The sequence below is a fragment of the Xiphias gladius genome, chromosome 3, assembly GCF_016859285.1.
Source record: "Xiphias gladius isolate SHS-SW01 ecotype Sanya breed wild chromosome 3, ASM1685928v1, whole genome shotgun sequence".
In the NCBI taxonomy this organism is placed as follows: Eukaryota; Metazoa; Chordata; class Actinopteri; order Istiophoriformes; family Xiphiidae; genus Xiphias; species Xiphias gladius.
The window spans coordinates 11,725,593-11,797,455 of record NC_053402.1 but is presented as its reverse complement, the minus strand read 5'-3'; the positions used below and the strand labels follow the sequence as shown (position 1 = coordinate 11,797,455).

At 41.9% G+C, this 71,863-nt stretch overlaps 3 protein-coding genes across 9 annotated transcripts; 1 reads left to right on the top strand and 2 right to left on the bottom strand.

The window, feature by feature from the left end:
* Window positions 1-37,186: 37,186 nt before the first annotated feature.
* Window positions 37,187-42,912, bottom strand: lgals2a (lectin, galactoside-binding, soluble, 2a). Its single transcript, XM_040124383.1, has 4 exons — window positions 42,811-42,912; window positions 40,507-40,586; window positions 39,647-39,818; window positions 37,187-39,227 (listed from the first exon to the last, which is right to left on the bottom strand). The coding sequence occupies exons 1-4, from the start codon at window positions 42,892-42,894 to the stop codon at window positions 39,081-39,083; spliced, it is 483 nt and encodes a 160-aa protein (XP_039980317.1). The 5' UTR covers window positions 42,895-42,912; the 3' UTR covers window positions 37,187-39,080.
* Window positions 42,913-47,037: 4,125 nt separating this feature from the next.
* On the top strand, window positions 47,038-55,839 carry gtpbp1 (GTP binding protein 1). 4 transcript variants are annotated; one of them, XM_040124382.1, is made up of 13 exons: window positions 47,038-47,290; window positions 49,477-49,588; window positions 49,808-49,988; window positions 50,438-50,621; window positions 51,310-51,474; window positions 51,730-51,853; window positions 51,994-52,108; window positions 52,194-52,338; window positions 52,460-52,642; window positions 52,906-53,041; window positions 53,427-53,605; window positions 54,037-54,198; window positions 54,797-55,839. In XM_040124382.1, exons 2-13 carry the CDS (start codon window positions 49,540-49,542, stop codon window positions 54,911-54,913), a joined length of 1,740 nt encoding a protein of 579 aa, XP_039980316.1. In that variant the 5' UTR covers window positions 47,038-47,290; window positions 49,477-49,539; the 3' UTR covers window positions 54,914-55,839. The 4 variants fall into 4 exon arrangements, with proteins under 4 accessions (XP_039980316.1, XP_039980314.1, XP_039980313.1 ...); XM_040124380.1 differs by lacking the exon at window positions 47,038-47,290 and adding an exon at window positions 47,297-47,815; XM_040124379.1 differs by lacking the exon at window positions 47,038-47,290 and adding an exon at window positions 47,297-47,851.
* A 98-nt stretch (window positions 55,840-55,937) lies between these two features.
* sgsm3 (small G protein signaling modulator 3) lies at window positions 55,938-69,798 on the bottom strand. Of its 4 annotated transcripts, none has more exons than XM_040124375.1 (23): window positions 69,610-69,798; window positions 65,851-65,916; window positions 65,652-65,749; window positions 65,306-65,396; window positions 64,916-65,001; window positions 64,573-64,636; window positions 63,622-63,833; window positions 63,311-63,418; window positions 62,618-62,761; window positions 62,204-62,399; window positions 61,792-61,937; window positions 61,237-61,470; window positions 60,864-61,046; window positions 60,499-60,654; window positions 60,328-60,382; window positions 60,163-60,212; window positions 59,810-59,962; window positions 59,628-59,698; window positions 59,208-59,256; window positions 58,852-58,937; window positions 58,541-58,663; window positions 58,164-58,224; window positions 55,938-57,572 (listed from the first exon to the last, which is right to left on the bottom strand). In XM_040124375.1, the coding sequence occupies exons 4-23, from the start codon at window positions 65,310-65,312 to the stop codon at window positions 57,489-57,491; spliced, it is 2,268 nt and encodes a 755-aa protein (XP_039980309.1). In that variant the 5' UTR covers window positions 65,313-65,396; window positions 65,652-65,749; window positions 65,851-65,916; window positions 69,610-69,798; the 3' UTR covers window positions 55,938-57,488. The 4 variants fall into 4 exon arrangements, with proteins under 4 accessions (XP_039980309.1, XP_039980311.1, XP_039980310.1 ...); XM_040124377.1 differs by having other exon boundaries at window positions 65,865-65,916; XM_040124376.1 differs by lacking the exon at window positions 65,851-65,916.
* Window positions 69,799-71,863: the final 2,065 nt, after the last annotated feature.

The following is a 71,863-nucleotide window of genomic DNA, read 5'->3' as shown; positions in this document are numbered from 1 at the left end:
AGTCTCAGAAATGAGGGCTGCTTTGACAGCGCACAAATGTGAGTGCATGTCCACGTGTATGCATGTGAGGTCTCATTATGCATATTTCATGCGCTACCACTGAAAAATACAGTGTGTCTGTGAAAATTGTGTGTATGCTTGATTGTATGAGTGTCTGTGCGTTTGCGTAGAGCACATTTGATTAGTGATAACTCCAGCACAATCTGAAGCAAGAGAAGGAAATAGCTACGGCGAAAACAATACATGCAGATGGAGAAAGCAGGAAGTATGGGAAAAATGTAGATGAAAGCAGAAGAAAATAAGTTGGAGGGCCAGGCGAAGAACGTGGGGGAGAGGCCACTCAGACAAGCGAGACAGAAAAGACAGAAACAGAGAACGACAACACAGCAAGAGGGAAAGCTGTGAGCAAGGTTGACAGAAAGAAGGTAGGAGACGAGAGATGAGAGAGCTGAGGAGGAGGAGGAGGGGGGGGAACCGACAGACAAGGCAGGAAAAAGGAAAAGAGAAAGACAGAGAGCTGAAGTGTTTCCGGACAGTTGTGGCTGCATCCCATGCAAAAACAGGGGAAGTATCAGTGACAGAAAGAGAGGTATGCATATTAAACTGCACTTGCACAGAGACACACACACACACACACACACACGGACACATGGACACACACACACACACGCAAGCGCACACACAGACACACACACACGCGCACACAGAAACGTATGACACTTGAAAAAGGAATATGTAAAAATATACTGTATATATGTCTAATGCTGTTAATGACATACGCACCCAAGCATTCTGTCAAACAAACACCAAAGCCTGAATCCTTATCCGTCCACTCTTCTCTTCACACCTCTTCTCGAACCTTAGAGCTTGAAGGAAGCCAAGCAGCTTCCTAATTACCTCATTTGCATAAACATGCACATTGTGCAAGAGGGAAGGAGGAGGGCTGTGGTTAGTGGAAGAGAAGGAGGGGGACAGAGCTTCACCTGGAGAAAAGAGGAGGGAGTAAGGTAGAGAGATGTAATTTGAAAATAGAAAAAAGAGATTGCAAAAAAATACGTTGTTTGCTTACGGTGAGAAAACCGTCAAAACTTGTCTTCCTCGTCTACGATGAAGATATCCTGCTCTCTGACACCTCTTTTTTCATCCCGTCTCCTTTCTCCATCCTCCTCTTCTTCCCTTTTTAGAATTGGCTGTGTGCTATTCATTCTTTGCTCCCTGTCTCCCTCCCTCTTGTTTGCTCCTTTTGCCATACTGTAGGTACATTAATGCCATTATTCTCCTCCTCTCCCACATTGTGTCTCTAGCTCTCCTCCTCCACTTTCAGCGCTGCTCTCCTACAATAATTTTCTTCCCATCTCTCGCATTCCTCCCTTCACTACTCCTCTCTTTCTCTCCCTCTCCTCCTTTTTTCACAGAGTGCTGTGTCAGGTCTTTTCACCCTCAGCAGTGTGAAATGAGATTTGAATATGGCTCTTGGAGCCTTTGCGGCTTGCCTGCACCCCCACCCTCATCCAGACACACAAACACAAACACACACACACACACACACACACACACACACACACACACACAAACTCACACACACGCATAAAGAGAAGGCTACTTGTAAAGATACAGGATTGTGACGCTACTTGAGTGCACACACACATGTGAAAGGAGGGGAGAAGGATAGGGGAGGGGTGATGGGAGAAAGTGGGATGAGACAGGAAGGATGGGAAGGTGAGGAGAGGACAGGAGACAGGAGAGGAGGAAGACCTGAAGAGCAGAGGAAAAACAGAATGGGCCTCTGTAGAATATAAATGAATATACCACGAATATATCAGCGAGAGAAAAACAGTGAAATGGATGAAATTGAAAAACAGATAGGGATCAAGTGGTGAAAAAAAATGAAGAGAATGTAGAGATGGGGAGACTTCATTAAAATGTGCTAACTGTCTTGTTTGCCCCTTTCTTCGCATTTTGAATGGAAACCCTCCGCTGAGAGAGCGAGAGAGAGAAAAACTGAGAGTGTCGAACTGAGCTGAGCATACAATGGCCATGGAGTGTCAAGTCCTGGACTCCTCTCCAGAGAAAAACAAGAGGGGAGATAGGCAGGTCCCAACATGTATTTTGTGTGTGTGTGTGTGTGTGTGTGTGTGTGTGTGTGTGTGTGTGTGTGTGTGTGTGTGTGTGGTGTGTGTGTGTGAGTTCACATTTATGCTTGTGTAATGGTATATTTCCTACAACGTGGTTGCTGTGACAGTTTTTCAGACGACGTGCCACATCCTGAGTGTTTAATTTCACATAATTGCCCTCCACCCAGGTAGGACCTTGTAATTACAGAACCATGAAACTATCTCACATGAATCATGTGAGATACACAAAAACAATTAAATACACTGAAGCAAACACACACACACACACACCCACACACACACACACACACACACACACACACACACACACACACACACACACACACACACACACACACACACACACACACACACACACACACACACCAACATTTAAACACCTGTCACACTGGGATTACAAATGCCATGTATGTATAGTATATATGTGAAGAATCCTGCGGTCCAAGGACCACTGTGTGTAATGCTGTTATTGGACAACAAGGTAAAGCAACACTACAAAAATTACCCTGTAAACACAGTTAGATTCCAACCATGCCAACGTCCAATTGGAGTACCATAATGTATACACACATAGGGTTGGTGTGTGGTTTGCAAGCAGTCTAGAAAGAGAAAGAAAAATTGGGCATTACAGAAACAGCCGGGTGGTGATGGCCTTTCATCCACTCTGCAGTGTGAGGAGGGATGGAGTGATAGAGCAAGAAGTAGAAAGAGGTAGTGAAAAAAACAGGATGGGAGACAAGGAAAGACCAAATGACAATGGAACAGGGAGAAGAATTTTTGAAGTTATCCATCGCTTCTCCCCTGCCTCTGTCCTTCTGTTATTATTTTTCTTTTACTGTGCATGTTTTCAGCTGCTTTAGCAGGGGATTGAGCCAAAGGAAATGGCTGGAGCTACACACATACATGGTTAAAATGTGCAGACGAGCGTACAACGATAACTTGAACACAAATCAGCAGAACACCTTAGCTCCTTACACACAGTTACACACATTCACACTCAGTAACGCGCTTAGCAAAAAGCCTGGAATTTATCTCTCAGATAGGGAAAATAAAAGAGCCATTAAACTAAATCTGTGTAAGGAGTGCATTCATTTAAAAAGGAATAACGTATTAATTTTTAATTGCATCCATCACATTTTGCTGCATGTTTTTCCAAGCACCAGTCTTGCCTTTTGCAGCTTAATGGCTTCCACAGAATGAATTTTAGGACTCGGTTGCACAGCACTGTCCTGTTCATTTTGACTTAACCACATGAGTTAGGTCTCAATGTACATAAACTGCATCCATCATATTAAAAAAACATAGCATAAAACATCAGCAACCTGTTTTGTTGGAGACTGTTTGCCACTGCATACAATTACCATTACCATCTCCCAGTTTTTCTCTAAACTTCTGCTGCCACAGTTTTGTTACCACATAATATATAAAATATATTTTACACGTGGGTTTAATGGGTTTAAACTGGTCCTCCCTACTTTGAAATTTACTTCATTAAATCTGTGTTACGATTTTCTCTTGATTTTCAACTTCCACAGCTTTCATATTTGTTTATGCCTCCTTTCACTGGAAATGTAAAACTTCAAGTTTTGAAATCCTTCGACTAACACTGAAAGAACACTTTTTTAGACAGAAGTAGTTCCCACAATTTGAACACAGTGTACTCATATTTCATATCAGCATATTCAGGCATGCCTGCCGTCATTCACAGCACATTCTCTTTCAGTGGTTCCATAGCATCTATTATGCAGAAAACTCCTGAATTGTGTTTGACCACACAATTTTCTTTGGAAACGCTAGCCCTTTAAAGTTGTATTCTTCCTGTGAGTCTCATTTAATTCTGATAAATCTCACTTCAAATGGTATTTTAGATATTTCTTGTGATTATGAATACATTTTGCTTTTGCTTAACACAGAAACATTGATATTTCAATAAATTTTGAATATGTGATTAAATCTCTGAGTAATCATGTTTAATAACAGACAGAATGATTAATCCAATAGAAACACTGTATGACTCGAAGTGTTCAGCATGAATAATCTCTCATCAGAGAATCACAACACAAAAAGCACTGACAACAAGACCGAGAAGCTATGTACATCGAGCAGATCTAGTCATTCTGTGGCAAACGCACACACTCACTTCAAAAATCTCACGTTGTGTTGAGGAAGCAGAAAGCCATGCATATACTCTGCATCAGCACTGTGTGTTAAGGTGCATGCGGCCATACAAATTATTGTATGTGCACACTTGTGGTGCATGCATTTTTGTGTTCGTGTGTGTGTGTGTGTGTGTATGTGTGGTTTAGTAAATGGGGAATGCAGCTACGGTAGAAAAGTCAACTTATTTGTGTTATTGTTACATATTTAATCGTCTTCCTTACTCCACTCTTTCTCCATCTCTATCGTACTAAGGACTCAAGGTTATCCTAAAGGACTCTGGAGGTTTGACTGCTTCTATTATCAAATCAACAACCATGTTTCAGTCTAATCCAACAGCAGACCAACTGACACTGACACAGGGCCAGCAAGTGCTAAACAATGACAACATTTACCAGTGAATTTATTAGAAATGTATAGTCTGCTTATTTTCATAACCAATTTAATGATCAGTAGAGCTCTACTGAAAGCTTTGTAATAATTAGCGCAGTGCAGTATATGCAGATTACTTGAAAAACAAAACAAAGAAACCTCCTTGGATTTTCCTGAAAAAGCACAAAATATAAAGCATCAAGGAACTTTCTAAGAGCCATTTGCATATTTTGGTATTAAAGCACCATTTGTACCATGCTAAAATCCATCTTCTACCTAAACACTGTCTTTGCCACTGGGAGAACATTCTGGTTTTGCTTGGCTGGTCTTTAATTTGAGTTGACGTGATGTGGTTGGCTGACTGTGGTGTTGAAGTCATATTGGTGTTAATGTGGTGTGCTGGTGGGACCCAAGAGTAGGGTAGTCCTGTCAGCAACAAATTGACTTAAATGCCCGCCTAATCCCCACCCCAAATTTAAACGCTCTTCTTCACACACACTAAATCATTTACATTTGCTCTCCATCTCTCTCTCTCCATCTCTCGAATCCTTACATTACACATCTCTTGGTTTGGTTTCCCCTCACTCAGCTTTTAGCGATCGCTAACTGTCACTTAATTTTACTTCGTCTCTCCCTCTATCTCTCTGCTGTTCCCTGTTCTCATTAAACTCATCTTTCTCTGCTAAATGTTGCTTTTCAATTAAGAATCTAGTGAATGGGAAGTTTCCTGGAATCAGCTCTGAGTAGGTATCTGACTTTCTTTAAAATGTGCAGTCTAGGTCATTACTCACCCAGTTAACCATGATTGATTCCTTTAATAATCACTGCCTTATAAAGTAATAAACTTCACACTTTCCAATATATTCACCAATCACTCACAAACCAAAGTGGTTCTTTATGAGTGTCGCTTAATTGTTAGTCAGGACAGGTAATAAGAAAGTCAAAAAATGAAGAAGCTAATTTTACAGATCTGAAAGTAATGCTTTATTGATGATAACTCTGCTGCACAGTCTTCCAACTCTGCGAGACTGCACATAACACTCACTAAATGAATTTGAGATTCAAACCAAATTTCCAAATGTCCAGAACAAAACACTGTGTAGGCAGTTGCGTGGAAGTTAGCATATTAGCTAACAATGAAAAGTTTGATCGTAGTTGACGGAACTGCCAGCTAGCAGTGTCCAAAATAGGTACTCTTCTCAGGAGTCATTTTTGAAATAGTGCTGATTTGGTTTCATGTAACTTAAGGGGAAGACACGGTATATGATTTTTGTTTGGGAAAGATATATTAGTGAATTATAGTAGTTAGTATAGTTGAGTGCCTCAAAGGGGTCTTCTAAATGAAGTATTGGTATCACTTCTCACTTTGTCATTCTGCTGCCACTGGAGGTATTTGCTAATACCTGAATATAATTAGCCTTCTGTTCGGGATCACTCTCTGTCGCCATACAGCTTTGATAACACTGAACAAAATATGTCCACCGCTTCCAGCAGACAAAACTTACATTAACTTGCTAATTAGTCCAAGCAGATAAATCAGCTAAAATGCTAATCCCACTAAATCCACAGTGTTGTGTTCTCTTTGAGCCTCTCGCAGTTAGGTAGCAGGAAGATGTAACCTTCCAGGAGGAGGCTGAAGGTCAAAGTAAGGTGAGGGCGAGAGAGAGAGAGAGAGAGAGAGACAAAGAAAAGCTGAGGAGAGCTGGAGATGAAGGATCCCAAGGACTCATGAGAGGACAGGATCAGAGGCAGTGTGCCGTATCATACAGTGAAAGAATACTCTAGATATAAGAGAAAGAAGGAGACTGTCAAAGCTTTGAAGGAGGATGATTGGTGCACAGCTTGAGGGACCAGGAAAGGAGGTTTGAGGCTTCAAAAACACTGTTATGAGGTGAGCCTGTTCGATAAGGTTTATGTCACTGACACTTGCATGGTGAGCGGAGCTCATCACACTGCCCATTCTTATCCTCAGCTGTGTAGTAGTCCCAGTTAGTCAGCACAAGATTAGGAAAATCTGTTGAAATGTTTTAGCACTGACGAAGTCCAATGGAAACAGGCGTCGACTAATCCATAAAATTAATAGTGAGATAAAACTGAGAAAAAATACTTGGAAAGCAGACTTGGTAGATAGAATTTGTGTCTGTTGAGTGCTTCGCAGTCTCTTAAGATGGAGGCTGGAATAAAAGAACATGGGGACAAAAATAATGGTACAGAATGTTGCATTCCTCAGTTGTTAGTCATTAAGTACCACTCCGTTTTTATCGTAAAATGCATCCATGACAGCAGCACACGATAGAGCACAGCAGAAATCCTATTTCTTTCTCTTTAGAGCAATTTATGGTGTTATTATTACTTATAATGCCATCGAACTTTTACTAAGCCACAAGCCTGGATGAAAGTGATGCTGTTTTCATGCTCAGGTGCTCATTTAGATGAATCATCCTTGTCCCACTTGCTATGTGTGTGTGTGTGTGTGTGTGTGTGTGTGTGTGTGTGTTACATCACTCCAGTAGCAGAGAGGCTGCTATGGATATTCAAATAGAGGGACTCAAAGTAAGATTCACAGAGTGTTTCTGCAGTGTCGATGAGCTGAACATTTTAGACCCACACAATTATTCCAGCTCATCGGAGTCTAATTGACCAAACCATAATACTGCGCAAGGGACAAAGGAGCAGACCATCATAACATATAAAGGTCTAGTGGTAATGGACTATGTCTCCTTTTAACAATCAGAAGAAATAGAGGAAGAGGATGTAGCTAGTATGAGACATGGTATGTCGGTCAATCAATCATTGTTTTTTTTTGTTTGAATGAAGTCATTAAAATTATCATTGGAGTCCTAAGCTTAAAATTCTGACTATTTTACAAGGGAAATGAAAATATCTTTACAAAATACACATGCGAATGAGTAATAAATGAATTCTAACCCCTGTACATCAATGATTTGACTTTTCTGATCTGGCCTTCTATATATTTTTTATATTTGTTCTTTTTTGACGTGAGTGATTCCCTTGGGCTCTGTGCTCATCCTCAAGAGTACGAAGCCTTTTTTTTTTAAACACATACAGGTATTAATCATATGTTCGGTGTTGTATTTGTTTCTTTTAACCGAGCTGTTATATTGTTGTTTAGTTTTCCTCTTATTATATTTATTTCCGAAAGTGTCCACTTGCTCTCTGTTGCTAAAACGTCCAAATTTGTCCACTGGGATGATTTAGATTTTAACTTTAAGTGCCAGAGGAGAGAAGAGCAGACAGAGGCAGACGGAGTGACAGGAACATAGAGGGGAAGACAGTCAACTAGAGAGGAGAGTTTAAAGAAATCGAGAAAAAGACAGACAGGAAGAGTTAAAAAGAAGGGAGGGAGAAAAATTGAAAGAAAGAAAAGGAAGACAGAAAGGCAGAGATACTCTATTGTGACAGTGGGCAGAGAGGCCATTCTGCACTGTCAGGCATCAGCTCCCTCAGGGGTGGTTAAATGCATTAGGGCTGTCCACTGGGAAGTAGTGAAGTGATTAGCTGTACTTCAGCTTCAGGCTGGAAACTAGTCCAGATTCAGGTCACACAGACTCACACAAACACCTAATAACACATGTGGATGTGCTGATTAGATCGGATTAGTTAATAAATTGATAAGACAGCGCTTGGCATTCCCGACAATTAAGAAATAATGTGCAGAAACCCACACACATTGCAGTTAGTATTTTATACTATATTATGTGAGATTGCATTATAATAGCCACCAAATACAGAATTAATAGTTTGAGATACACGTTAAGTGGCACTAAAAGAGTATGAGTAAAAAAATAGAGACTCCAACAATGGCATTCAGGTAGCGCAGTTTCATTTGCAAGGTATTCTACTGAGCGGTGAGTTTTATTCATTACAGTTTTGAAAGAGACACAGGCAAGAAAAGGTTACACATCACAGGGTTGGGGGACCAAACATGTTCTATACCCAAATACCACTTCAACCTGTTAAGCCTTGGACAACTAAAACAAGCTCCTTCGTCCAGCTAAGCAAGTCAGATAGGTTATGCCAGATGATAGGACTACTGAAGACAGCTGAAACAGTATGCAGATATGTGCGTCTGGCTAGAGAAAAATCAATAGAAATATCAATATTGAGAACATGGATTCATCCCCAAGTGAGTGAAGCGAAGACAGGAGTGAAGTGTTCAGCGCTCTCAGCATCGAAACCGCATTATCATAAACACATATCCCATTTATTATTGATCATCAGCATATTGTCTCAACAAGCACTGAGTACTCATGGTAGTGTGGGGCACCTGGGTGTGTGCTCTGCATGCCCTATAAGTTATCCGTGGATGGCTGTGGGCAAGGCAGCATTCAAAATTCAATCACCCCGGACTTGGCAGGGAAACCTGTTGAGCGATGACCTTACATAAATGCCAAACTAAATGTATGCGGTTGAATTTTACATAAAATTGAAATCTCCGCAGAAGACCAAATTCATCATGCAGCTCACTTGTCAAGGAGCCCATGCAAGGCAAGCGCACTAAGGACGCACGCTGCACACGTGATGTGATGATGTCACCTCCATCCGTTGACATATTGTATGTCCCTGGACTGCGTCGCGTTGCCTGTCAGTTACCACTAGAATATTAACGTACCCATGAGATAAAGCAGAAGTGCACGGCTTTCGCCAGGGATTGTGGCTTTGGATATGAAATCTTAATCTAACATTCATAGGATCCTTTTGCAGTGAATTCAAGAATTACAAAAATGTGCATAAAAGTATGAAAATGTTGTTATTCTTAAATTAAAAGAATCCACATTTTAAAATATGTTCACTATTCTTCTGATGAGGGTTTGGAAATAAGACCCTAAGCTAGAGAAGTGATTATCCCCTTATTTATAGAAACCACATTAGTTTAATTAGAGGACAGAATATAAAGAAAAAAACAGTTCTTCAGACATTTCAGAGTGCATCTCCGAATGAGATTGCAGGAGTTTCTTTTGAGTTCTGGTGAGTTCATGCGTTGGCCTGCCGCCTGGCTTTGCAACCCCAAGCTATCGACTCCTGTCAGCCATTAGCCGACACACTGCCGCATCCGCTCAGCTGATTGATTACTGTACGTGTTGGGCCCTTCCGAGAGCCCCCAGGTCAAAGGTTTGACCAGCTAGGCAACCACTTTTGAACACAAATGCACACAAGGACAGGATTTGTGTATATACATGTCAAAAGAAATTCTCAAAATGCACCCACTCACACACGTAATCCAGCGTGACTGTGTCAAATCATCCATAAAGACCAGGGCTGAAATACCCTTTTGAAGTTTCCCAAAGGCACACATTAGTCCCCTATATGTCACGCTGCTCTTTGACTTATGAAATATCGCGTGGCAGCAACAAATGCAGAGAAAGACTAATATATGATGACATATATATAGAGCACACAACACAGTAAACGTATGTCTTTTGTGTGGTTGCGTACACACTGACATACAGTGACCTGCGCATTAAATGTGAAATTTCAAGCGGTTGAAATTTCATGTTACTGTTCCGTAAAACATTTTTGTAAGTTATTGTGTGCTGTTCACGTGTGGTAAGAGACTTTGCTTTGTGTTTATACACTTTATGTACTAAAAGAAGACTTTCAGCCTTGAACCCATGGTTATAATGTATCCCAGATAGCAAAAGGTGAAGGAGACATGCACATGCAAGCACACAGTGTACACACACACACACACACACACACACACACACACACACACACAAACGCACACGAAAACACCATTGAGCGCCGCAATGAAAAGCTGACACCAATATCAAAGGAATGATTCACCTGCTGATCTTCAAAGGTCTCCCCTCATTTCAATACATCTCTCATTACTCTCCAACTCTGCATCTCAACCTCTCAATTCATCTGCCATTTCTGATGTCTCTCCCTCTCTCTGTCTCACAATCTATCCCATCTTTTTTCTGTTTCCTTTTGTCTTTCGCTTGCCACTCTGACTGTGATAGCTTTTTGCATCTTGGTAGGTTTGCTTTTCAATATGCAGCAGACAGATGACATTGATAATGTCGCCAGTGATTGCTTATTCAGAGGAGAGGTACAATGAGAAAAATTGATGTCACTTTTCTCTCTCTCTCTTTAGAGTTAAAGTTAGAGCAACCTCCTACTGCACCTTCCTGCTGCACCCTGTACCACACGTTTTTGTTGTCTCAGCTACTCCTTTACGCCTCTTTTTTATTTTAATCTCCTTACTATTCCTGTAAGCCTGCTATTGCAGCAGTATCACATTTAAAAAAAAAAAAGGAAATATTCCTTTGGCCAGATTTTTTCCAGAATTTTTTTTGTGGACTTGCTGAACATGAACATCTGTTTAAATGTTAGCAGATGTTAAGATGCAGATGCACAAGGTGAAGCACACAGCCCTAAAGAGGTAGCAACTGGCTGGTGAACATAGTGCAGCATTTAGCAGCTAAAAAAACACAATGCCAAATGAAGGATAATGCTTACTCTGTATCTGCAAGATGTGTAAATGTGTAAAAATAAAACAAATAAAAAAACTTGTCTGCCATATCAACTTAAAAGCTGATAATATATCAAGTTATTTCCGATGCCCCAAAGTGGCCAGAGAATCAGTTATTGCAGGTTCAAGGTTTCACTCTGAATCAGCCCATGTGGTCCAAGAATGGAGCAGATCAGTTTCATCATCAGTAAATCTATACCAAATGGAAACACTGTATTTGATGGCCCGAATGCACAACACCGCCATCTTCTTTTGCTGCAGTGGTACAGGTTTCAAATTTAGGTTTGTCTCACTTTCTACTCCCTCATTTCCCCTTTTCTCAACCTGTGTGTGTGTGTGTGTCTCTTTCAGGATCTTCCCTTTCTTCCTCTTCCTCCTTTTTTCCCCCTCTCATTCTGAAGTTTTCGCCTCTCTTCTTGTCATCCCCGCCCCGCAGTTCCCCCTAACAAGCAGAGCGGAGAGAACTTACCATTCACAGAACACCCTGTTTTCTGTGAAGCTCACGGGGCTAAAAATACTAATGCTTCTCTGCTCCATCTCATTACTCAGTAGGTCTCCAGATGCAACCACGCACACTCACACAGGTTGAGCACCAGGCTAAAGCAGATGTCAACAGCGTAAATAACAGGACTTACTTCTTTTTTAAGTTACATTGCCCGTTACATATCAGAGTTTTGTAGATAAAACCAGAAGCTTCATGTGACGTTTCGCTGCTCTAAAGAATGACCTTTGTCTTTTTAAGAGTAAGGCCAACGTCAAAACACATTAAACCCTCTTCATGGCCATATGGACCCACAAACACACACATTTTTCTGTATGTCAAAGAGTGCTTGAGTTGAGCCTAACTGTTGTTTGAGAGCCCTGAACGATTCAGCACAACACGACATTACTTATGTTTTTCACAAAGATCAGGTGGCTCATTTCCCAACACAAGAGGATTCCGTGAACTGTAGGGGGATAGGGTCAGATACACTGCACTCAAGATATCTGCGCTTATTTTTAAAGCACCTTCACATATAAACGTATCCCTTGTGCATTTGTATGTCCTTGAACAACCATGTACAGCCTCCCACCCCTGGGTGTACAACTACATGTGTGAGTGTGTGTGTAGGCGGCGAGTGAGAGTGCCCCAGGATGCTCGCTGCCTCTCCAGGGATGAGAGGTGTCGTCAGAAATAGAGAGCTTTCATGGTCTAGTTCACTGCTTGTTTCTGCATCCACAACAGATTAAATTGTCTTGCCTTAATTGCTTGCTCCAGTTCTTAATAATAAGAACAATGTAGAAATATTACATGACGCTGTCTCCATTACTGGGACACTGCATTGGAACCTGTTATGTGGCACGTAATGAGGAACTTGTCTCTCATTAGACTGTCTCAGTAGACCAGTCAATCTATCTATCTATCTATCTATCTGGCTGTCTATGGTCAAATGCTTTGTATCTTTCTAGGTTTTCTTTACCTTTCTTCTGTCAGTGTGTGTGTGTGTCAGTGTGTGTGTGTGTGTGTGTGTGTGTGTGTGTGTGTGTGTGTGTGTGTGTGTGTGTGTGTGTAAGTGAGTGACAGATGGTCTCTGGTCATAGTCCCGGTGGAATATCCACTCCACAGATGCTGCCGCCAAGCAAGGTGTCAGCAGTCCCCTTTATGTAATAATCATTGTCCCCGCTGATCTTAAAGGGTCACTCCACCTAAGTTACAGACAAACATATGTAATTTTGTTGCCATGATTGTTTACTCTGTGCATCTATCAAGCTCTGTCTATTGAACACGCGCGCCTGATCAACTACAGTGATTTCACCGAAAAGCCTCTCTGGATTCAGGTGCACCAGAGGTTTTAACCCTTAATAGAGCCCAGGGCTGAGATGTCAGCGTCAGTCATCGTCATGCCATTCAGAGAACAGCACATGGATTTTGATGTGCTCTCTTTTTTCTTTACTCCCCTAAGTCTGCCCTCATACCTCAGGGTGTGCCCCCACATGCAGACATTTCGACAGGCTCACCTCCATGCAGCCCATCCATCTGTGAACACTTAATATGCAGCTCAACAATGCCGTGCAACAAGGATGCTTCACCGAGACTCTCGCCTTTCGTCTTTCCCCCGGTCTGGTCCTGGCAGAACAGGGGCCGACTTAATAGAATTCATGAAACAAAGAAGGGATTGATTGGTAAATGAGGCGTGTGAGGGTGGGCAGCATAGAAATTAATTATTAGAGTAGCACAGTCCCAGCTTGTGATCAACAAGCGTGGACCTGTGGAGCCTTCTCTGTGCGAGTGTGTACGTGTGTGTGTGTGTGTGTGTGTGTGTGTGTGTGTGTGTGTGTGTGTGTGTGTGTGTGTGTGTGTGTGTGTGTGTGTGTGTGTGTGTGTGTGTGTGTGTGTGTGTGTTTGTGTGTCTGTGTGTGTTTCCAATTAAATGCAGTGAAATTGAGAGACTTGGCCTGTAGGAATCTAATTACCAGAATCCTTGGGGGTAAAGAGGACAGAGTGCCTTCAGTGTGTCAGCACATCTTGCATGGAGCAAGTGTGTGTGCGTCTGGAGGAGATTATGTACGTTTATGTATTTATGCAGGTGTGAGTGTGTATGAATTCATTAAAATATATCTGCCTCAATGATTGCGTATGTAATAGTGTTGCATTTAGTCTAGTTGTGTGTCTGGGTGTATTTCTGCCATTATAACGTGTAAAGCCTGTGTCTGTCTGTTTATCTGTGTATTTCATTTTATGTGTGTATGTTTGTGAATTCCCTGTTTATGCTTCCGTGTGTTTGTGTTCGGTAGCTTTACGAGTGGCCAGGGGTAATGAATCAGGGAGGTGCTCAAAGAAACCTGGCGTCATCACTATCAACAACCACAATAGCTCCATATGTCTGTCAGCCCCCATTCTGCTCCTTAGAAAACACGGCTGGCATTAGGGACAGAGATCCGACAGGTAGAGAGGCAGAAAGAGAGTGATAGATGGAGAGAGGAGAGCCAGAACGAAGCAGACAGACACCCAATTCAGCTCTGCGATGTCATATTACACTTTTACCAGATGCTGGAGAAATACAAGGTATTTACATCTAACAGTTGTTGAGTCATTTCACTCAAAACTACAAGTGTGAGTCTCATGGTGGCACTCGAGGAAAAGTCGGGGGATCACCAAAGTCATCAAGATTTATCCTCTTGATACCATGTATGTCTTTCCGAAAAATTTAAATCAATCCATCTTGCCTTCAATTGGATTGCTTGTTGAGATATTTCAGTCTGGACCCTGGTGGTGCACCGACCAACCGGCCGACAGGCTGACTGACATAGCCATACCTCAAGCCCTGCAAGCTCTAAATACGTGGCTAAAAATGCATCATAATGCATATTGATAGGGTGGGAGATTAGAAATGTTATTCTTTGTTATTATTTAGCAAAATATTCAGTACCACATGCACTGAATCATTAGATCTAGAAATATTATGCCAATAAAACTTAACAAAAAGAAATATGATTAGTTTTTGTCCGTAGCCTGATACAAAATGCTGAACTTTGCAGAAGTCAGCTGAGAAAGAGCAACTGAAAATAAAATAAGAAAGGAAGTTAAACTGTGATTTATGTTTTGGTTAGCTTTTTTTAAAATGTATTAAAGCTAACTGAAAATATGAATTTTCTAGATGGGATAAAATACCTGTAGTCTGGAGCTAATTATTACCACTCACCAGACCAAATCATAAGCAACTCTCTCTCAGACACACACACAAAAGAAAAAAAAAATCTCTAGGGACATTTTATCACTGAACTTTTTACAGTGATTCAGTATGTCCTGAGTCTGTACTGACACTTATCTAATCACATCACTTTTCTATGGCCTCAAAATGTCAGTACACACACACACACACACACACACACACACGTATACTCAGCCTTCCAGGTTTCTCCTTTCCAAACTCCATCAACGTCCTCTCCAGCTGATGTTATGTCATGTTGCATGACTGCAGCAATTACTCATAATCCATAACTCCTACTTGACATCATTATGATCCACGACTGGTGTATCGCAACATGCCAGTGACACTTAGGAGGAAGGAGCAGGATTCAAATGTCACGCCAGGGATGACATCGTTTCCAGACATTCTGGCCACGTGTGTAATTTGATGAGCTGTTAATCACCAAATACTAGCACCGGGATCGGTGGCTGGGGGCATCGGTCTTTACACGCTATTTAGATTGAAGAAATAAAAATAACAAGAATATAGCCAATAAACAAAATAGGTACCCAGGGGATATATCTCCGTTAGACTGAAATTCATGACACTACCAGTCAACACCGTCAGTTTATTATTTAACGGCTGTATGCCTGCGTACCTCTGTTTCTGTGCTGTACACACACACACACACACACACACACACACACACACACACACACACACACACACACACACACACACACCCACAGAGTTCATGATCAATCAAATTTATCAACAAATAGACAGAGTGAGGGCTGACATTTACAGGCCTGCAGCTCTCAGTTTTGTGAGTGTGTGTGTGTGTGTGTGTGTGTGTGTGTGTGTGTGTCTGCGTGTGTGTGTGTGTGTGTGTGTGTATGTGTCCTATGCCGCTATGATGCAGAAAGTCAACTTTCATAGGAGTAGGAGAAAAAATGTTCACATAAGATATTAATATACGAGTGATGGTTCATTGGTACTGTTTATTGACAGGCTCCTCCGGTCAATAAAAGCATATTTCGGTCCCTCCGACATGTGCACAGTGACAGTGAAGCAAAAGGAGAAATGAGGAAAATAATTTTAAATTGCCAAACTTTGGCTTCTGGGTTATATCCAACGACTAGGAGAGGGGATGAACGAAGGAGATGAGATTGTTATGATTAGATTTATTTCATAATAATGGTAATGATTATTACAACGATGATGGTGGCAGTAATGCTGCTGACGCTGCCGGTGAATGTGACGATGGCTGAGATGATGATGGCAGTGACAAAAGTATTTGTCGTACAGTGATGTTAAGGATGATGATGCTCCTGATGAGAATGCCTATAATCATGCTACTGTTCTTAACCATCACGGGAAAGCCTGCTGACCTTGAAGGTGCTCCAAGCGACTGTGTAAAGGAAGAAAGCCATATCTTGCCACCACCCCTTCTAACATGTGACGGGTGAGAGGAGGCGGGAGATGGGTGAGTCGAACAGCTCTATTAAAGAGTGAGAGAGTGAAGAAGAGGAGAGCATTTGGGAGTGAAAGAGGACAACGGTTCCAGACCAAACAAGTTTGCTTTGTACTCCCCTCCTCTTAGATGTCCTTCTCATCTGCAAACACAAGCAATGACACACACACACACGCGCGCACACACACACAAACAAACACACGTTCGCAAACCCCCTGGCAACAGTCAATGTTAATCCCCTTAATTTACAAGCAACTGACGGAAAGCAGTAGAGAGACAGAGAGAATGGAGGAGCTGAATTTCACTTCACTGCAAAATGTGGCACGACTTTCCTCAATGCAGTCAATGCTGTTGACGTAAGATCCGCATCGTGTCCAAATCAGAAATCACGTTCGCTCATTTCAATCAACTATTTGTGCTGTGAATGGAAAATGAGAGGAATTGCTGGCACTTAGACTGCCACAGATTTGTCGGTGTTTGGTTTAAGTTTTCATCAAACTATTTCTTTTAACGCTGAGATGTAATATGGCCTGCTTGGGATAAGAAAGAGGCTTCTTCTATTTTAGATATACAGTAAACCCTGGAAATATCTTTACTCGGCTATAATACTGCTGCCAAGTAACACAACTGCTTTTATGACAGCCTTTAATTGCACTTTTGAGTCTAAAGAAAATACTGCCACTTCGTGGCGACCTCTGAAACCAATCCGCTCTGTTGCTGCATGCAGGGCAGGAGAACCAGAGATAGAAACAGAGAGAGCAAAAAGCTGTTTTCCAGCGATAACTTGTATCATCCAGCCAAATGTCTCACTGACTCCAGTCATACGCATCCCTGGGTCTCCAAACAGCTTACACAAGCCATTAGTCCTGGCGGTGCAGTTGGCTGAGGTGCATACAGTCCTGGACTAAAATCCATGGTCCCCCCACCCTTTTTTTTATTAGTTATAATATCCAAACTTAGATTTTACAATTAAGCAATGGAAATTTTCGAAGTTGCTTGAATGTCCAGATGTGGGTTTCGTGTGGACAGTCTATATTGTTAGGTCAAGGTGTGCATCAATTTTCAGAAAGAAACCCTAACCTGCAGCTTATCATCTGGTATCTCATGAAATGTAGCTGGTGCAGGTTTTAAGTGTTGCAGTTTTATCAATCCAAGTCATTTTACACCCTGTACAAAATTACAATAATGTACAACTGTTGCTGTCAATCATTTTGAATGAATAACTTCTTTTCAAGTAGAAGGTGAGTCATTTCAGAAGTTTTTCAGAAGTAATCACTGCCAAAAAAAAAAAAAAAATTGTCACCACTTGCTTGATAATAACAACTTCCCAGAAGAATCTATTAAGGTAAATTATTCTACTACATTATTACTCTACCTATACTTCACAAGTGCTAAATTATCCATTAATCATGCAATCGGCCATGAAGAACATCAGGAGACAATAATGCTGAGGAAGTGACACTCTGACTCCAAAAGGACACAAGTCTTCATTGCAGGGGTGCTGTTTGTTCACGTCACTGAGCAGTGAGCAGCGTGGATTTCAACGGCAGGATGTGGTGTCCGTCAAAATAACTTGGTGACGGTAGAGTGGGCCCGAGATGGCCTTCTTTGCTGGTGTCAGCCCTGACAGGTGACAAAACAGCCGTGGAAGAGGCGCGCCATGGGACCACACGTGCGTCTGTGTGTGCCAGGGAGAGCAAGGAAGAATAGGTATGTGCAAGCGTATCTTTGTGGGTGAGAGACAGAGGGAGAGAGAGAGAGACACAGAGAGAGAGAGAGTTTTCTGTGTTTTCAATACAGAAATATCAGATGATAACACTAATCACCGTGTCACAACACTATGTATGTACCAAAACCCAAGAGGCACTGAGGCTAAATACCTCAACAGAAAGCGCTTGTGTCTTGTTCAGTACTGTACAGTATGGCTGATAGAAAAGCCATAACCACAATGATCTGTCTGAATGAGCGCTAAGATAAAAGATAAGCTTATTTGCTGTCTTGTAGCTGCCCGGTAGCTGGTTAGCTTAGCCTAGCACAAAGACTGAAAACAGGGGGAAACAGCAAGCCTAGCTCCGTCCAAAGATAACAAAGTCCACCTATCACTTTTAAAGCACAATAATTCACACCCTTAATTAATCCTTTCAAAACCAAAATGTGAAAACGGCATATTGTAGTTTCACTGGGGTTATGTGCTCACTGATTCCCTCCGTTTCCAGTTTTTGTGCTCAACCAAGCTAATCGCTACTTGCAGACGTTATTGCATACTGCAAAGTTTTTGTCTCAAGCTGTCAGTACATTTAGTTGATTAAAGTTACAGAATTGTAATTTGATTTTCTATATATAGTATATCTAGATTTATGCTGCTGGTGATGTTAAGGCCAAAGACTTAAACACATTATTCTTTATTTAAAAAAGAAATCACTGACAGATGGTAATTTAGGTTAGAGAAGCAGGCTGATGATTGAAAGATTACTAATTCAAATCTTTCTGCTTTACAAAAAATAAACAGGACCACCAATAAGTTATGTTTAGATTTTTCAGAATGTACTGTACTAAAGTAAATCAGGACAGTAACATTATGGATAAATATAAATATTCTTTCAGCTGCACAATAATATAAAATGTCAAGGAAAAATCTCAGCTCCAAATTAATCTGAACAATTTTAACTTTCAACTCCTAATCCAACTGCAAATTTTATTCACAAAGTGACCTGCAACTTGACCGGCGACTATCTGCTGTCATGAGAATTCAAAAGGATGCACAATAAACCCTGACATGTCAAACACATAATTTTAAATACATACACACCCCGTTACCATAAATCCACACCCTCACATGCTGCGCAGCATACAATCATTTATAATTAGGTTGTTGTGTGATGGGGCAACTGCTGCTTGTCAACAGAGATTAGCTGCAGATGTGTGTGTGTGTGTGTGTGTGTGTGTATATGTGGGTTTGAATCCATTGTTGCACCTGAGCACCTGGATTAAATGTGACACTGTAAGGAAACACCACATGCATGCACTCCCACAAATGAAAATCTGTCTATGCATCAAAAAACAAAAACAAAAAAAAAAACAACGCAAAAATAAAGTTACACAAAACGTACATACCCAAACAAAAACACTATTTTCTCTTTTGGCTTATGCAGGTGCAGAATCACAGATACACGGTACATGTGGGCAAATGTCTCTTATGTGAGGCTGCATATAGAAACTAGATGTCACATAAAGATATTTCCAGCGCAGCGACGACTGGATTTAGAGGAAAAAATAGTTTTGCTTACGTAAAACTCCAGAATTTAATGTCAGGATAATATATCAGCTCTTCAGACTCTAATAGCAGGGGGTTATTTCTGTTACAAAACCTCTGTGAGGAGTGATTCACTTCTTCTTCACCTGGCATGATAGCAACCTCTATCAGACATGGTCTTTCCACCTATCCTGAAAGCCAGATTGAGGCAATCCTCATATAGACTGTATGGTAAATATTTATCGTTTGTTTCAGGCTTATTGGACCAAGCCTGGCAGGCTGAAAATAAAACAGTATCAGTGCAGGTCCACCAAGGCAACCAAGCAGATCCTGGAGGAACAGATCCGGGAAAATGTCCTGATGAAGCCCACCTGGGTTTTGTTGTCATGTGCGGCTGTTAAAGAAAAACAGATGAGGAAAAGGGCAGCTGTGGAGTAGGTGTATCCTGATTGGCTTTGCAGCAGACAAATATGCAAAGATGAATGGTTAAGGGATTTCTTTCAAGTTGGCCTTAAAACAATGTTGCTCTCCCTGAAGTTTCTTCCATTTTTTTTTTTCTTTTTTTGAGGGGGGGATTTTAACTTATCCGATTCGAAGGTGTAAGGACAGAGGTTGTCAAGGATAAGCTGTACAGCTAGTAAAGCCCCCTGAAGCAAATTTGCGATAATGGGCTGCATAAATAAAAATTTGACTTGACTCCTGCTCATGTTGGCTCATAAAAGTTACCCGCTTAAGTCGCTTCCAAAAGAAGAGAAGGAGGACAAAATACAAAGCCCTCGCTCTGTGCAAAAATATACTCCAAAGTTCGTCTGAAAATATGAAGCTGAAGAAGTTGATGCCTGAGTGAAATAGTGCACTGACATCTTCCTTTGCCACCGAACTGCAGGGAAGCACATGTGCGCACTTAACACGTACGCATGCATGTACAGTATGTACATGCATTTTTTTAGTGATGTAATAAGTGCTAGGGTTACCCTGTGCCTCCCGATTTACTCAAATCCGCATTGTCCTGATACTATACAAGACCTGGATTGTGTATGGTATACTTTGTACTGTATGTCTCAGAGGTTTTTATACAGGTTCTATACAACCATTGCGGGCTTATCATTAGACCTAATTTCTCCCACAGGGTTGAATAACTAGCAAAAAACCCCGACTCAAAAACGCCTTTTAGTTCTCTCTGACCAATATGGCGGAGGTATGACAGGGTTGTCTGGGTTTCACACCAGTTAGTCTCCTGAGGTACTAGCTTTGCTAATCTTTTTTTTTTTTTTCAATATACAATGGCAACGAGGTATTGATTCAGTTAATATCTTTATCATCTATGCCAGTTAAGCGTTTGTCTATCCCTCTGAACGAGTGCCAACCTAAAGCTGCTGCTCCTCTTTGCAAACATCTTTTGGCACATGCTGTCATAATTGTAAAGACTATACCCCAAGCCGCATTAAATATTCGCAGTGTTTAATAACTGAGAGTTTTCTGTATTTTGTTCCTTTGGCCTTTGAATAGTCTGTTAAAACTCTGACGCTAATTGTTTTCCTCCTTTTACTCTGCTGTACTGAAGTTGGCTTTCAAGCTAATATGACTCACCTGAGCAGCTGCGTTTGTAATTGTGATTTCTTGCTCACAGTCAAAGAAAACTACCTCTCTGTGAGGTGTTTGATTTTGTCGACCCATGTATCTTTTTCTTTAATCTCCCATTTTTGCCGTGCTTTGCATGCGACCTCGGCACAGATGCACAAACACCCCGTGGGTCACAAACACACACACACACACACACACACACACACACACACACACACACACACACACACACACACACACAGACACACGCATTTGGCCACAGTCACGTTCAGTATGGTACAATAGCAGAGCCTGTGGGTGAGTGTATGTGAGTCAACAGCCTTGTCTGTTGGTGGCATTCACAGTGAATCACATTTCCAGGAAGACGAGGGGAGAGAGAGAGAGAGAGAGAGAGGCCTAAATTCAAGCTCACCTGATTTATAATACTCATTGAAAGTGTCTCAGTATTGTTTCAAACTATTACTTGTGCTTAATTTTTGCAGGCCAGATGCAGCTAAATTCTGAGAATATCAATGAGGTGAAAGACAAACCGAAAACCCTTTAGGCTTGATGCTGGTGTGTGTCCCTCCACCGCCACATTTTTCCTCCGTCTTTGTTTTCTATCATAGAATATCGACAGTCGCAGCCACAGAACCTCCTCTCTGCTCTCTCTCCCTCTCTTGCTCTGTCTTTCTGTCTCGCGCCGCCTCTTGCTTCGTCTGGCCTTCACAGGAGGCTCTCAAGGCGCAGTATGTGGCTGCCCCCTCGCCGCACAGTTATCAAGCAGAAACTGATCGTTTCACCTAAATGAACAATACCAGCATGCACTGCAGACCAACTCCCATCCCTCTCTCTGTTCTCCCTCCAGCCCCTTTGTCATTTTCATGCCTCCCCTCTCTCCTTCCCTTCCCTTATGTCTCCCCCAACATCCCCCTTGATCTTTACACCTCCTGTACCTTCTCACTGTCATCTTCTCATTTCTCCTTTGCCCCCTCCTTCACTCCATGTCCTCCCGCTGACTCGTTTTTACAGTCTTTCTCGATTGTCAACTCGTCTTCTCTTTCTTTCTCTTTTCTTCCTCTCCCTCTGACTCTTTCTCTCTTTTGCCTATCATTTCATCTCATTTTCTATACACACACCTTTTCCCTCTGTCTGTGCCACCCCCTGTTACTTTCAGGTCATTGTGAGCTGCTGCTACAAACGATCTATAAATGCCCTCTCACTCCCCCCTACAGTGAACCATCATGGTAGATCTCACACAGACCAAACCTGACATCCGTTTGTGTGTCTGTGTGCTCTTAAGTGTAAGTGTACGCAAAGAAGTTTACATGTATGTGAGCAGGGATTTGTATTGAACCCTCTTCATTGTCTAGGGAATGGAACAAACTGCACAATGGTCTATGAAAGGCATGTCACGATCACGCTTTGCTCCTCCTTGGGTTCATTCTAATGGTTTTTGCATTGCTCCCTGCAGTTCTTTTAACAGCAGCACAGAATTTGTTAACTTTCCCTCTTGCACTGCCAAAGTCCCTGACCCCCCAAAAGCGGGTGGAAAAGACTCAAGGACACAAGCTACATCCTGTCCTGTGTAATTCAGTGTGTATAATGTGGCACTAGTATTTCCACAATAAGACACTTGATCATCACCAGGGTCACTGATGCAAGAAATGTTGTGTTTGTTTCAACAGTTTCGATCCGACATAAGGGATCAAAACCATTTTTATATACATGTACCTATTAAAGTGGTGACTCCTTTTCAGAGTTGATGGAAAACTAAGGCTGGAGTTTTTCCTACATTTAGTAACACTCGAATGTGGACGGAAATGCTGCATGTAACCCTAACAGCTCCATTAAGAACAGCAGGAATCAACGTGAGACATTTGCTCATGCTAGAGCCAGACTCCTCTGAACAGCAGCCTGAGGTTAGACACCAGCTAACATCAATAGAAGGGGAGGGAGGGGGGGGTGATATGAATGATCAGGTTCATTGATGCTTTGTTCAAAGGGGCAGAGTTCACTTAAGACAACTGCCCCTTGCTTCTCATTGTGCAGCTCCGGGGCATTTTGTCACTGTAAGGCCCGAAGCGCAACCCCGGCGTTGGCAGGAATTCTGCCATTAGCAGCATGGACAAAATGATTCATTTGGAGATGGCGGATTGGAGGTCTAGTCCGCTTCAGCTGGGATCAATACAGGGGCAGCGTTTGTACGTGCAATCCAATTATACTATGTTATAAACTGAAAGATGGCAGTTTTATGCGGAGTCACTTACAATGGGTGCAGCAGGAGAGTGAGCTTACATTTTGAGATAAATTACAGCAAGCCACTGATAGAGCGTGCGAGACCCAAAGTCAGTCTTGCCCAGATAATAAATATATTAAAACAAATGTCCCTTTACCTTTAAATGATCAAATACATATTTGGGGGCTGAGTTAAATCTAGTGCTGCTCATGTGTTTGAATGGAGAGGAGAGGAGAGGAGAGAGGGGGCGGTCACTCCAGTGAGATCATGGTCTCTCTGATCAGATGTTTGCACCACTGTCCTAACTGGGCACCATTTCTTTGACAATATTACCAAAATCTGCGGCAGTGGGGTCTCTGCCTTTCAGTTTCGTTGGTACTGATGCTTGGCTGCATCCGGTAGTGTGATTCCCTCTTTGTGTGACACAGGAGGCCCCGACAACTTTGTGTGCATCAGTGCATGTGACAGAAATGCTGCTCAGCATCACCGACAGCGATGGAAATTTGAGAGCAGAACGACCTCGACCAGAGAAGGAAAGGAAATGTGTGTTTTTATGGAGAGAAGGGAAAAAAAGATAATTGAACGAATCCTAATCTTGATTAGACCACTGAACATCCCTGAAACACAGAAGGAGGTGGGGGGGGGGTCTGACTGTACTCAAACGGTGAAAAGGTTTTTTTTATCTAAAATGATCTCTCAGTTTTTACGGTGTTAGACAATGCACGGCGAATTTCGGCGGGTTATCCTCATGGCAACTTGCTTTTTAAGACCATTCTACACTCTTTGCGGAAATCTGCAGGTAAAAAAACAAACGAAAAAGATCACTTGTCGGATCAGCGGGGCTACAGGTCTAATGAACAAGCGACACCTCTGCCTCATCTGCGCGCTCTCCTTCGGCTTTTCCGCAAAGCCATGTAACGCCGGGGTCCAAGAGTCAGCCCACGGCAACATGCGACGAACACGGAGTGGAAATAGGCCAAACTTACCTTGACTGACATTAAAAAAGGTGTGTCCAGGCTTTACTGAACAAGACGGCCGTCGTTTCGCCCTCTCTGAGACACCTGGCCGGCGAACACCATGGAGAATCCGTATCCACTGGCCACTTACGAGGCGGTTGAACGAGGAGGCATTCGGGCCCGGAAGAGGCGAGAGCGTCGTTGCGATGCCGCGATGCAAAAGCCCGCTCCCCCGATGGGAAAATTGGGTTGCGCGTTGCAGCCCTGGCGACTCTGTGCGGTGCGCACTGGTCTCCGGTGGACTCACATTTCCACGGAAATCCAACGGCAGTTCTTCGCACCAGACAACTTTTATGTGGGGGGCTCCTGGGCGACCGTTTGGAGCCAGTAAATGTCAAAGATGATCGATATTTTGAGTTCCACTTCAAGCTGTATACGCTAAGGAATTTGGGGACACTTTTTTTTTTTTTTTTTTTTTTTACCACGGTCACGTTGACTGAGCACACTGCAAAAAAATCCTACCAAGCATGAGAGAAAAATATTTGTCCGAACTGGCGGGTTTCAACAACGTACCCATCCTCGCTGTCACCCGGTTCCCACAAAAACTGGCACGAGGAACATGTCACATCTCCTCAGGCCATTCCGACACCGATCTCAGACCCCAACTTGTAATCCCCAGGCGTTGTGATCCAAAAGGCGTGCCCGTCTTCCAGAGCAGCTGCAATAGTTCATCACCTGCAGGCTGTATTACAACATCTTCAATGAGAGGCTCGGCTTCACTCCGTCGTGCGCCCAGTCCTCCTCCTCCTCCTCCTCCTCCCGGACAGGCGCATTTGTCAATCCGGCCCCTTCACGCAGCCAAAATATCCCACGAAGGTTTACCCAAGGATCGCTCCGGACAAATGTATGGGATGAAAAAAAACAAACAAAAAAAACAAAAAAACAAATAGCTTAAAATGTCCTCCACATAGAACGTTCAGACGCTCAGAAAAGTGGATCCTCTCCTAATTATTCCCACGATCCATGGGTTTATTAATTTGTCTCCGGCGCGTGAAAACCTCGTCTCGTGGTTGAATTCTCAGCGAAGAGTTTTTCCGAGTGTAAGAGGGAGAGAGAGAGAGAGAGAGAGAGTCACATTTAGGCAAATGGGCAACAATAGGCTCCTGAATGAAGAGTAGCACAATTCTGATTGGGGGCACGCTCCTGATTATAGAGGGAACACACTCATTTATTTAGTCCCCGTCTGAAAGTGCTTCTGTTATGGCAGTAAATCACTCCCTAAACTCAACTGAACGTAACTGAGTATTACACTGTAGTGACAGAGAAAGGAGACGAGCTGCCTTCGTCCGCCTCTGTGTGTGTGTGTGTGTGTGTGTGTGTGTGTGTGCGTCTTTGTGTGCGCGCGCCCGTGCGGAGACGACAATCTGTGGGAAAACGTCGTATGGAGGATTTAATATTTGATGAGGCGCGTTTATACCCCGATAACCGGTTCACACCAACTGCGTGATTTGAAACACGGGAGTAGCATGAGTACGCGCGCGCACGACCGACCACACACACACACACACACACACACACACACACACACACACACACACACACACACACGCACGCATGCACGCACGCATACGAATAGCCTAGACACGCACACAGCGGTGGATAATCAGGTTTAGCGTTTTATATCTTCATGAGATCGGACAAGCGAACGCACCACCGCAGCGTGAACGCGAAAGACTCACGCATGAAAAACTTCGATTCAAACACCACGGGGCGGCTGGGGGGTGGGGTTGGGGGCGGGGTTGGGGGGTGGGGTCGGGGGGCGGCTCACCGGGGTTTGCACTGGACAGAGGGCACCGCGGATCATGTTGGTGAGTGGGTGGCGACACCTTGGCATATGATAAGATAACATACTGTAAATATTGCGTTACAGCAGCATAAAGTGGAGTCAACTCTGGGTCCCGAAGTGTGTTTGTGTGTGTGTGTGTGTGTGTGTGAAAGAGAGAGAGAGATGGGGAGTCGCGCTTAATGCAGACTAAAAATCAAGTGAATGCAAACATACTCGAATATGTTCAAAGTATGTTACTTTGAAATGCATATAACAAAGATACACACACACACACACACACACACACACACACACACACACACACACACACACACACACACACACACACACACACATTGTGTAGAAACTCTTATTCCATCACGTTTATTCTTTCAGCACCATGGACAGCGTCCACAAAGCGCATTGTTAGCTGTCCATGGTGCTGGAAACTTCTTAGCTGGAAAGTCTCCCATTAATATAGGCCATCACTTTCTTGTTCCCTCCATTTATCTGCCCTAACCTCCTCCACAGAAGGGGTCAGAGTGCTTGGTCAACTTTCCCGCCAACCCTCTGAGATACTTCCTGGCATGGGCTTTTTACTGCTGCTTTCAACCACTTGGCCTTATCGTATTCGCGATGGCAGTTATCCGTTTTTATTTGTGTTTCTCTGACCTTTTTTAAAATAGCCTGACTTTTTGTCAATAGAATATCATCAATAGAACGTCTTCCTCCTCCTGATCTCAGGGGAGGGACTATTTTATGTCAAATACTCAAATACTCAAATTAAATACGATCTAAAATAAAATGTGGAATGATAATTTTTTTTTTTTAAAAAGGCCTGCAGCATCAATCAATTTGATGGTTATTCATTCAACTCTCGTGAGCAGGTCACAGTGGCAGATTGCAGTTGGAGATCCAAGGCCATACCACGGTGTTTCGCGGATGCAGAACGTCCGGGTGAACAACTTCATTAACTCCACAAGCTAAAATGTCTTTTATTTATTTATTTATTACGTCAGGATAAATAACGCTGATAACGCTACCATATAAAGAGTGAGGCTGCAGAGATTTTAGATTAATTAAACATGACTACATTCCTTCACGTCAGGTCAGTCACACTGAAAGCGCAAAGCTGGTCGCTTTGAACCTTAAGCATACGGGTTAGTTTGAGACACTCTCTCCATGTATTGACAGCAAAGTACTTATTATGGCACTTTTATTCCCTGCAAAAGAAAAAGGCTGGAGGCATGAAAATTGTATGTTTTGCCATTGTGAGTTTATGACTAATTCAAGGCGCCACGTGCAAAAATACCCCCACTTGCCAGCTTGAGGTAAAGTGCGTTATTCATAAGTTGTGAATAATTGAGGTTTAGGGAGCACACTTGGAACTGAGGGGGGGTGGTTTTTGCTGACTGTGCTTTGTCTGGGTTGGCACTTATGAAGAAATACAATGCCTGGGTCAGGCAATTAGCAGGAAGAACAAAGACACAAAGCGAGGAACCCTGTATGTTTTAATGATAAAGAACACGCCACTAAACCAGTCTTTTTCTCTCTAGTTTGGATATTAATAACAACAGATATGTCACGGACTCGGTGTTACTCCTTCTAGAATTTAGGGAGCTTTTTTTGGTAAGAGCCACTTTGGCAGGACAGTTTAACAACACTCATTAGGTTGCATAAGTGCCCAAACAATGAGGGAATGTCTGGAAAACAATGTGCGAATGAGGATTGTAGCATCATGTTGCATTGCGCCACATCATGGCACATCATGTCACCGAGTGTCACAACACATCCCATCACATCAAGTCACTTCATGTCACACTGCATGGCACCACCACAAAGCAATGTAATTACTTAGAAACACAAGACAGAGAAGTAACACAACGGTGCAACATCAGGCGTCATGTGGTGGTCTTTCTTTATTCAGGACAATAACATTAGTGTTTGATTTTTATCACTGCCAGTCAAAGTGAAAATCGGCTGCTTTTTATAATAATAATAGCAGTATTGAAGAACAAATTTTTTTCCACAGTGTGCATATTTATACTACACATACGGCACCGAGTTGTGCAGAAGACGGATGCAAAATGGAAACATTTACTCAGCCAGGACACAATACTCCCACTGCTCTCATTTACTGAGAGATACGGTTGACCTCACTGGCTTTGTTTTTGGCATCTGAATGCAAAGTGAGGTAACAACTCTTTACCAGCCATCATGTGCGACTGCTTAGGTTTCAGACTCACTGACACACCGCCTCGGCCTATGGCCTCCAGTCCAGTGCTGATACAGTGCAGAAGGCTGGCTCCGTGGTGATATTAAAATGCTGTTGTTAGGGTCTGGTAGAGCGAACCACACATGCATGAAAAGTCATGTGAAACTTGGTTTAAATCAGGTATGTCAGTTTGGATGACTGTGTTGATAGAGGCTGACAGAGATGCCAGGGCCTCCGGGGCTGCAAGGGATAGGCTACATCCCAAGGTGTGTGTTTGTGTGGTGTTAGTGAGTTGTGTGAAAGTGTGCCGTGTTCTCACCCTCAGTGGGTATAGAGGGGGGTCCTGGAGGTACCTGGAGCATGGAAGGATTTAGAAGAAAGTGGTTAGTGCCAGAGGCTCAAACCGCACACTCGCTATCGAAACTCTATTCAAAACAGCCGTCACCACACTAACATGAGAACACTTATACACTTTACTACGCACAAGTGCGCATACATTAAAGTAGCTTGTTGGTGTGTGTCTTACATCGCTTCACATCAGTCATGTCTAGACACCGCTGAATTCTCCTCACAAAAGGGTCATGTTAGAAAGAATGGTGAGAAGAGAGAGAGAGAGACAGAGAGAGAGAGAGCGAGAGAGAGAGAGAACAAAGTGGGGCTGAGAAACAGAAAAGCCAAGACATGATGTGAGGAAGTTCAGAAAAGGAAAAAGTAACAATAAATAAATAATGTTCACATTTAAAAGGCCTGGACTGTCAAATCTAAACACTCGTACGACAAAAGCAGCTCTGCTTCCATTAAACCCCAACTATGATGTTTTTGGACTGATGGATTGTTTGTTTAGCTGTGTCATACAAACTAAACGATATTTCTGATTGCAATATTTTAATTGTTTACTATCGGGTTTCAGTTGCTCTTAATATAACTTAACTCTCTCACTCAATCTCTTTGAGTGTTGTTTAAGCATTGACAACAGCAATGAACAACGTTTTGTGAAAATGTGTGAGAATATGTTGTGTTTTGTGTGCATTGTAATATTAAATAGCAATATTATACCAGCATTGCTTGTTTTAAATATCTTTATAAATACTTGTACTTATCTTTATTGAACATATTGTTGAATGAACATTCCTGTCAATACTGTAATTACTTGTAATTTCTTGGCCTTTTACCAGAAAACCCTCTACATCTTTGTAGATAAGGTAATATTCGAAAACCAAACATACTTTGAACCAATTCGAGTATGTTTGCATTCACAAAAACACTTGATTTCAAGTTGGTTTACATTATCTCCCTTCCCCTCACATGCAAACACGTACACACACACACAACCATACGCACGAAACTGTTGCACATACGTCTTTGACTCCAGTCTCATTTCACAGTCTGCTCTTTACCTACCCAGTGCCCCCCTGGAGGGATTTAGTAAATAGAAAGCTAGTTTGTACTTTCCATTAGAGCCTAATTCTATTACGCAGCCAGCTCTCATCGATCCAAACATTCAGGGAGACATGCAAGAAAAGTAGCAAGTGGAGCCCAGCGGAGGCCACCGTGGTTTGAGGGTGGAGGCGGGGAAAAGGCGGGAGGGTGGGGGTGTGAGCTTGATGGAGGGATGAAAAAAAAAGAAATAAAGGGATGAAGACAGTGGGATATAGATATAAGAAGGGACAGAGAGAGCACCACCTGCACCCGCTGGTAAAACATGAAGCAATGTGACTCTCATATTGATAGCCTCAGCATCAGTATAATACAAGAAATTTTCCTTGATGTACAATATCTTTGGTTACATTATTTAAAGGTTATGCTACACTTGTTGAAACACACACTATTAGATGCTCATGCATAGCTACCTGCACACTCACAGACACACACTATTATTTCATGCAATATCGTTTTGTCCTGTATGTTTCCAAGTAGTACTGTGCGCATGAGAAAAAAACGCATGCATGTGTGTGTTCTGATGCCCTGACATTATACATACACGCTGACTGTGTGGGCGTATGGAGGTCCACAACACACTAATTCAAATTGACAGCATGCATATCATCTGAACAGTGCAGAGACCTGAAAATGCCTCACATGCCTACACACATGCACAAGCACAGGCACACACACACACACACACTTGCATGTGCACACACACCCTTGGACAGAGACTGCAGCACAGGTGATTTGGGAGAACGAGCCGGACAGATAAAAAAACCCATATCTGGCATATCTGGAATGTGTGTTGTACAGCGCAGAGATTGGAGTCTGTGTGTGTGTGTGCGTCTGTGTGTGTGTTTGTGTGATGTTTAACCCAGGCAGTACTTGGAACCAGAGATGTGGTCACACCTGACTCACCCTGCCTGAGGGGGCGAGTGTGAGCAAACCTGAAGAAAAAGCGAGGGATTATGAGGGACATTTCTTCAGAGAGGCTGGTATATGGACGGTGAAAGAGAGAACGGTGGTGGTGAGAGGCAACAGAGCGGATAAAGGAAGAGATGATTTCAGAGATGGGTGTGAAGGAGCCGAGGTGATGGGGGGGGGTGTCAGGTAATTCGCGGAGGAGGCAGAACAGAGGTGAACAGAAATTTTTTTTGCCATACATTCAAAAATAAAACCCAGTAGTCACTGCTACCTGGACGTAAAAAAGATCACCAGTTAGCTGTGTATGTCCATTCATGTCAGAAGTAAAACACAAAGACAGGTCCTGATCAAATATAGGCTCAGTGACCACAAACTAGCCATTGCAAGACGAGGATATAAAAAAAAGCACACGGCTACCCAGAGAGAGGATTGAATATGAGTGTATGAAGAATAGTCTTCATTTAGGTGATGATCCTTTGATAAAACCGTAACAATAAAACCTCAATTTCCTCACTTACACGTGAAGAAAAACTTTAAAGATCTTGTTACAGTATGCCTCAGAGGAACACAGGAGACTGGTCGCACTCACAGAGCAGCGTAGATCCCTCACTGAGCATGCAGGCGCATGCTACTGAATATAGCTCGGTGTAATACAAGAGGATGGATGTGACGTATAAATAAAAAGCAACTGGGAGGCAATAAGGAGGACTGTGTGCACACACAAGCTGCTAGACAAAGCAAGCCAACGTTGGACTAAAAAGGGACAGATGGGGAAGAGGACGTCAAGAGCATTACATTTGAAATTCTTTCCCCGTATTTACAGTCAACAGTGAGCGAAATAACTGGAGTGCTATCTGGATTAAGACAGTAGTAGAGTTTATGGCCGCTTATGCTTATTTTATCACTGACACACACCCACAAGCACAATGTGTTTCTTGTCAGCTCCATCAGCGTAGTTTTGTCATTTAGAACAATGCTGCATTTGACAGCTCTGGTCTCACAAAGTCTGAAGAACAAAAAAGATTATGAAGCGTCGTCTTTTATTCCTGAGTTGTTAGAAGGAGAAGAACCTGTTTTGTTTTTTTTTCCTGGATGAGTGGTATATTGTTTTTATAGACAAATATGAATCACAAAACTCCCACAACTTAGCCCACAATTTACTTGATGTACATCAAAAATTAGTGAGAACTAGCATGAACTAAGCCCTCAGTAAATTTAACTCTCTGCTCAACATTCATAGTTGCCTAATGGACGCTGTAATAGATGAGAAGTTTAATTCAACGATATCCAGAGGTGGTCAGATTTAAAATATTGTAGCATCATGATGGTGCTATCCATGTTTATTGGGACACTCATTGGAAATTCTGCTTTAAGGTGGACCTGGCATTTGAATTATGAAGGTCTGTCCTGATTGTGACTCCTTAACAACTCGCTAGAGGTAAGGAACACTGGCGGATAAGTCTAAGTGCTACGAAAAAATGGCACATTTATGAAGAGAGGTTAATCATCAGTCTAGCGGCTGTGGCTCAGGAGGTAGAATGGGTCATCCACTAACTGTAAGGTTGGTGGTTTGATCCTCGGCTCCTCCAGTCCGCATGTCGAAGTGTCCTTGGGCAAGATACTGAACAAATTGCCCCCGATTTATCATCAGTGTGTGTGTGTGTGTGTGTGTGTGTGTGTGTGTGTGTGTGTGTGTGTGTGTGTGTGTGTGTGTGTGTGTGTGTGTGTGTGTGTGTGTGTGTGTGTAGAAAGCACCGTATGTGTAGAAAAGGGCGCTGTATGGATGTGTGTGTGAATGGGTGAATGTTGCAGTAGTGTAAAGCGCTTTGGGTGGTCGATAAGACTAGAAAAGCGCTATATAAGTCCAGTCCAAGTGTAGTCCATCAGTGGTGGAAGAACAAATGTAAAATATTCACCTAAGTATACAAGGTTGTCACTGTATTTAGAAAATAAACCTGCAGTGATTTGGCTGAGAACGCTAGAGGAAGCAGTGCTTCCTATCACAATCACAATCACACTCACAATCTCAGTTTAGGCTGCAGAGATCGAACCAGTGGCCCTGATGTTTGTATGCTTTAGAATGGTATCTAAAAGGCACTGGAATCAAACCTACCAGGTTTTCAGTCCATGTGCGTTAAGATTCCATGGTGATGAGCTTCATTGCTGACCGGGAGAAAACTAAAGCCAACAGGGTTAATGACTTTGACACGATGTGTGCAAGGTGCGTTACAAAACTAGTTGACGGCTTTAGGTGATTAACGCTGCGTCATACCTGCATAGTCTGTCTTGCTCTTTGTCCCTGTCACACACACACATAAAAACAAACACACCCCGACAAACATAAAGTCTGCAGTACATTTATATTATACATTTCTATTAGATGCAGACACAGAGACTGTACATCTATTGCTTTACTTGAATCCCCTATGTAACAGGCTGTAACAGCAGGTTTGATAACATCAGCTTTCAAATATGACCTAGATACTGTATTTGCAGTGCAGCTAAGGAGTGGTACTTGATGTTTGAAAGGGCTTACTCCATGTAAAAGGTCACCTGTACTTCTATGCGTCACACACACACACACACACACACACACACACACACACACACACACTGTCACTGTGGGGTAGATCAATGACAGTATACTCTCCAAGCTGTCAGGGATATTCTGCAGTTTGCCCAGGACAAAACGGAAAGTTCCCCTGGGTTTTCCACCTTTGCAGATTGACTGGTACATGGAACAGTAATGCCTTACAAATAAAGAGGCACACAGACAGACAATGACAGATCCAATGAAACACGAACAAGCCCTTTCTTGCATATTCACACTGGCCCAAAACTTAAAGCACATGACTCCAATAACGTATATTACATCATTCATACATCATTCTATTTGATTCCTGTAAAGCCCTTTCATGTCAACAAATTGAGAAAGTTGTACAATGGGTCCCTCTCATTCTGAGAGATATTTATAGATTGAAATTTATACGTTACTCCCCTGAAAATCAAGCTGCGTGTCGGGGTCAAAGCTCAGCTCAGGTCTTAACAGCCGCAGTGCACAACCAAAGAATATCAGTGTCACTCATACCATTTTGAATATCAGACTGCAGGTGAAGAAACTGCAACTTTGTTTTCTCCATGGGACACTTAGCATTTTGATCCTGAGCAGAAAATCGAAGGGCTCTGATAAGTCTTTGATCAGACACTAATATTAATAAACAGATCATATCCCGAACATGAAAAAAAACCCAAAGTTACATCCATAGTGAAAAACGTGAGACGGTGAAAAAAGCAATACATAAAAGAGTGGTTAAACATTTGAAAAATCATGAAAGTCAGTTAGTATGGTTCCTGATAGAGTAGCCTGGCCAATTTCACAATTAGCTAAATTTTTAATAATCATGGATTTGTGCTCAACATGTTTCTATTTATGGATGGTCATTGCTCATTATAAGAGCTCATTTATTTTTACTAGGGAGGTAAACGAAGGAATTCTGAAATTTCAAATAGATTCTGCTTTAAAACCCACTGGACCATATCCCTGAAATATTGAACTTGATAACATTTGTATGAAAGAATAAAAAAAATCTAACCATAAAAATTGTTGCTAAACTAATGATTGATGATTAAGCATTTCTTGAGTCAACTCAATATCTTGGTGTAATAACTGATGAAGGTTGAGCGGTGTAATAACTGATGGATGGACTGTATAAGCGTCCAGCTAGCTTATAAAAAATGACATCATTTTAGATAACCCAAAAAAATGTCTGTTTGTACAAATGGCTTTCTATTGACGTGTTACTGCCATATATTCTTTTTTACATGGCCGGTTGGCAACCTCTCCTCATTGATTTTTATGTTGTGAAAAATGAATTAGCCACCTGCACAATTCACTGCAATCTTACAAACCAACATTTCTACAGACTAGTGTCTCGGGTGTTTTGCATCATGTCTGTGAAGATTCTCGGTCATCCACGTCATGGTCTTTTTAAGTGCTATAAGAAGGCCGCTGGACTTGCTTGAGGTTCTTGGAGAACCTTTTTTTTCTGCTTGCATTTCTGTTTGGCACTTGATTTTCATCGCTCTTCCAAGCCCACGTGGGTTATTGTCTTCTCCTGCACAAATGTTATGTTTTGTATCTTTGTTTTTATTTCATGGCCTCTATATAAATATATAAACTATGATCTATATCTAAACTCCCAAGGTAACACTATTACGATGCTTTAACCCAGCAGGGTCCAACAGCTTGAGTTTATGCATTATCATGTTACGAACATTAAACCAAGCCTGAGGTGAGGCAGGCACGCAGAATGTGAAATCCAGGACCGCAGTCAGCTCAGGTCGGGCCCACGCACATCTCAATGTGTGGCTGATAGCTTCGGCGCAGAAATCTGGAGTCATGCTGGCGCTAAATATAGACAAAGGTTTTATGTAAGCTGAGGTGAATCATCCCATTCCACAGATTTCAGCACATTTACTCACACACACTGTGACACGGCACAGGTGAAGGAAACACGCGGATGTGTTAAACATCCGCAATACTCATTACATAAAATGGATTTAGAAAACTGACAACACAGCATATGCCTGTTGTCTGCCTGCTGAAATCACGTACATTTACATAAATGAGTATGCACATGTGTTTGTGCTCCTGTGCGTGTGTGTGTTTGCATGTGTGTTCCTCCAGGCTATAATGAGCAAGGTGATTTGAATGTGTTAATCAAAGCCCTAACATGATTGATTTTATGTGTGTTGAATGGCTTGAGGGTTGCCCTTCACACAAGCATCCCTGTGGTTTGTAAGAAAGGAGACGATGGCTCAGTCTGGCTGAACAACACACAGGCCATCTAACATTTCTGCGAGACGTAGGTTACACAGATTTGCTCCACTCTTGAAACCTTCTGGTCAGTCAGGTTCACAAATATCACCTTATCTTATTAGTTTTACCATCAGTATGTGTAAAAGTGAACAAAAAGACTCAGGGGTACATGTCAGTCTCGATCCGAGCTACAATTATCTAAGTGGATGCGGAACAAATACAAACACACAAGCACACTAACAACATAGCCCTGGATATTGATCTTGTCTGCCACAAAACAATGAAGAGGGGAAGTGGTAAAATGAGTTATTTCCAATTAAGAGTGCGGGAAGAGGGATGGGTTACAGCTGAGGACTGACTGAGAGACAGAGAGAGGGAGAACAAGAAAGACAACTTGGTTGAGGAAGGAAGAGAGAAAAACGAATCAGAAGGGGAAGGTGGAGGAAAAGGAGGTGATGAAGAGCAGAGAGAAATACAGAGAAAATGGGGGGGGGGGGCAAGAAGGAGACGGAAAGAAATCCAGAGAGAGAGAGAATGGTAAACGAAGAGAAGGATTGAGCTGTGGTCATCAACGTACCCAAATCAGCTCCATCTCCTCCTCCAGAGAGATCACCTTTGACACTGCCATGTAGCTTCAGAGCAATCATTACCTCACACACATATATACACACACACAGACACACACATACAATCCATACATGCACCTGTATGTATTAGCGAAACAGTGTCAGACTGATCACATGTATTATATTGCGCTGTTGTTAATGAATCCTGACCATCAAAAGCAAGGGAAGGTCATGCAACATGATCCCATCAGCCTTTGTTTTGAAGGATCAGAGCATCCTATTCACACACGGATGCTCTCTTCCTCACTTCCTCTTCTTCTATCCATTTCTACTCAAATCAGCCTCATAGACATTGCCTTCTGTTACATCAGATTAGATTATGATAATACTTACAAGTCTCTCAAACACACACACACACACACACACACACACACACACACACACACACACACACACACACACACACACACACACACACACACACACACACACACACACACACACACACACACACACATAAAAACTGTCTCTGTTTGGAACTACTGCAGAGATTGGTTTTCATTTCCATCTCTGTTCCACTGCATGTATGTAGAACACGTTCAGCAAGAGATCAATAGAACTGTCAGATTATATTACTGTTGTTATATCACTTCACTATCTTCCTCCCAGTCTTGACGGACACCACCCTGTGCACAATTCGAGTTTGGGTTGTATAATCGAGTGGGCACAAACAAATTCACAGGGAAAATTCACAGCGATCATAACCTACTGATATAGAAACAAAAGTAGCTAATTACAGTAGCCAGGGTGTGATCTGAAACATTTTCCCACCAGCTTCTGTTAAAATACATTAATATAGCAATGGCGACATCTACTGGCTAACATGACCAGCTATACGTTTTCTATTTATTTGAATTAAGCGACACAAAACAGAATCAATTTACAAAACAAAAGGGGAACCATACGATTAGTTTGTGTTGAGGTTTTCTAGCCAACTGTGTCGACAGAGTTCACTTCTTAAAGCTTAGTCCCCATGTAGAAAAAAATACACTCACTGAGCACTTTATTATATGACTTTATTATATGACTTTAAATGTGCCGTGATTGTCGGTGCCAGACAAGCTGGTTTAAGGATTTCTGAAACTGCTGATCTCCTTGGATTTCCATGCACACCAGTCTCTAAAGTTTACCGAGAAAAAAAAAACAATAAACATGTGAGCAAGTGAGCGGCAGGTCTGTGGATGGAAACGCCTTGTTGATGAGAGAAGTCAGTGGAGAATGGCCAGACTGGTCCGAGCTGGCAGAGAGGCTCTGGTAACTCAGATAACCGTTTCTTCACAACTGTGGTGAGCAGAAAATCATCTCAGACTACAACAGCAGAAGACCATGTCAGGTTCCACTCCAGTCAGCCAAGAACAGAAATCTGAGGCTGCAATGGGCACAGGTTCGCCAAAACTGGAAAGTTGAAGACTGGAAAACAGCTTGAATCCATGGACCCAACCTGCCCTGTGTCAACAGTCCAGACTGGTGGTGGTGGTGGTGGTGTAATCAGGGTTTGAATGCCTCAGGCTATCTGAGTATTGTTGCTGACTATGTGCATCCCCTAACGGCCACAGTTTACCATCTTCCGGTGGCTACTTCCAGCATGATAATGCACCATGTCACACAGCAAAAGTCGTCTCCAACTGGTTTCACCAACATGACAGTGAGTTCAGTGAATTTCAGTGGCCTACCCAGTCACCAGATCTGAATCCAGTAGAACACCTTTGGGAAGTGGTAGAATGGGAGATTGGCAGCATGGACGTGCAGCCTAGAGATCTGCAGAAATTATGTGACGCAATCATGTCAACGTGGATCAGGAACTCAAAGGAAGGTTTCCAACATCTTGTGGAATCCATGCCACAAAGAACTGAGGCTGTTTTGAGAGCAAAAGGAGGCCCTCACCAGTATTAGTATGTTGTTCCTAATAAAGTGCTTGGTGAATACACCGCCTTTGCAAAGAGGTGGGAAATGGGGCTTTAAACCAGTCATTAATAGTGTTAATGTAGGACTAATTATTAATCCACAACATTTTAGTTTGCATTCGGATTATGAGTAATTATCACATACAGTTTGTCTGTTCATAACCTGTAGATGTGAGTGTTTTAATACAGCGATCTTGTCTGTACATTGGACCAATGTCACAAATTGGTCATAAATATTTTTACCGGTCAAGGAGGGGGCTTTATGATAGACAACAGGATTGTGTGACTGGGCAGAGGGCACGGTTTATGCATGAAAATATAGTATGCTTAATTACAAAATGAGGAGAGGGCAGTGAGTGTGTGAAATAATGAGAGGGTAAAAGGTACTATGCATCTGTTTGGAGAAATCAAATGAAAAAAATTTCGTACCGAGGAAATGTGCACTTGGCTGTTAAAGGAATAACCAAAGTCCATGTTTTTTCCTAAAAGGCCATGCTTTAATGCATATTATTACAGGTGAGCATTACACCCAATTGCAAATCTGGAATGTCTAGGAGGGAAAACTAAAAAGCATGCAGCATTTCAAGGCACCTTAAAGAAAAACTGATCACATTTCCTGTGGTTCTTTTCAACTAAACACAGCAAAGCAAATAGCAGTCACATAACATTGGCTTGGAACTACATTATGTTTGGTTTGCTTTACAGTCAGTAGGTCTTTCAAGTGTGCAGAAGAGTCATACAGTCACAATACTTGATGTGTATCTTTCTTTGTGTAGATCTGACTATTATAACTATACATGTCTCTATCTAATCCATCCCTTTTTTCATTCGATGGTTTTTTTCATAACCACGTGTCAAAAAGCAAAATTCTTCCATAATATGATCATTTGTGATAAGCATGTGAGGCTGGTAACCCTTGTTTTCAGGAATTTTAAAAGCTGGAGTAATATGTGAACAGATGTCACACAAATTGAAACACAAAAAAGAGAATTTCAATCCAGTGATTCCTGGGAGGGTGGGGGTTTACTTGACCTCAACGCTTATTATGTGAACATCCCCCTTAAAGCTCATGAAAGAGTACTTCTCCATGCCCATGCGGTTGGGGAATTGAATTTTGGAGCCATCTGGTAAAGTCACCAGGAACTCCTCAGGGGTGACTTCAATTTTTATCTAGAAAAGAGAGTGAGTATGAGAAACAGAGAGAAGCGGAGGAAGAATATGGAGACAAAGGTGATACATATTGAACTTCTGCTCCATTCTTGGATTAAGTATTTGGTCGTGGATATTTAGAATTTAACACTTAACGTCGTAACACCATGTAATTATAAATACCTGAAAATACTTTATCTGATGAAAAAAATGGATACAGCTCTCACAGATCTCTGTGAGTTAATAAATTAGTGCTGAAATGATTAGGGTCAAGTTTGTAGAGGTGCAGTTACAGACATTTTCCAACAGAGGTCACTAACGGAAAGACACAGGCATGGGGAAGATTGCTTATGGCAGACACACATGCAGACATTTTCCCCCATTCTGATAGAATATGTACACACAAAGACAGGCACACTCCAACACACGGGAGCGCTCACCTCGAACTCCTTTCCTTGTTTGAAAGGAAAGCCTCCCTCACGGAACTCCTCACCCCAGGTGTCTCCCTGGTAAGAGTTGTAGACCACTGTATTCTCATCTCCTAGGGCGTTAAAACGAGGGTTCATATGCAATGCAATCTCCCCCTCATTGGGGCCAACGTTCACTTCAAAACTGTGGCACAAAGAAACAAAGACATTTATTACATGTTATTATGGCTCCTTGTGTTTGAAATGGGTAAAAGGGGAACCAAGTGCACAAAATACTGAGACAACCTCAGCAGCTGCATTGCTACATTTGTTAGTCATCGTCTTCATCACCCACACATTACTGAGGGGACGTTAATAGGTAGTCAGTGAGTGATTATAGATTCCACTTCCATCCCAGTGTTAATGTGTATGTAAAGAATTGACCTCATGTTCAGTTCAGTCACTGCATTTCAAAGGGAAAATAACTAAAGAAGAGAAGCTTGATTGAAAAAGAATGTCGAACACTCTTTGTCCTACTTTTAATGGAAACATTTTGAGGGAATAAGACTTCAGCCTCATGATTTGACTTTTCAAACAATCACATGTCTCACAGCCACCTTGCCGTACCCTTCTCAGATGTCTATAGAAAGTATCTGGAATTTTGTATTTAAAGGAGACAACATTAAGATATCCATAAGATATAATAACTGAACTTGGGCAAAAGAGCACCATTCTGTATGACAAGCATGAAATTTGTTTGTGGAATAGAGGTGTAAACTACTGTTAATGTAACCTGAACACCAAAATGAACCAAGAAGAGATGAACTTTTCCAGTTTTACTGTGATGCGTGTATTTGAAATTATCACAAAAAGTGTTTCACATTAGCACTTACTGTGTAGCATCAGGCTTGGGAACACCAACAACGGTCAGGGTTTTCCCGACCTTGATGGACATGTTCTTTACGATCATACCCTGTGCAGAAAAAGGAAGGTAGGATAGTGATACAGTACATTATTGCGTAGTAATACTACTGGATTTTACTAGATCCAATTATTATTGCAGCTACAGTCAAAGACCACCAGCAGTAGCTTCAGCCAACTCTCCAACCCTCATTCCCTCCTTAGAAATGACAAAACACGTGTTTTCAATTATAGTCCCATTGATGGACTGCTCAGAGATTCCAGCTCTTTCCCGGCCCACTGTTGCCACGACTGTTTTCCACTACGTCATTTTTGGCAGTGGCTAGAAATGTTGAAAAATGACGAGGAACAACTGTTAAACAGAGCAAAATTATATATATATACATATGTGTATATATATATATATATATATATATATATATATATTTTTTTTTTTTTTTTTTTCTTTTTCTTTTTTTTTCTTTAAGTGCAATACTGGATGGAAAGTTCACAGTGGGGAAAAAAAAGCCTGAATACAGCAGAAATTCTATGCTCAGTTGATACTGTACATGTGGCAGGGAAATACTGACCTCTGTCATGATTGGGAAATGATACTTGAGCAATCTATTAATTGGTTGCAAAAGACAGATGACCATTGGTTTGCTATTCAATTTGTGAAATTGCATTTCAGGGAATCAATGAGCCATCACCAATGTCACAAGTGCAAAGATAGCAGAACTTGGAGGATTTACATTTTTTCACAATGATGCAACTATGATTCTGAGAAGACACAGGAGAAAGTGTCTTCCCTTTTCAGGGAACAGGAGCAAGACTTTGAATGATTTGCGTAAGTTTAAGGCACTGCAGCTGTTGGAAGTGTCAGATGGTCAAGATCAGAATGATTAACCCGACCAGAGAGACAAACTTGCACAGTAACTGGAGTGAAATGGCATAGTTTCCCAAAGAAAGGCAGTGATATTGTTGTTGTTTTCATCTCTATTACACCTCTATTAAATAGTCCTTAGTCTGACATAGGCTGAAATAGTGCCATGTTGCTGGTGGTGTGTTGGTTCTGGCAGAACTTGAGTGGCTAAATCTGGAGTAAAACCAAAAAACTGTACTTGAAAGATGAACCAAAAGAAAATGAAATGAAGGGGTGTGCAAAGGGATAGGACAACATGGGTCCGACATTCTTTCCATGCTAGAGTCCAACTGTAAACTGCGTTTATAACACATGGCACTTGGGCTAGAGCTGTGTGGGGCTGGGCCGAGGTCGGCGCTAGCTGTCCCCTGCATTTCTCCGAGACAATGCCATCTAAAGGAAGGTGCATGCTAATTTTTTTCACCTCTAACTGACAAAATCTAGCTACCAACTGGCTTAAACCACTATAAGTATGAACAAGGAAAACACATCTGTTCATCACAAATAGAGGAATTATTTTACTCTGAAATTACTGTTATCTTGCTGGAATTTCTGCCTCATATAAACACTAAAAATAGAACTTTTACAGTGCAGCAGATATTTGCTGACAATACTAGATGGAAAACAGCCTCCACAATCTACCCCTGCTGAATTGTTCACTCCAAGAGGTAAACTTGAGAATCATAGTGTGGTAGCATCTATTTTAACCTCCCCGTGATTACTTTATTTCATTTTATCCTTTAATGTGATTTAAGACTGCTGCCCCCACTCTCCTGGTCCCTTTCCAAACATGTGTTTTCCCCTGAGGCCAAGCAAAAAGCCAGAATGATACAGGGCCTTTATTGTAATCTATTCAGTTTATGAGACCACAATGCTATGCTGCCTGTGTTCAACTCTAGATACTGAGACTGAGAGAGGGCCTGGTTGAAATAAGATTGAAAAATGTTAACAAACATTTCTGATGCAGTGTGATTAAATTCTTGCACGAAGAATATAACAAAATATACAACTGGCTTACTTTTGAATTTGCAGCAGTTGAGAAAACTTACACACCATTCCGTTAAAAGGTGATTAATTTGTTATGCAATGTGCTCCATAGTGAATAGTTTGACTGTAAAAGGCAATGAAAAAATCCACAAGGCCAGAACTCTCAAAATCTAAATAAAAGTTAGATGCAATGAGACGCTTTTGTTAAAGCATAGTTCAGCTGGTTCAGTTACATCAGCATGACATGCAGTGAGTTGGCAAATGTGAACCAGCTTTCAGTTATACTTTTTAAAATATGACCTAACACTGCTTGTCCACCTGAGTCATAAAATATAGAGACTAAAAGACATGCAGGGGTACAATTTTTTTAAATCAAAATGATACTTACTTTGGTCATCTTTGCAGATGTAGTCAGGGAGTTCAGCTGAGAAGAAATAAGAGTGCTGAATGAAGGGCCTCTCCCAGTCTGCATCACGATTGGAAAATATATGTAGCGTGGGAGGGTCTTCAACCTGAGTGACGTTTCAAACAGCAAATACAATTTGGCCTTTTGTGAACTTCGGCCAATGGATTCAAATTGAAGTTATAGACCATAAATAACTAATTTAGTGCTTCACAAGTGATTACAGACCTTGAAGATTGAAGTGAGAATAATTGGTGACGGATTATTTGTTGACACGAGACTGCCACAATTTGGTGTTGTTGAGTCTGACTGCGAGACCGAGCAGAAGCCAGAGTGGCAGACGAAAATAGAAATACATTTGTTGCCAGGGAGACGACAAAATAGAAAAAGCCAGGAGCCTTAATGCCTAACTGTACATAGCTTGTAACTTACAGTAGATTCCATTGGCAGTGTTTCAGATCAGTCTGACTGCCGAGAAAGTTAGCTTTAGCTGGGAGGGAAAAAGGCCAAGGTGAAATGTTGAAACTGAGTGGACTGCTCAAAATGGTTGGGATCTCTGACTCAGAGTCAGCAAAAGGCTAGACTTTCAGCTGCTGACGTACAACAGATACAGCTGCTGTATCTGTCAAAGAGGAAATATGCCAAACACTTGCATAGCAATATAATACAACCTAATGTGATTAAATTCAAGAGGAGCAACTGCCAAGGATTACAAGGATTACACACACACACACACACACACACACACACACATGTATATCTATATAGATAAAAGATATCAAAGAAATTTCTTCATTTGGTGTTTTGATGGTGGTGGTGGAGAGCGCTGTCTAACACGTCGGTCCAAAATCTCCCATAGGTGTTCAATTTGGATTGAGATCTGGTGACTGCCCGAGCCATGGCATATGACTCACAGCATTTTCATGCTTACCAAAACCATCGAGGGGGGCATTGTCATCCTAGAAGAGACCACACAGCATAACAGAGCCACTGGATCCCCTCACTGTAGGGGCCAAGAATTCAGGCCTGTGCCATTCTCTTGGTGTACACCACATGTGCACTTGCCCACTTGTCCAGAAAATGGCGAGGGATGACTTATCTGACCGTATCACGTTTTCCACATCTCTGTAGACCCCTGCCTATGGTTTTTGCACCACTGAACTCTCAAATGTTCAATCATCTTTGCAGGGATGTGTGCACTGCAACCCTGCCGTAATATCCCTCTCTTTGTAAGTGTGGACAGACTGTTGTTACTGACACAGTCACCTGAGGAAGAGTTGCTGTTCTGTTTTCCTTAAATATCACACTAATGCACAAGCATCATGGTCATCAAATGTGCGCTGTCGACCACAATTTCCGACACTTTTTACTGACGTCTTTGCCATAGATCTAAATGCAGATGTCACTTAATACCTGTTCCTATTGAAACACTAGCCAGTTGAGCAGTCTTTGACTTAACAAAAATATTGCATTAACTGTTTAGGAATTACAGACATTTTTATACATAGTACCTCATTTTCAGAGGCTCAAAATAACTGGACAAACAAAAATAATTATAAACTTAAAGATTATTTTTAATACTTGGATGAAAAACCCCTGCAGTCACTGACTGCCTGAAGTCTGGAACCTGTGGACATCACCAAATGCTGAGTTTTCTCCATTGAAATGCTTTGCCAGGCCTTTACTACAGCCGCCTTCAGTTGGCGCTTGCTTGCGGTTCTTTCTAGCCTTAGTTTTGTCTTCAGGACGTGAAAGCATGCAGCACATTTCGGTTGAGGTGAGGTAACAACTTGGCCGTTGAAGAATATTCCACTTCCTCGCCTTGAGAAGCTCTCGGGTTGTTTTCGCAATATGTTTTGGGTCATTATCCATCTGTACTGTGAAGCGCCTGCCTATCAGTTTGCAGCATTTGGCTGAATCTGAGCAGATAGTAGAGCCCCATACACTTCAGAATTCATCCTGCTACTTCTATCAGCAGTCACATCATCAATAAACACCAGTGACCCAGTTCCATTGGAAGCCATACATGCCCGTGCCATAGCACTGTCTCCACTATGTTTGACAGATGATGTGGTATTCTCTGATTCATGAGCCGTTCCTTTCCTTCTCCATACTTTTCTCTTCCCATCATTCTAGTACACGTTCATCTTGATTTCATCTGTCCAAAGAATCTTGTTCCCGAACTGGGGAGGATGTTTTTAGAAGTTTCCTGGCAAAGTCTAATCTGGCCTTTATGGTCTTGAGTGTTACCAGTGGCTTGCACCTTGTGGTCAACCCTCTGTATTTACATTCATGAAGGCATCTCTTTGAACACTTTGACGATGATACACCTGCCTCTTCAAGAGTGATCTTGACCTGGATAGATGTTGTGAAGGTTTTTTTTTCACCAAGGAAAGAATTCTGTGATCAACCACTTTAGTTGTCTTCCATGGTCTTCCAGGCCTTTCAATGTTACTGAGCTTGTCAGTAGATTCCTTCTTTTTAAGAATATACCAAATTGTTGATTTGGCCACTCTTAAATTTTCTACCATCTGTCTGATAGGTTTGTTTTGTTTTTTCAGCCTAATGATGGCTTCCTTCATTTGCATTGACACCTCTTTGGACCGAATATTGATTGTTTCCACAAACACCTACAAAATGTAAAGTCGACGCTTGGAATCAACTCCAGACATTTTATCTGCTTAATTTGTCATGAAATAATGGCAGTACAGGCCACACCTGGCCATGAAACTGACTGTCCTTCAATTGTCCAGTTACTTTTGAGCATATGTATAAAAATGACGATGTGACGATGACTATCATTAACGATATTTTTGTTAAAATCCTAAGTCCTTGAATTAAAGCTCAAAGTCTACATTTCAATCACATCTTGATGCCTTCATTTCAGATCCATTGTGGTGGTGTACAGAGGCATATATATATACATATATATTTGTATATATATACTGACAAAGAGATCAATATAGGCCCACCCAGACACACAAAGGGAATTGGAATATGCATTTGGTTGCAGTTGCTGTTGGTTTTCAGCATTATTTGTAACAATGAAAATACATGTACATCCGTGAGAGGGCTGTAAGGGGAAAGAAGTGTTTAAAATCATGCCCACTGGTTTTCACAATCATGACAACACATCTGCTTATCTCTCTATACGATGGAAAGCTGTATCAGTACAGAACGTCACCGTGAAAGGCAATTCTTGCATCAGACAATCAATGGGGCACAAAGATGTGATAAGTTTCCTCTTTTCCCAAGAACCAGTCTTGAGTAAGTCAGCAGATGTAACGACACAGAGACCTTTCACATGAAAACCAGAAGCACGCACGCGTGCACACGCACGCGCGCACACACACGTAGACCTAGGTCACTTTTGAGGACATTTCATAGACTTGCATTCATTTCCTGGAGACTTACTCTCACATTAACCATTACCAGTACTTGCTTAACGACTGACCCAAAAATCAGCTTTTTCCCAATTGGGGACATGGCCATCCCCAATTAACTGGTCTTTATTCTGAAATTTGTTCTTTTTGCAGCTTTCGGTGGAACTAATATGTTTAGAGAGATAATTATAGTAATAATAATTATAAATATAGATATCAGTAGCAGTATTCATCGTCATGCTTTATTAATGTTAATCTGTATTTATGGTATATAGTTAATTATAATACAATCTTTGAAACATTACCAATAAATAGCCAAGCAATAATACTAGCTTAATCAATATTTCTACCCCCTCTTACATAATTGGCAGGGAACACTCTATTAGGAGAAAAGCTGTCTCTTTTGACTGTTTTACTTTAAGAGCTTTGACTGGAACTATAAGTATGGTATGGTGCCTGCTTTGATACTGGGTGTAGTGGACAGTTGCCCCGAGTTTATTTAGAATCATCCGTGTGCCCTCCGGTGACCACAGCGAGGAACTGCAACGCGACATTGATTTGACGGCGTAAATTGAAAAAAAAAAAAAAAAAGTAAAGACCACATATTTCAGACCAGCGCCATCTGAACCCAGGCCTCAAAAAAACGACCGACCCTTATACATGGAACAAAGTGACCTGGAAATTTGTCGCCGAGGACATGTTTGGTGGAGCTGAGCTGTATATGTTTAAGGGCTGTGCTGGAGGTGTTTTTCTCACTACCCACAAGTCGAGGCCTTTTGCAGCAAACGAGACACAGCGGTTCTCACGCGGCGGCTTCTGTCAGCTTCGGCCGGTGCGCTGTCGCCCTTGGCAGCCAGTAGTTCACCTCGCGCAGTGGTACTGCGGTGGTCACACGTCAGAGCCTCACGCCGCTTTTAATGACCATTGCGTCAGCAGCCGTTACGCTGTCATCACGGCTTGACACGACCGTCGGCAGGGTCCCTTGGTCTGTGAGGGTCGGGCCCACCTTGTAATCATATGAACGACCCCCTCACCGGCATTGGTCCCCTGCTATCATATTCACAGCGACTGAAACACCATTGGTGAGTGGAGGGTGAAAAGGCGTGTTTAAACGCTTACCCACACCTTCCTCATCATTATGTATAAGGCGGTGGCAAATTTTATTTTTAAATGGCTTGAATGCAAACTGACGTCACATAAATAAGCGACATGTTATTGTTATGTTAGCTGATTGAGGCTATACGGTGTGACTTAGCGTTAGCTAACCTAAAGCGTAGCTAATGCTGGCTAATTAACGTTAGCGTGCCGAGCTTGCGGTGTACTGGTTAGTGTGTGTGTGTATGTTTGGTAGCCAGCCGTCATCACAATAATAGGGGCAGCTTGAGATCTAGTACTGCAAGGCTGGCATAGAAATGGCATCAATTGCGGCGGCGCATGAGCCAGGTATAAGCCCAGGCTCCATACCGCTGGCTGATGCTTTAGTCCCCGCGAGTATATTTGCTCCGGACCGGGGAGGATGCGGGGACGACACAGGCGACGAGTGCTTCGAGGACGGGGACATGATCAACGGCGAGCCCGAGGACCGAGGGGTTGACTTTACTAGCAAGGTAAAGCTAGGCCCTGCATGTAGCAGCGCTGCGAAGGTAACGTTAGCTAGCTTCTCGAGGGAATGAATGAATGAATCAAATAATGTGTTTCCTGCATGTAGCAATGTAATTACAAAACACATTATCCTGTTCAATGCTGTAGCTACTGATTACCCTAGTACCAAATACTACACTAGGCAGGTTTTGTGGACTCGGGACTTTGCTTTTGCTGACGTTAAGTAAAATGGCTAGCTGTTGATAACGCCCCTCATCAGTCAGAGCACATTGCAACATATGCCACTACAGCACGCCTCTAGCCAACCGTTCTGGATGATGCCGTTACTGTCTAAAGCAGAGCTGTGTGAGCGAGTCTGTTGTCAAACAATCCAAAACACTGAGTTCACATGGTGAGTTCACACCGATACAAGAAGAAAAAGAAAAAAAAAAAACAACAACACACACACAGGCTGATGAAATACAGGGCAACAACATAATGAGGTGCGGTTTTCCTGCTGAACCACCACAAACACAAATGCCTGTGAGCAATAACAATGAGCAAAAACAGCACCAGGCTGTAGACATCTGCAGTACTCTGACCTGTTAAGTGAGTATGAGTTTTGATGTGATGTAGACCTGTATGTCTGGATGTAAGAGTGACAGCAATCCGGTTTGTGTCTGGAAGGGTCAAATGACACATTGCAGTTGTATTAAATTTCCTATAAACAGCTTGCACAGGGTTGTGTAAGGTAGGCAGTTTCCTTGTTCACCTTTGGCTCTAATCAGTTTCATCAGTTTGTGCAGCCTGCCACGCTGTGTGGTAACTTTATTAATAAACCAATACTTTGATTCCCTTCTGTAGATATTATTCATTTGGCATCCCACTTATGTGCCTTTTGGTATAATGATACTACTTCATGATATGCTCCTGTTGTGCCATCAGTGTACTTCCAAATGCATACATTTTAGCCTGTACTGTTATATGTCTATAACAGTATAGGCTAAAATGTATATATGTACTGTTATACTGTTATAGCATCATAAGCCTGTACCGTTTATCATAATGGTGAAGAAAAGAAAAAAAAAAAAAAAAGCCACAGCACACACCACTCACGTAAAAAGTAAAAGTATACTATGGTCATAATTGTTGCCACAATCTAATGGCTTGACTGTTTTAAAAAAAACAAAATAAAGTAAAATAAGCTTAAACCACACATCCACAGCAGCAGATACATTTGTTACTTTTTTTTTGGTTATTTTCTTTCTTTTCTTTAGTGTTATTACTTCTGTTACTAGCTGAATCTTCATCAACACCCAGAAACAGTTTTACTATGGTATTGGCTCGTGTAATCAAGCCTGTTAGGTCTATAGTAGCAGGGACAATAGTATTGTGTTCACATGTAACCTTGGGGTGTTTCATGGGAAGAGAGGCAGCTGTGTTTGTGTGTGGAGAACAGCCTCTGAACTTGCCAGTCCCGCTAGGTCTACTTTCTACTGAAGGAAAAATGATGAAAAACAACCTCACCTGCTGCAGTTTCCACGGACTTTTGAACTCCTTGGACAAAGGAATTTTTTTTGATTATACACCGGTCCTAGAACAATTATCCAGCGAGTGTCATGAAGGCATCAATGGTCAATCTTCTCTTTATCTTTTCCTCTTTCCCTCCCTCCTCGGAACCCAATAGCTGGCACTTGTTAGCCCAAATGGAGAGCAGTATGACTCGTTACTACGTCAGCTACGGGACAGGATGGAAGAGGGATGTGGAGAAACCATCTATGTGGTTGGCATGGGCTCAGGTGAGAAACACACAGACAATGTTGTTAACATACTGTTCATCATCTCTTTGACCTTTTTTTTGGAAAATTATAAAGTTATAGTAGTGTACATATGAAAACCCCCCACCCCTATTTTTCAATCAGTCTATGCAAGGATAGTTAATAATAAATCATAAGACCAATGTGGTAAATTATGTACTAACCTTTTGTTTTCCTCCCTCCTCCATCACTCCATTCTAGATGGTGGTGACTGGGGTCTGGATGAGAAAGATATGGAGGCCTCAGTGGCCACGGTGCGCTCTTTGTGTGAGCAACTGGACGCTGACCTTATCCCGCTACGAAAGCGCAACGAGACTGCCGGTTTGGTGCGCGACTATCTGATCCGCAGGCGTGTGGGAGAGCTGGACTTCCTGGAGGTCAGGTGAGTGGTCAGAGATGAGAATATAGAGGGTTCACGGTTATGGTTGAGTAGTAGATTCCACACACGATACCCGCAGCTATGGTGATAGTTCCTGTGCATTTACAAGGCGTTCTCCTGAAGTCTTTCCTCCAATTTTTCAGCAGTGCACCTGTTATGTCGTCCGTTTTGGTCTTGGATTTTCAGACTTAAAAAAAAAAAAAGTAATTTTGAACAAACTCCATTGTTGTTAATTTTGAAGGAATAAAGATAAAGTTGTCTTAGAAGTAAACACTAAAGGTTAGTTTTGGTCATTTTTGACACTAACCATTTTCCCCATCATTTTCCACTATGCTAATGGTTTGCCAACGTTTTTTACTACACTGATAACATTTTCTTTAATGAGACATGTCAGGAAGGTATGCTTTCCTAGTACAGTTCAAATGATATTTTGGTACTCCTGTATCCCTCAGGGTTGCAGTGGTGGGTAACGTGGATGCTGGTAAGAGTACTCTACTGGGAGTGTTAACGCATGGAGAGCTGGACAATGGCAGGGGCTTTGCCCGCCAGAAGCTCTTCAGGCACAAGCACGAGATGGAGAGTGGCAGGACCAGCAGTGTGGGCAACGATATCCTGGGATTTGACCAGGAGGGACAGGTGAGGGGTAGAGAGGTGGCAGAGCAGAGAGGTCTACTTGTTGGCTTGACTCTAAAAGAGTTGTAATTGGTAAAGACATAAAACAGTGGCTTATATGATAGATTTTTGTGCTGTGCAGTGAGGTGCTGAAGCGCATTAACATTCTGAATGAAATATTGAAATATTAACTACAGAAGCCTGCAAGAGGTGAAGGAGCAGAGGAAATTGGAATATAGAGGTGGCATCCAGGAAAGGTCAAGTGATTGTATCATGATCCAAGGTGTGAGAGACTAGTGATTGTACTGCTAATGTGTGTAGCATGCAATGTAAGTGCACTTTTGTATATGTACTTTTCGAACAGTTCATATATGTTTATGGTGTCACAACATTTTAGTCATTATTGGCCACTGTCCATCTTTGGAGCAGGCTGGCAGGTATTAGAAATTGGAGCTCAGGTGATCTTGCTCATGGTCTTTTCACCAGCACTGGGTATGGATATAACCTTCTATAGTATTTGGCAGCCTCCCCCATAAACTGGCAAAAACCAGGAAAGAACTGGGAAATGACAACATGCTTACTGCATGAGTGCACAGATACCATTCAATACACAGCATTAGACATAGAATTGACGTTCTTTTGAAGCGGCACGTGGAGGTGGAGACAGTATGAATGCTGTGAATATAATTTCACCCCCTCTGTCTGTCCCCAGGTGGTGAATAAACCAGATAGTCACGGAGGAAGCCTGGACTGGACCAAAATCTGTGAGAAGTCCTCCAAGGTCATTACCTTCATAGACCTGGCCGGCCATGAGAAGTACCTCAAGACCACAGTGTTTGGGATGACCGGACACCTGCCCGACTTCTGCATGCTCATGGTCAGAAAAGGGGGAGTGGAGTCAAAAAAAGTCTTCCTGCATTTATTTTTTTCTATCTATTTTTTTTCTGTGTATACCTGTATATATTATATGCAGTGAAATATTTAAACTTTGGATAAAACCTTACCAGTTTTATTACGAACCAAATGTAAAATCAAGGCTATATACATTGTCCACAGTGTAAAAAGAATGTTATTTTCTTGTTTCTTTCATTAAAGTCTAGAAATAAAATTCCCTCACTGCCTCCCTCTCCAGGTTGGCAGTAATGCAGGTATTGTAGGGATGACCAAAGAGCACCTGGGCCTGGCCTTAGCTCTGAATGTGCCTGTGTTTGTAGTGGTAACCAAGATAGACATGTGTCCAGCCAACATCCTACAAGGTCAGTCCCCTGGAGTTCCCACTCTTGTTTGTAATTTCAGATGTAGTTTGGCTGCTTTTTCTAACAAAACCTGACATTTGTTGCACTCCTTATCAGGCTTTGTGCTGTAATTCTTGTTGTTTTCACTTTCCTCGCAACAGAGACACTGAAGCTGCTCCAGAGGTTACTGAAGTCCCCCGGCTGTAGGAAGATCCCCGTGCTGGTACAGAACAAGGACGACGTCATAGTCACAGCTTCAAACTTCAGTTCAGAGAGGTATTAGGTCTGTCCCAGCCAGGTTCAGAATAAATTTGAAAATGCGCCTTTGTAACCTCTGTGCGTGTGTGTTGTGTGCCCCCAGGATGTGTCCCATCTTTCAGATATCCAATGTGACCGGAGAGAACATGGAACTGCTCAAGATGTTTCTCAACCTGCTCTCCTCCAGGACCTCCTACCGAGATGACCAGCCTGCAGAGTTTCAGATAGATGACACCTACTCTGTACCGGTACTCTGACCACTGACAAACGCTTTACACTAAATGCATTTTACTGTGTGGAATTATCATGCCAAGGGTACATCTACCGAATGCTCTTTGAACCCCCGGTTGTGTTCTGTTCATATTTCAGGGAGTGGGAACAGTAGTATCAGGAACCACATTACGTGGACTCATACGTCTGAATGATACCATGCTACTGGGGCCAGACCCCCTGGGCAGTTTCATCCCTATTGCCGTCAAATCAATCCACCGCAAGAGAATGCCCGTGAAGGAGGTTAGAGGTGGCCAGACTGCCTCATTTGCTCTCAAAAAGGTAGGATGGAAAACATCTCCCACAGCAGCAGCAGTAGTGGTGGTCAAGTTTGGGATGGCATGGCTGCTCATTGAGTGAAGACCATGTACAATTATAGTGTTGTTTTGCGGGTTCTTCATCAACAGCATGGTCACATCTAATCTAGTTTTAGCAGCAAGGCCTTAAAAGGAACTAGAGAAATGACTGTACAGCAGTGTGGAACAGTAACGACTCCGGTTTCCTCTGTTGTCTCTACCCCACCTATCACATGGCTCCATGTACAGATCAAGCGTTCGACCATAAGGAAAGGAATGGTGATGGTGTCCCCAAGGTTGAACCCACAGGCTACTTGGGAGTTTGAGGCTGAGATCCTGGTATTGCATCATCCCACCACGATATCCCCCAGATACCAGGCCATGGGTGGGTAACAATGACACAGAAAGGCATGTGTGTTGTGGATGACCACTGCAGCTTTATGGTAATAACAGGACATTTAGGTGCCTTTTTAACATTTGTTGTCAATTTTCCCAGTAATATTTAATATTTCTAAAGTATTACTTGGTCTAAATGATTAGATTTTCCTCAAATAATGGAAAATGTGCAAATATGCACAAAATAATTACCTCAAGAGGTGTACACACTGGTGAAAATACAGAGCAGTTAAGTTTCTCATCTCTCAGAAATGGTATTCTCTCAGACACACACTTAATAAGAACGCGCAAACTCATTGTCGTCTTCTGCATATACTTAAAACTAATTTTTCCTGTTGTCTCTCTCTCTTTTCCTCTTTCTGATCACCACTCAGTCCACTGTGGCAGCATAAGGCAGACAGCCACCATCTTGTCCATGAACAGAGACTGCTTACGGACAGGGGACAAGGCTTCAGTCCACTTTCGCTTCATCAAGACCCCTGAGTACCTGCACTGTGACCAGAGGCTGGTGTTCAGAGAGGGACGCACCAAGGCTGTGGGGACCATCACAAAGGTAGCAACACCTTCTGGAAGATGAAGAAAGCTTACACTGGGATATGACTGACGTAATGTGGCACATTGTATTCAAAGATGTGGATTTTTTTTTTTTTTTTTTACCTGCCGCAACCTTGTGCTAGGTTTTAAAGCTTTAATTGGATGGAATAATTTTCAGGATAGTAGTTGTAATGTCTTTCAAAGGAAATCTGTAATGCTGACAACCAATTCCCACAGCCTAAGAGAATACTGGGAAAATTCATATTTACCAAGAATATCAATTCTCACATAGTACTACAAGCTAAAGTTCGTAAAAATGATAAAAATTGCAAAAAAATTCTATTTGTAAAAATTACTGATGGTAGGAAAGGATTAAAATGCAGGCTTTTCGGCCTCTAGCTGATGTATTTACCTCTTTCAGGCTCGCATATTGACTCAAATTCTTTTCAGCTGTTGCAGTCCACCAACAATTTGCCATCAAATTCCAAACCTCCACAAATCAAAATGCAGTCTACAAAAAAAGCACCACTCCGAAAAGAAGACGGCACCACGGCAGCCGGTGATGATGTAGCAACGATAGCACAGTCGGCAGGACCAAACACGCCACAACCAGTGAGTCACGAGTCGATAAAAGTGATGCAAATATTATTCTGTAAAAATACTGTAAGAGGTGTTGGTTATTATACTACTCTTCTGGTCTTTCTCTATGGATTTCCTTCCTCTCACTGTATTACTTGCCCTAACATTGCTGCTCTTTTCTAACTTATTAACTCTTCTGTGTCCTCCTCCCTTTGGTTTTCTTTCTGTGCAACATCTTACCCACGACCCATTACATCCTGCTTGATTTTGTCTTATTTCACCCCGAACTCTAATTTTGTCATGGCACATTGCTCCTTTACACTCTCTCCCTCTCCTTTGCTTGCGTGGCTGGCTTCCTAAGGGAGAGGGAGATGAAGACCCTCAGATAAAGGAGGGCAACAAAGAGAACAAGGTAAAATTAGTTAATTCAAAACGAACCATAACAGTGGAGAACGTGAATAGTGGAGATTGTGTTTTACAAAGCAAGATGGTTGAGTTCATATCCTGGCGGTCTTGTTTCTTGATACATTTTGAGTAAATTTTTCTGGCCTTTTTTTTTTTTAAAAACATGTTGCCTGATGTACACGTAAGTTTGGCCTTGTCAAATGTTTTTGTTCTCACTCCTTCGTAGCCAAAGTCTGGAGGAGGTGGGAGGAGAAGGGGTGGCCAGAGGCACAAAGGAAAAGGCCAGAACAGCAGCACCAACTCCACGGCGGCTCCCTCCTCATCAGGGATAGGAGGCTGCTGAACTGCCCCGTTGTCCCTGGCAAACCTCCCTCTCTGCGATCACTCCACCAAGTGTCTTCATTCCACAAACCATGAAGCGTACCGATGTTTGGAGAAAGACGCTCTCCTCAGTTTTATTACTACTTGCCTTTTTACACCAGGTCCTATTGTTATTGTTTTTGTTTTTAAAGGGAACGCAAAGGGGTATGTCCCACACCAAAGGGCATACTCCCTTTATGCATTTTAATGTCGACTGCCTTTACTATTTTGAATGGGTCGGGTAATGTAAAGCAGTGTGGTTTCTGAGGTTAGCCTCACTCAGGATGATGATTTATTTAATGTTATCCATATTTAATGTGTGTCTACGAAATCTACAATTAGTCCTCGGGCTCATTGTCAGAAACAAAGGTCCAGTACCAATATGAGCAGCTATAAGTGAAACTATCCCATGCATTCCCTGTGTACTTGCAATGAAAAACAGTCCATGTACTATTTATACTGCATATGTAAACCAGCTGTTAGGTGTGCTCTGATTGGAAAGATGCCATTGTACAAAATGTATGCAAATCACAAATGAATGTAGCAGAGGGCACATAGTGATTTCAAATTCTAGATATATGGAAAATATAAGCTGTTAGATTTTATAATGATCAGTTATTTATTTGGCATACGTGCAGAACGTTGACTATTGGATGGTCTTAGATCTTTCCGCCTGCTCTCATCTGCGTTCTTAGATTCAGTAGTATCTATCATGCTTCCACTGTCAGTCATCCATGACCACAACTTATACCAGTAGTGTTAGTACAAACAGATACAGCACATAATCGTGTCACTCCCAACAGTTGCTCATGATTTTAAAGACATGCAGTACTTGCAGTGCTGTTTGTAACTCCTGTACCCCATGCGTTAAGGCCTGTTGCTGTTAACATGTTGTGACATTTTAAACACTCTTTGCCGCTAAAAAAACCTGATCATTAATAAACAGGCTTTACTGAACTTTTCAACAGTGCTTCTTTTTCGGTATGTGCATTTCTCTCAGATTTCCTCATTATGTATTAAAAAAAGTGTCTGCAATCTGTGAAAAAAATATTTTTTAACATCAATTTGGCAGAAGGGATGGGTTTTCAATATTTGTCATGTTCTTTTTCTCAAATATACTGTAACTCATTTTATGTACAGTAAGGCTTATCAGGTCTACATGTTACAGGAGGAAAGTGGGAACTGTTGGCTGGATTTCCTTGAGTTGACACCAGACATCAGAATATTCTTCTGTATTTCGATTGCTGATTTTTGACAACCAGTATATTGTGATTTACACAGGCTACAATCATGTAAAACTAGAAACTAGGTTGTGTTTTCTGCACATGGGAAAAGTTACAGAAAATGATGAAAGTAAAAAAAAAAAATCTTCACTGAAATTACACAACAGTTTCAAGCTTTACATATGCAAGATCTAATTAGCTTGCCAAGAATAACTAATACAACAGATATGTTGCTACTGTATGAAGTTAGTATTCAAAAATTGACAAGCTAAAATGTAACAAGTGAACATAAACATTAATGTCCTGTGTATCACAAGATAATCAAAGTAATTCAGTTCAGTTAACACATCAACCCTCTCAAGTCCCCACTTACAGTCCACCACTATCAAGAATAGTCCACAGTTTGAATAACAGGCAATCCCTGTTTTCTAATGTATGTGCAGTTTTAAATCAGAGCTGGACATCAGGTCGGAAACTGAAGCTGTTGAATTGCTTTAGCTCATATCTATCTATATATATCTATATATAGATATATATAGATATAAATATATATATAATAATATACCACTGTTAAAGGTAGCACAACTACCCATAGTCTTCTATCACAATTTGAAAAGGCTTTACTTGGCGTTTGCAACATTAGTGTTTAATGAAATATTTTAGAGAATTCATGATATTGAGGTAAGTAGCATTCCTCTCAAAAATAAGTTGTAGCTTCACAGCTCCATGTTTAGATGTTCTGTTTTGGTCTTAACTTTTGAGAATTTACAGGGCAATGTGGAATTTAGGCCCAGCGTTTGTGATCACCTGGGGCTGCATTTAACGTAGACACACAACCAAAGAAAGAGAATGGACTGTATGTCTCACTCCTGCACCAAACACACAGTCAGCCATAAATAGCTGAAGACCCAGTGTAGTCAGTACTTAAGAAATACGTAAGTGTTCCAGTCCAGTGAGTACAGACTATTCTGTACTAGAGGACTGTTTTACTTGTATAAGTTTATATAGTTTTAAACATGATATGTAACCTACTATACCAGGTCTGAATAAAAACAAAATATGCACACCTTAATGCACACATGCTTCAGCTCATACAACCCAGTTGACCTTCATGGTGACGTGAGAGTTTCAGGATCATCATCATCATTAGGCTCTCACACTAGTTCAACACTGAAAGGTGAAGTGACGGACAGTGTCTGTGAAGTAGTCACTTTCTGTAGCAGACAAGAGTGTCTAATTTATGACTGACCGTCTGTAAGAAACGAGTGAAGAGAGATTCAATATGAACAGACACACAGGACAGGGTAGGATTTAGCTGTTTTTTTTGCTGTGTGTCTAGCCATCAATGTCCCAGCTGAAGAGGTGATGTTTCACCAACATGTCCTGCACTCCCTCTTTCAATGGTCTCTGCTCCTTCTCCTGGAAAAGAGAAATGGGGGAAAGCTTTGACCTACAGCCAAACGCGACACGACAGAGGGCAACTCCATTATATTGGACCTCTTACCAAACACCAATCAGCAATTATAAAGAAAGCATTTTCTCTTTGACAGCTAATGAAAACACTTCCTGATATCACTGACTGGAGTCTGGCCAGAGGTGATTTAAATATTCAACATACAGAGAGTAGTGCACTCATGTTTTTTTGCCTTAAGGTGACTATTGACACCAGTGCATGTATCACTTTGTTGACAAAATGACAAATCTGATGAATAGTAACGACAGAAACCGGAGAGATTCTTTGTTTGATAGGGCATCTTAAATCAGCAGGTTAATAAACTAGGGAAACTACTGACTATGCTACGGTCTCATACATGACATGTTACCTAGAGATCCCAACTAAAGAGGTGATGCTGAAACAGCACATCCATAGCTTCTGCTTTCAGAATAGCAGATTTCTGAAACAGCATAAAGTCATAGTTTTTCTCCCCTGAATAATAAGTTTTCCTTGAATAGTAAGATATTCTTACTACTGCTCTATATGAGGATGCTGTGGATATCTGCTTTGCTCACCTCTTTCTTGTCAGGTAGCTCACAATCCTGGGAGAGACTGAAGGCAAACTTTGACAGGACCCTGAAGAAACAACAACAGTAAACTGGTCATCAATGTTTTATTGGTCAGATCATGCATCGGTCTCTTAAAGCCCTTTTTAGATATTCCCTGATATCTTCAAACAACTCAATAATGCGTAGTAAATATGGTGGATAGTGGGTGGATAAGATACAATACATTTAACATTGCCAGCCAAAGTCAGGAATTCAGTCGTTTGGAAGCACCTTATCATATTTAACCATCACTAATTTGCTTGCACAAAGTTTCCCCATACAACCATTTTGAATCTGAGACAGAATCAAGAGAGACTGCAGTTTTGGAGTTGTGTGTTTCTTACCTGAGCTCACACTTGATCTGTACCCATCCAGGACTGCGAAGGAATGACCAAGGATGATACCATTTCTCCACAGCAGCCATGCTGGAACACAACACCTCCAGCCATAAGTGTAGCACCTGCTCACTGGAGGGACAGACACACGTTAAGAACCACACATCATTTGTGTATTTGCACATTTTAAGCCTGTACGATCTGATACCCACTACAGAGTGATAGTGATGATTTCAGTTCTGTGTGTTTGTGTGTGTGTGTGTGTGTGTGTGTGTGTGTGTGTGTGTGTGTGTGTGTGTGTGTCAGTCTGGAAAACTCACTTGAGGCCCACGCAGACAAGAGACCTAAACTTGACATCCATCTGAGCATGTGCTGAGTCGTGGCTCATGTTGACTGACTGCACTGCCTGGAAGAGCCGACAGAGGGTGCTCATGCACTTCCTACTAGTCTTCATGTTTTACAGGCTGAGTCTAAAGACATTGCTAGGCATAACTAGACAGACACTACTTTAAAGCAACATACTTATTGTTGGAAACTGGGAGAAATGTCCATAAAAATAAATTACACTTCTACTTGCGTAATAATAAATGACAAAAATACTTTACTTTAACACTGACCTGTACATTAAACTAGATAAAACTAACCTGCAGCTTTTTTACGCATATTTATTACTCACTCTGTATAGCAGCTCCTCTGGTGTTAGTACTTTTCCATCTTCATCTAACCTGGTAAATGCCAAAGACAACGAGTCGTTACTTTATGATGCTGGACTGCTGAAATCGAATTTCCCAAAAGCGAATTTCCCCTGTCAAAAAACGTATCATCACACTGTGCATGCTGACAAGGGACAGTTCCCTGTTTATGTTCTTAATGGACTATTTTCTCTCATTTGTTTCTCATTCTGTTGCAAATGAAAGTCAAGTGCATCCCTGATCACACCTGGAAGAGTTTGGATGATCTAGTCTTCAAAAGATTTGATTTTTTTTCATGTATTTTTGCTTTAATAGATTATAATCCCCCACACCTATATTAAATGTTCAAGTGAATAGAGATTTTGACAGCACTAATGAAAAAACAGTGAGTGTCTGTGTTCTACCTGTAGGTTTTACATAGCACCAGTCTTGAGTAGACAGAGTTGAAGTCCCTCTCTACCTCTCTACTGGCTGCCTGAGACAAAACCAGAAGACAAAGAATGATAAAGCTGAAATTTATACAACAGCAGTGTGCAATATGGTTTCATGTGGAATTAAAAAAAAAAAAAAAAAAAAGCTCTCCTACCTCTTCTATGAATAACCAAGGGTGACAGGGACCTCCCAGTATAGATGGTTTCTTGAGACCGTGCTGAAAGATGGCTTTTAGGGCTGGACACAGTGTGCCCCTGGCCAGGTCTGTCACTGCCTCTGTCACAGAGTCATCACCTGCTAATGAGTACTGGGGACAAACAAGCGCACCAGTCAATGTTTAGGAGACACTACGTATTAATATTCAGGGTACTGGAACGAGAATATCAAGAGACAGGGATAAAAACTGAGAAATATCACATGGATTGAACACTGTAACAAACATCTGCTGGGCAAATCAACTATTGAAACACTTTGCCTTATTAAGCTGAAAATTAACTGCTTCCTTACCTCTTTGCTTCTTTCATCTAGGATCTCCACAAACTTTGCTGGAAACCAGCCTGTTACAAAGAGCGACAGAAAATTTATGTCAAATGAGCTGTGAGACAGAGTATAGAATAATCAAATATCCAGATGGTAATAGTGGGTGTTGCTACATAAGAGAAGTGCGCACACCTCTGAGGCCATTGAGTTCTCCTACCCAACAGTGTTCATCCTTCTGTGAGATGATCTGAGGGAGAAAGATAAAAATACAGTGGGATGAGAATTGAAGACCTGGTGTTATGTACAGTGTGCATGACTGGAAACAACAAGTAGTGTTTTGTTTGTGTGCGTCTCATGACTAACCGTGATGATGTCATTCTTTCTGAAGCCCAGTTCATCATCATCGTGTCGCTCAAAGTCCAGCAAAGCCTTTGCCCGTCTCCGCCGGTTGCGGGACACAACAAGGAAGTTTTCATGATCTCGCTGGTGGCTCTCCATGGAGTAGTCAGGAGTCAGGTCCTGGAGAGACAAGGTGGGAGAACCCGGGTCAAAATGAAGTCAAAATTGAATAAAATGGCTATGGATATATTTGATGGTATTACAATATTAAATTTAAGAACTAAACCATTTAGCCTGACAAATTAAGGTAGGCCTCTCTTAACGCACTTCTTATTTTGGTTGATCCACAGTAAAGCACACTGTGCTTGTGCTGGAGTGTATGAACTCACAGTACTGGAGTTATGTGGGTCCAAACAGTGGAAGTGCTCTGCAGTGCGGGCTATGGCTTCTCGCAGGGCAGCCACCAGTTCTGTCTGCTTAATGTTCTTAGACTTTAGGGCCTCTGCCTCATCCTCCCCAAACAGCAGGGAGCTCAGGGTGGACTTCCTTCGCAGGGACTGTCTCCTCAACACCTGCTCAAAAACAAAACCCAAAATAAATATTAAATTTCTTTTTTACTACTTTTAATAAAAAAACAATGGGCACATACACCTCCTAATCTGTCCAAATCACAAGTGAACTATAACAAGGTTGACGCTAGTTGTTTAGTCTCTGACAAAAATAATTGATGTTTTAGCGCAATTTGCAAAGACTACAACTGACCTTGTTGAGATTTGTGTTGAGTGTCGTGTTGTTTCCATTGTTGAGCTGCGCCTGTTCGTTTAGGATATAGGCTAGGTGCTTGTGGCGGTGGGCTTCCAGAGTTTCCTGGGACAGTGTCCCTGCTAGCCTCATAGCTTCCCCAAGAACGGCAGGCCCATCCCTCAGCTGGCTTGGTAAGTCCGACAGAGTATTAAAAATGGAAGCGGAGTTCTCTGATGATACGAGCTCTTCCTCCTGGGGTTGGAGAGTAAATTTCACAAGGAATAAAAGTCAACACATACAGTTTTTGTGAATAGTAGGAGTAGCTGGTGATTAGCTAGCATGGGATGGTTTCTAGCTATTAGTAGTTAAAATTTCTGTTGGTATTAATTGCTGAACTGTAACGTTTGGACAAATAGAAACTATCATCATCTTCTTCATCTTTCATGCAAGAAAATAAAATAAGTTAATGAGTGACTGAAAAAATTAAATAACTCTACAACATCTCAGCACAATAAAAAAGTAAATTGTATCAGGGAGTTAAGAGTCATGAAATACGTGGTGTAGTGCAAATACCTTGATCTTGAGCATTCCCAGTGTGACCTGGAAGAGCACCAATGAGCCCTGGTAGAAGAGGAGATCCCAGATCCTAAGGAGCAGACGGATGTCCACCACGCTGGCAAATGATGTCAGGAACCAATGGAGTGTGATCAGCGACAGCTCTGGATGTGTAAGGAGGAGGGGGTTACATACTGTATGCTACAGACTGTTTCTACTCAGTCTACACAGCAATTAATTAGTCTCAGTTTAGTATTAGTCTCCCAGAATTAGTCAGTTCCATCTCACAATTCTCGTTTTTTTAATTTTTTTTTTTAAATTAATACATGGCTGAAAGGTGGTGGGTAGTCTAACTTTCATTGAATGCGTAAGTTACCTCTCTGACCCCATGCACCACCCTTTCACCATCTTTTCTCATACCCATCCCTACCTATGTCATGCTCTTGCAGAAGGCGGTCGAGGGCAGGCAGGTACTGTACAATGAGCTGGCGGAGAACCCTCTGGTCCGTTTGGACGCCCAGCAGAGTGGACGAGAAGTAGGATGCTGGAAGGAGGTCTTCAATAAGGGCACACATCATCCACAGTACATCCTCCTCCTCAAGAAAGAGCAGCAGACAGGAGACCACCTGGGGTGATCAAGACATACGTTTGGGTAAGAGACAGTGAAGGGGGAGCAGTGACGATTGAAAAGGTAAGAAGAAAGGCACAAGAAAGACAATAATAAAATAAAAACTTAGAAAAGTGTGTATCTATTCATCTCTGTTCAGTCAGCTGGCTGGTGTAATGTTGTTTTATCTTTTTTAATGGTGACATCAGGTTCTGTATTTACAATGGGTGTCCTCACCATGCCGGTGCCCTGACAGTACCCGATGTCTGGGTAGAGCCAGGCTAGGCCTCTCAGTACCCGTCTCAGCCTTGGCACTCCAACACTGGTCAGACTGCTGAAACAGGCATTGGTTGGCATAGTCCGCAACAGGTCCTTCTCTATCTGAAGGAGAGGAGTTAACAAGGAACAGTTACATCATGAATTACAAAGAACATTTAGAAAGGTGGTGGTGGTGATGGAGTGGGGTGGGGTGGGGTGGGGGGGCATGATACCACCCCCATCACCACTAGTGACTAACTGGCAAAACAAACTTAGACTTCATTTCTTATTAAATCTGACTGTGCAGTTGATCGCACAATAGCTCTTGTGCTTTTCTTCCATGTGAAGACACCATGGCAAATGCTGACTGTTTCATGTAACAGTGGCATCTTCAGTGCACTGACATCATGTGCATACCTATATATAGATCTACAGTAGATTAACAGCTGCGTCATTCATGTGTTTTGGGGCTGTACAGGATTCATGGAATCAATTACAAAAGTTTGTAATATATAAATATGCAAATGAAAAAACTTGATTCTTTGATTCCATTTAAGTAGTTTACAATACTATTTAGGTACATCATTAAGATGTACTATGCTTCAGTGTTTGGTTGGATAACAACAATGGGATGTGTTTGTTTACACATGTACATATAGCTAGGGATTTTACCTGTTTGGCTGTGGTGGAGTCTTCATTGGAGCTGTTCTTAATGATTTCTCTGTAGGAGATCTCAGAGGTCCTCTTCTTCTGCAGTGCTCCAGACAGCCGCATCCAGAGCTAGCAGACATGACATCTTTAAAGCTCTAAAGCTTTTTTTGTGTCCTTGGAAATAACTAAAAAATGTATACACTCAAAAGCAACTGTAGGTGTCTAGTGACAATAAGTTTAATTAAAATTAATGTGGAATTAATGTGTACAAATGTGTACCACTTCTAGTCAGTGCCACAAATAATTCACCACTGCTGTGCAAGTCTACTTACCTGTGGCCTCATGCTGTGAGGTATGCCCCCTAACACCAAGGAACGCAGACGCTCAGAGCGCGGAAGGACAGGATCGATGAGCTCCCAGGTCAGGTCACCCACTGTGTGATTGTGGGTGAACTCCAGGTGGGCTTGCCAGCGCAGTCGTTGCTGGGGGTCTTCACGCTGGGGTGAGCCTTCAGTGCCCAGCCAGGATCTAGGCTCCCCACCTCCTGAGTGAGAAGAGGAATATTGTATATCAGGATTTGGTATGTGTTGGTGTTTGTCCTCTTTGTAACTACACTGTGAACATCGCTAAGCACCATTCGACCTCTTGAATAGAGGAGGATGGAATATTGGAAAATAATAGCAAGTAGAACTTTAATGTAACCAAGCACACACACACACACACACACACACACACACACACACACACACACACACACACACACACACACACACACACACACACACACACACACACACACACACACACACACACACACACAGACACACACACACACACACACACACACACACAAAAGGAAAGAAAGCCAGTAGGTGATTGCAAGTGTCCAGATAAGAGACATGTGGCTGAGTGAAATAAGCCAAAATAGAACTCTGATGGGAGATATTCACTGTACTCTGTTATTATGTGTATGCATTAAGTATTCAGAAAGAATAACAGCCAGCAATAACAATAAGATGGATACAGAAAATATACTGCTGCCAGACAAAATATTAGATTAACAGGAAAAAAAAATAGTGTAGGAGCAACTCAGTTAGTTAGTCATAACTCTGAGATCACATGCACGCATTTTATGTACATAATGCAGCCATTGTGCCCAGATAAGAAGATTTCCTTTTATGTTTCTTGACTGGGAATCAGGAGTTTTATCATTGTGGAACAAAGGAGTGGTGTGAAGACAGAAGAAATTGGTGTATGTGTGTACATGGGAGTGAACACGTTACCTTCAGTGTCCACTCTGAAGCCAAACTCATCATATTGGAGTTCAGGCTGTTCCAAGCAGTCTTTCTGTAGAGACAAACAAATACCATGCAATCATTAGTCCACATTTCATAGAGAAGAGGTGACTGTGAAAGCAGCACAGCAGCTTTAGCGCAACAGACCAGATGTCACATTGTCACATGAGGACAAAGATCCTGAAGTGTCTGTCTTTATATTCTGTCACACTATACAGATGGGTCGTTGCTTGTCCTCTTACTTTCTGCTTTTTTGCTATTCAGAGATGACAAACAAAAGAAATACTTATGAAGGGTTGAACATAAACAATATATGAAGTCAGATCCTCACTTGATGGTACTTGGCCAAAATATCCTGGGGCCACATGCTTGGGGTGAGAGCAGAGAATGGCCCACCAGGGGCTGGTGTGTAAGTACCTAAAATAGAGAGAAAGAATTGTGTATTAGTAAAACGGTTACTTAAACAGAAAATATTATACATTAAACAAAACCACAAATGACATATTGTAATATACCCAAACTAAAGAGTAAGGCATTCATGCCTGTGATAAAATGTAAATCAACAAATCAAATATTAACTATTCATGTTATTTCTGCAATCCAAGGTCAGTGTGCATTTGTGGACATAATAACCAGAAACAAATTTACAGAGCACCTCTCTTCAAATTGTCAGCTTAGAGCACTTACGTTGAAAAAAAAACAATTTTGTACAAATCCATACCTGACATTTTGTTGGTGTTAAGAGTGAATGGCTTCTGTATGCAGTGACCGCAGTCACTCTGGAGAAAGGAGATCAGCAGATAGTACGTGCTCTGTAGAGAAGACACAGAAGAGGAAAAGTTGGTGGTTTAATTCCTGACTCATTCTAACAACATGTGAAGTCTCTCTCTTGGGGAAGACACTAAACCCCAAGTATCCCAGATGAGGGAGCTCTGTGTGTTTGTTTGTGAATGTGAGACAAGCTGATGTAATGCTGAGCAAATTGAGTTATTACAGTGTACCTTTCTGTAAACCTGCCTATCTATACCCTAAACACCATTGCTGTTCTTATAAAACAATGCAAGTACCTTAACAATGAAGAAACAGAGTCCAGTCTTAAGTCCAACGATTCTTTAACAAAGCAACGTTCACTTCTTCATGAGTGAAGGGGGAGACTCAAACGATTCTACACAATTACATTAAGGGAGAGAGAAAGAGTTACTGAGAGAAGAGACAAAAGGGACATTCTTGTGTCTCTTCTCGTGGCCATATGACTGCTGTACTTACCAGAGGCTAGTTACCTCACTTAACTTTGTGTGCGTTTCTGTTCTCTATTTTTACACAGTCAAGATCCTAGGGCAAAATTAACAGACATTCTGTGAGATTACTGTCGAAGGACTCTAAAACAGACATTCATAATAAAGAGGATACTATCTATTCAATTTTGTCATTAAGTGAACAGCTTTTTCTCTGAGGATTTAATCTTTTAAACTTTTTTGTTGGGAAGCGCTCACACATCACAACTGTAATAGTTTTTAGAATTTCACCACTTAGAATTTAAACTCTTGAATATGACTCTAAATTACAGAAGCCCCGAAAACATCTTTTCTGCCACACTAAATCTATAAAGGCTCTATATACTGTATGTGGCTTCCAGACAATAGATGCATATTGTCCTACTGGCTAGTTCATAATTAGATAATCATAGTTAGTTATTTGTAGGGTGAGTAAAGCACACACACCAACTTGCATATATATTTCTTTTTGATAACTTTATTCTATTCTATCATATCTTCTTTAAAAAAAAAAAAAAAAAAGTTTTACTGTAAGACAAACCTAATGGCAAAATGTTTCTTTACAAAGCCAATGACTCAGTTAAAAAAAATACCAGGTAATCCCTTAGAACAGTAATGAAAAAACAATGAGGTGATCTAAAGAAAAGTAGGAAACCTAACCTTTAACAATACTCTTCAGGCCATTACCATCATCTCTTAACTTTGGCAAGAAATCTCTAGCTACTTTACAGCCATAGCCCACAGAGCCCTCAAAATTTTGGCTATGGTTATGCAACATATCAGCAGTTATCTCATGTCATTCAGCCAACACTCGGAAAATGTCTGAAATGAATGACTCTGAAATGTAATACGCCAACATGTTGTAGTCTCTTCTGTCAGTATTCCTCTGTCTGGCATGACTCCTACAGAGCTTTTCAACCGAACAGTAAATTGAAAAACTTAAAATGATCCTGGATTTTTTTTTTTTTTTTTTAACATTCAACACAATTTCTACTCAGGCCTTGGCTTACATGATACTCTTCACAGTTGGAATTCTACAGAATTGTACAGTTATGAACTATATGTGCTGCATATAAACACATGTGAAATCTGGAAGACAGAGCCAAAGAAAGCAGATGCAAAGTAATCACAACACACATGTTGCTGCCAAATTAATTCTGAACAAACAGAATAATCATTAATCCACTGATTGTTCAATAGTCACTACATTTTTTCCCCCAAATTTAAAATCACAGCCAAAGCTCCTACATCAATCACACAAAAGGAGTATGGCGAGGGAATTTGGATGCTAATAACATCATGTGACAAGTCACATTGATATTACAAACACATCATCTCATTAGATTCTTGCAAAGTCTCTCAGTCCGTCCTCATCAATCTCAAACACCAAAGCATCGCTATGAAAACATAGCCACATGTGAAACAGATGATGGGTCACTGTTGTAGAATGCAATGCACAGTATAGCAGTGACAGGGGACAGTATTTAGAATGTAAGCTGGTAATTCACACACCAACATACACAGGCAGACACAAACGCAGGACAGCCCTAACCTGCATAAGAGGCTCACCAGCGTGCAAACACTCTGCCAAAATGATTCATTCCAGCAGTAGACTTGCAACATCTGAAGAGGGATTTAGGACTTAAGAGAGATGAGAAATCAATTTGAGGTTTGGAGGATGGCCAAGTTCTTTCAGGCTAGCTCTGTGTGAAGCTAAGGGGAGAACTGGGATCTTGGAGCTACTCCCTTACAAGAACACTAACAGTTTAATCACCTGCCAAGAAAACCAACATGACAGAAGCCCTCCTGCAAACTGTTGCATGCACTGCAACTGCAAAGTTAGACCAGAAATGATTGGTAGATTAATCAATTAATTTAAGTAAGTCAATTTTCAAACAGATATGCCAAACATTTCCCGGTTCCAGCTTTTCCAATATGAGGATGTGCTGCCTCTCTTTGTCTTATGTGAAACTGTAGCAAACTGAGTATTTTTGGGTTTCTCGGCTATTTTGAAAGGAAAAAAAACCATTGTATAGGCTGCAAACTCCGATGTGCTACAAATTTATATTCTCTCACAGTATACATCAAACCCATATACAGATTAGGTAGATAAACATCAGTTTATTTTAGATTAAGGACTACTGTTTGGTGCAAAATCGAAAACTTGTACAGGGAAAAGTCAACAACTGTCAAGCAATATCGCATTGAATAGCACTGATAGGGTACAGTAAAAATAAATCTATTGTGAAAACCTATTGGAAAACTTATGTGCTGTCATTTCTGTTACCGTTACCAGCTTCATTAAAACACAATTTCTGATGTTATAATCTTGTTATCATCATGTACTTCCAAGGATAAAACTCCAAGAAACACCATGAAGAAAAAAAAAAATCACTTTTGGTGACTTAGCAGAAGACTTGAACAGGCCTATAACAGGGAATCTTTCCATCTTACTCTAATGCAAGAAGATCTCTTCCATTGTTGAGGTGTGGCTGGGCTCACCTGTGTTTGCGCACACTGGTCAACACCCTGCTGCAAGAAAGGCAAAGAGTAACATCCTGTTCTCAAGTCCTGTCAAATCGTATTTATACAGCCCAATATCATATATAACAAATTTGCTTCAGAGGGCTTAACAACCTGTATATCATTGCAAGGCCTTCTGTTCTTAGACCCTCTACAGACACAAACAGTGCGTGTGCACAGCAAACGTCTTTCTTTTACAAGAGCAGAGGAAGTTCTTATTATATTATTACTGATAATTGTGTTTGTGTTGCCCTCCAGTTGTTCCTCACAGTAGCCACAACAACTCTGAGTCATGTTCCCATCTCATTAAAAACACGCCCACCCACACAGCCATGTATGTCAGAGAATTACTGCCTGGTGCCCCACCAATTTAGCTTTGTCTGGAAAATGATAGACAGTACCTAGGTCTCTTTGGCAGACGGTGTGTTCCCATCTCTCTCTCTCTTTCACGCACACACACACAGCCACGTGTCACCTCTATCCATTCACGGCCTCTGTTACACACAGAGACACTGAAGAGAACAGGAATGTCACTTCCTCAAAAAGCAAGGGAAATAAGAAGATATTGGAAAACCCCTCCAAATCCCCAGCCTCCCTGGGAGTTTAGAGGTAGAAACACCAGTCTGCAGGGGAAAGGAGCTTTTAACGACAACTTACAGCTCTCGGGTCAGTCCGGTTTAAAGCTGAGCTGGCTGCAGCACTAACGCTTTATTGCACAGCAAGCCACAAGACACTGAGATTAGAGAGAGCAACAAGTGACTCAACTGTATGTCTCGTTAGTGTTTAGAGAACGCACAGCACAGCGGCGCATGTTTGGGTCTGACATAATGGTATATGTTGCAGCATTCGTGCTGCTTTGGAGGGGTCATTGTTAAACCAGTCAGTGGAGCTGGATGGTGACGAAGCTAAATATCCCTTTGTGGGTCACGACAGCATTCCGCTTACTTGTTCGTGAGTGTGTGTGTGTGTGTGTACCTTATTCCACTGTGTTCCTATAGAGAGACGTTTCGTCAAACCCCGGCTGACGTCAGGTACCCAATTTTTCAATGTGCATCTGCACGTACAACGTGCAGTGTCTACGATCTAATATAACGTCCTGACAGCCGTCTCAGAGATCAATGCAATGTTATCACTCTGAGTCGCCAGCGATTAGCCGTACATGCTACCGTTAGCTTTTAGCTAACACCTACACTGGACAGTGTTACAGTGGCCTGCTCGCATGACTTACCGTGGCATTACTCCAGTGTAAAGCACAAGGTTGTGGTTTTTTTGGCGGACGAGTCTTCTGTCGTTTCGAAACGGGAAAACACCATATGCTACGCTATCATCCCTCCCGTGTTTGTGATTCCCCTGCGTTGTGCACCTGCTGGCGACGGGCAGCTCCGTCGTATCCTTACGCGCTTCAACGGTTTCCCTCTCCATCCCGAGAAGTAGTTCCACATCCCGGAACCGCACGTCTCGGTGAAAATATCCTTCCGCTGGGGACTAGATGACGTAGGAGGACGACGTGTGTTTGTTCCGCTCATTCATGCCCCCCCCCCCCTTTTTTTTTTTGCCTCATTCACTCCGGACAACAGCCAGTCACGACTCACAACCGCAGCGCACCGATCATACTGTGGGATGAAATCGGCATCCCCCGGAACATGGAAGGCTAAGCCCATGCGGATGCTTGTCGCTTCTGTTTGTAGTGAAGTTATTTGCAGTTTTGAATGACACCTTTAACCTTTTGAGTCATGCATTTCTAAGACACGTATATTATTATTATTATTATTATCTGTTGGTAGGCTGTTATTAAGTATCAGCTTATGATATTGGCCTACGTTCGTATCTTACCCCTAAGTTTGAGCATAGGTAAACTACCCGTGCTAGATAAAATGACAAAAGCAAACAGGAAAAGTTTTAGAATATAGAAATAACCCAGAATGACATTGTTTCAACATTGTTTCAACATTGAATCTTTAGTCATGGTTATTACGAGACAAACCCTGAACTTCTTGTAAAACTGTTTCACTTACTGACGTTACAAGTTACATTGCTGTTACACTTTTGCTCCACAAGATGTCTCTAGTGCAGTGAAGCTTCTCGGCACGCTCATTATAGCCCAGCCAGTGAGAGAAAGACCTATGTATCCTTTGTTACAGCCCCCCATGCCACCAACCTCCATCTCCAAGCAGCCCACAAACTGGCCTCAGGGTGCAGTACCCAAAGTTATTATACGTTAGTTGGCGGACGTCAGGTTAAAGGGGCATTAGAGCCGCATGGTCTGCCAGTCTCCTATCTCAGAGAACATTCATGCGCAACAGCAGCTGGCGCTTTGATGCTAGAGCTGGAAAATTTGCACAGTTAAAACCTACATTTTAATTTCTTGCTCTACACAATGAGATTCTGTATGTGTGTGTGTGTGTGTGTGTGTGTGTGTGTGTGTGTCTTTGTATATGAAAGCACACATTGCACAGCCTCCTGACTGAGGAGCCAATAATCCTTTAAAATGCTAATCACTTTCTCTCACCCTGTCTTTACCTATTACATGTACACAAGAGTCCATCCCTCAGTTCCTGTATTCCTCCTACATTTTAACTTTTTTCCGTCTTCTTTTGCCACTGACCCGCATACATGCAGTGAAAAGTTAGTATGCCCTTTTCTCTAAAAAAATCTCTTTCACTTTACATACCCTTCCTTTAGTCTCTCTCTTCCTCTCCCCCTCTCTTGTGCCTCTGCCCTCTGACACATCAGCATGACGCTACTCTGTTTCTAACCCCCTCGCATGCTCAGTTTTCTGCACCATGCCAAAGTGAGTCACATCATTAAAAATACTGCAGCCTGAAGCCAACCTTGCCCACAGCTTTCCGGCCAGATAGCCTCAATACTGCATCCACCCTACATGTCACAGTGGTGTGGGTGTGGCTCAGTCCCTCTCTGCCCTGTCTATCGTGCCGCTCCACCTGCTCTAGTGCTCATCTGTCTGGCTGTCTTCGTCAGTTTTGATAGAATGATGTACGCTGTTAAGCGAGCCCTGGGTCGTACACTGCGGTTGCTATGACGTCAGAAAGAGGCAGAGAGAGGCGGAGGGAGATGTCAGGGGAGAAATGAGGAGACAGACAGGGATCGAGAAACACAGAGGCTGGGAGGATATATGGGGGAGGGAGTGGAGAGAAACATAGCTGCTATAAAGGAAGTGTTGAGTGAAAAAAAATATAGGAGGATGAGGAGGAGATTCAAGAAGGTGTGTGTGGTTGATGCACTAGAAAAGGGAGTGATTAAGGGCATGGGTAAGGCTAGGATTAAAAAGAAAGCATTTCAAAGTAGAGGTAGGAGAGAAGAAGTGGGTTGAAAGAGGCCTTTTTCTGATATATTGTTCATATGAAGCAACATAAACCTCAGGCTCACAGCCTCGTTGTGGGTGGGTTTTTTAGGCAGCTCAGAACCTTACATACACATGAACAGGTGTTACTGACACGTTCATTGGAAGGCGAAAGGGTTTA

What these genes read in the sequence shown, in the direction of transcription:
- gtpbp1 (XM_040124379.1), top strand. Translation starts at nt 47,621, where the DNA reads ATGGCATCAATTGCGGCGGCGCATGAGCCAGGTATAAGCCCAGGCTCC. An exon ending in CTGGACTTCCTGGAGGTCAG is followed by an intron (nt 49,989 to 50,437) that starts GTGAGTGGTCAG and finishes TGTATCCCTCAG; the next exon opens with GGTTGCAGTGGTGGGTAACG. An exon ending in CCGACTTCTGCATGCTCATG is followed by an intron (nt 51,475 to 51,729) that starts GTCAGAAAAGGG and finishes CTCCCTCTCCAG; the next exon opens with GTTGGCAGTAATGCAGGTAT.
- lgals2a (XM_040124383.1), bottom strand. Translation starts at nt 42,894, where the DNA reads ATGCAGACTGGGAGAGGCCCTTCATTCAGCACTCTTATTTCTTCTCAG. An exon ending in CATCTGCAAAGATGACCAAA is followed by an intron (nt 40,587 to 42,810) that starts GTAAGTATCATT and finishes TTTTCTGCACAG; the next exon opens with GGTATGATCGTAAAGAACAT. An exon ending in AACAAGGAAAGGAGTTCGAG is followed by an intron (nt 39,228 to 39,646) that starts GTGAGCGCTCCC and finishes TCTCTTTTCTAG; the next exon opens with ATAAAAATTGAAGTCACCCC.
- sgsm3 (XM_040124375.1), bottom strand. An exon ending in TAGATGAAAGAAGCAAAGAG is followed by an intron (nt 59,963 to 60,162) that starts GTAAGGAAGCAG and finishes GTTTGTCCCCAG; the next exon opens with TACTCATTAGCAGGTGATGA. An exon ending in AGCTACCTGACAAGAAAGAG is followed by an intron (nt 57,573 to 58,163) that starts GTGAGCAAAGCA and finishes TCTCTTTTCCAG; the next exon opens with GAGAAGGAGCAGAGACCATT.